Here is a 67,464-nt window from a genome sequence, read left to right as displayed (position 1 = left end):
CAGTTGTTAAGATATACTTAAGAAGTTAGATTTTTGAAAAAGTAAAATTAATTAAGTAAAGTATATAAATGCAAGGGAATATAATATTTGTTAGAATGTGTATATATATGGTAGATTAGGTAGAATTTAGGTGTGTTAACGGTAATGGGCACCCGCTAGAACAGCCCAAAAAAAAAAGAAACGAAGTAAAAGAGAAACAAACAAAGAAAGCAAACAGTCTCCCTTAAGCAGATTGGCTAAAAAATGCATACTAGAAATAGAAACACATTAGATTTGTTCTCTAAATTCCAAATTCTTGTCTGTCATCATTCGTAAAATCTTTCTTTTAGTCAGTGTACAGGCCATTCTCCAAATTAGTAGACAGTGATACGTAAAGGACCAATAATCAGTTTCCCTTCTTTCAAATGTGTTTTGTCAAGTTTATTAGTAGTCACTAGTAAAAACTCACGGGCTTTACATTTGATTATATTGTCTCAAAAATTTTATTTTTTTATACTAAAATATTTTGGCAAATACAAATTGTTAACATCATAAACTTTTTCTTTTTCTTTGAAAGTTATTGTTTTGAAAGTATCATTTACATTGAAATCATGAATCTTATATTTGTCAAAATGGTTTTTGAGCTTTTTAGATAATATTGATACCCATGGTGTCATAGATAAAATCATAATATTATAAGCTATTATAAACAAAACAATATTGTTAAGCAAGGATCATACCTCAAAATATTAAAAGTTGGAGTAGTCAATAGAACTAATAAACATCTATGAAATAAATAACAAAACTTTCAATTTCAAAAAGGGCATTAGAGTAAATAAATAGGCTTCTTTTATTTCTATTGTTCGAGGATATGTTTTATGTTGTGCTTTCATCTCTAGTCTTGATCTCTTGATGAAATTATTTACCAGTCAAAATTTAGATATGTCTCGTCTGAATTAACATCAACGGCGGAAATCCTAATGAAGTCATCTAATTTTAACAATTGAAAAGATGAGATTTGAACAGAAACTCAATATTTTGACATAATTTCAATAAATTTTGATTCCTTCTTGTATATTTATTTTCTTTGTCCGAAAAAATTATATTAGTACAATGTTTTTGAAACTAGTATTAGTACAATTATAATAAGTTGTGTAATTTGAATGTAGGACCAATTTCTTTTTAGTACAAACATAATACGTTGATTAATAGTACAACTATAGTACCTATTAGTACAATTATAACAATTTTAATTGGTTGATTATTTATAACTCGAACGTAGGACCAGTTTCCTTTGTTCAAAAATTTCAGTGACATGAATTTTCATGCAAAGAAAAACTTTAGTCTTTGTATCCATATTGTTTACATGGTCTAGTATGCCTATTTCACATATTATATGAATTGAATTTGTTAGTCAAAATTGTTTAAAACGAAATGAGATACCATATTCTTTAAATAAATATTAATTCTTTGAATATAAACTTTCTGCATTCTTTTAAGTGTTGTGTTTGTTAATTATAAGATGTAAATATTCCACCATAATTATTCCCAGTTTGCTGTTGATTTTTGTAAAGCAAATCAAATTTCATTAGCAAAGACGATGAGTTTACCCTTTTTTTATTCCTTTCTTTTATTCTTGTTTGTAGCATTTTTTTCTTTTTTTAAATTTGATTTGTTGTTTTTATTCTTTTATTTTGATGTGTATTTTCTTGGTACATGTAATTATAATTCTATTTCAATAATATTAATATTTCTCAACAACCATAAGTAGGTGAAGAGTTTTGGTTAGAATGTTTTCATGTTTATTACCATTATAATAGAAATATAATGGAATGTGGTTTTATATTAATAATTACCATAAGTGAAATATAATAAATCATATATATATATAATAAAGTCGTATCCTCATTCTTATCCTTTCATGTTTTCTCTTTCCTACGTGGTTTAACGATACGGCAAGTAGTTTCCTAATAGGATTCTTAATAAATCATATATATATATATATAATAAAGTCGTATTCTCATACTTATCCCTTCATATTTTTTCTTTCCTACGTGGCTTAACGAGATGGCAAGTAGTTTTCTACGTGACTTGCTTCTTTTTTGTTTGGATATATATCAATTCTTATTTCCTATAAAAATTCTTAATATTATATTATTCTTATTTCCTACCCAAAAAAGGAACTGAAAAGTAATGCGATATAAATAAAAGAGATATAAATCTCCTCTATTAGATATATAGGAATAAATGATAATATATTTTTTTATAGTGTCCTATTCTTTTTTTTTTTTAACAGCTTCATCAGAGATCCTTTTTATTTTAAGATAATCTACCCATATATAGAACAACATACAAACAATCTAGACATGGAAATTAAAGAAAGTTAGCTGGAGAAAGTTTTTACAAGACTCACAGTCCCTATGCATAATTGATGTACAAAGAGAAATGGCACTTCATCTGATTGAAAAATTCTAGAAAAGTCCATAAAGAAAATGGAGTGTCATCAACCAAAGAAATAAAATCCCATTATCATAGCTAAAGAAAGATGAGATAAGCATTAGATATTTGTTGAAGTTTTGCACCCCGAAGGCCCCTACCCGACCCTCCGTCCGTAGTGTCCTCCAATCCAAGAGAAAGGCCTCTGTCCGTAGTGTCCTCCGCCCGTCTTTTTTTTTAAAATATATTTCTGCTAATAATTCCTTAATCACAATACATCTCTGCCCAGATGGTGGGTAGTATTTCGTGTGTGGACCCACATCATAGAAGTCCATGCACTTAAAGGATTCGATATAATAGAGGTGGTCTTTTAAGGTCGGTAAAATCTATCTTAATAACGCATTTGTAAATTTATTACGTACAGGTTTATATACGTGCATAGTACGGGCCACTTAAGGTCTTATTTCCTACCCAAAGTTATTTGGATGATTATGGTTTTATTTCCTATAAGAATTCTTAATATTATAGGATTCTTATTTCCTACCCAAAGTTACGTACTTTAAGCAACTTAAATTAAGATAAACATACTTTTAATGTTCTTATCAATATCTCTTTGTATTCTTATCAATTCTTATTTTCTATGTCTACACTACATATAGCCTCTAATATATTGATTTCAAGCATCAAATTCAGGGTTAGGTATTTCCAGTGCAAGCGGTTGGCATATTAAAATATCGATTTTGGGTTTCCACTCCTCTTGATTATCAGGTACATCTTCTTTCAATATATATATATATATATATTTTTTTTAAAAAGGCATGTTGATCTTCAATTGTAAGAGCTTAGTAACATATCTTGAATTTTGTTTTTTTTTGTTTTATTTTCTATTTGTTTTGTATGAAGACATAGGATTTAAACAAGTACTTTCATCGTTATTTTTGTAGGATTTTTTCTAACATGTTTGTTAATTGATTTTTGTGATCATATACTACGATGTTTGTTAATTTGCCTTCAGGAAAAACAACCAAAAACAAAAGGCACCGGAAAGTAATGCGATATAAATACAAGAGACATAAATATCTCTATTAGATATATCTGCAAATTCATTAGTTAATTAAAAGACTCTGGTCGTTTACTTAATTATAATCTTTACGTATTGTTATACACAGACTTGAATGCGATAAATCATTTATTTTTTTTTATACTTAGTTATCCTACTTTGCTATCATGCAATAATAATAGAAAATCAATAAATGCTGATTTACACAGACAAATCGAGGAGAATGTTCAACAGAAAAAAACAAAAACAAGTTTCTGAATAGTAGAATATTATTTGATACTATTTACTGCACTTTTTATTTATTTTCAAGTTTTTGAATGTTATGGTATTGTTGAATGTTATTTTTTCTATTTTTAAATTATTATTCACTGAATTAGATGTTCAAATTTATATTATAAGAATACTTTACATTACAATGCGCACATAGTAATATACTTAAGACAAGTTATAATAGATTATACATTAAATATGTATTTTATATCGACATTTTTATAAATTGACTAAAGTTTATTATTTTTCGACAATTCCCGTTCAACGAACGGGTACAAAACTAGTTACATAATAAAAGAAAGAGGGCATGATGGGAAGTGCAAAAATTAAGACAATATCGTACTTACACTCCAAAGCACCAATAGTCACCATACTTTTATAAAAGTAATGATAATGATAATGTTAATGATAATGATGATTATGATGATATTGTGCAAAAATTACATCTCATTATGGATGTGTTTCTTGGTATCAAGGTACATCAAGAAAAATCTTGAGGCTTGACAGGTACATTAGCATATAGCACCAGAAGGGTACAAGACAAGGCGCACTTTTAATTTGACAGTCTTAATTCACTCCCTAGCATGGAAATGGATATCTTCTTGGTGGGAAGGGATGACGCGTGGTTTTCTTTGGATTTGCAGCTGTATGCAGATCTGAAGCTCCGAGGTGAAATTGCTAGCTGGTGCTGCACTCATGAAGAGATACATACTTATGGATTTTTACTTGGAAATAAATGTATGCTTTAAACATTTTATTTTCTTGTTTTGTCGTGTTAGCCATGCTGATTTAAAAGTTGAAGTCAACCGGCTCAACTCTGCTTGAGCATTTTGACAGGTGTCGAGTCTGTACAATAATAATTACCTACTCAAGAAAAATATAAATTTTGTATATAGCAGTGAGTAGGGTTGAATCCACAGAGACTGGGGATAATTCGTTTCTTCCAAAGTCCGAAGTATGGGGGTTTTCAGGATTAAATGCTAACTAAATAAATTAACTGCAGAAAATAATTAATTAAAAGAAATAATTGGGAGAACTCTAGCCAAGGGTATACTTCAGAAATGGTTCATGCACTGATCATCAATTCACAGATAATTCCAACATTTACTAATAGATAAGTTATAATTGTCATGCACGCGATAAACTAGGGGTGGCAATTCCTGACACGACCGAAAACACGACACGAACCTAACACGAAATTAATGGGTTTGGGTTGAGGTTTCGGGGATTCGGGTCAGAATTGGGTCGAACCCGATGAACCCGAAAAGAAAACAGGTTGATTTCAGGTCAACCCGTGGTGACCTGATATGACCCGATATGACCCGTTTACGAATTAAAAATAATTTAATAAACATAAAAATTATTTTATCTAACTAAACTAAATAGTCTAAATCATTCTTTTTTCAAAGGTATTAATTACTTAATCATACATGAATTTATTTAACTTGTGTAAAGTTGAAATTATTATATTTGGATAAATAATATATTATGTTATTTTTTACTTTTATGCTGTTTTAATTTATTTTATATTTGATTTGGGATAAAACACTTTTACGGTGTTTAATTTATTTTAGATTTAGTTTGAAATTATTTATTTAAATTTTTATTACTTGATGATGTAATTAATTTTGTGAGAAATTGATTTTATTAGAAATTACAGTGATAAATTAATAAATTAAAATTAAGTTTCGGGTCATTTCGGGTCGACCCGCCAACCCGCCAACCCGAAATTTTCGGGTTTGTGTCAGGTATCCTGACCCGTTTCGGGTTGGCGGATCAGGTTCGGGTCAGTGGGTTTTTTATTATACTTGGGCCTCAACCCGACCCGTCAACCCGAACCCGACCCGATTGCCACCCCTACGATAAACAACCAATCTTTCCTTAATTTCTCGATAGTTAAGGTACGACCGTTAACTATTTTTCTAACCCAAAAACAACCCTAGGTACAACCAAAGGATTTAATTTCTAGATTGCATTAATAATTAGAAAGGCCCAATCACAACTAACAAATACGCTACGAGGGTTTGTTTAAACTAGATCGTATGTTCCCCTGACATAAACCCAATTACGCCAGTTGCCACTGAGATAGAGATAACGAACAATTACAGATTCAATTACCCCTACTTAGCAAAATAGCGTATATGAATAATTAATTATTGCGCACTAATCAATCATACACAAGGGCTATAACAATTAAAAACAGGAAACACACAAATACCAATAAATGAGGAAGCGATTAAAATAAATTCGATCTCACAATAATTGCAGAACCAAGTCTTCAGTTGTCCCCTTGACTAGAATTAGGAGATTAGTCCTCCACTAATGGAGAACAACCAAGCGAAAAGGCTATCTGAAGCTTACAAAATTGTTCCCGGCCAAATCGGCCAGCTAGCCAAAAAGAAAATAAAAATCAAAGCAATTGTGCTCTTTTTTTTTTTCTTTGAAAGAAGATCACCCCGAATTTGTTGCTGGCTGAAGTCTTAATCACGCGGGATCCAGCTTCATCTCCCTCAAATCCGTGCAAAGGAAATCAAAAAATAAGAAATTGCTGCTTCCTCCGAGTATTAATCACACGGGCCGGCCATCCTATCATTTCCTAATTTTTAGCTTTTTGAAACCAAATAGACTTCCTCTTAATCTTCCGCCAATAATCCACGTATACTCCATTTTGAATTGGAAAACCATGCTTGAAAAATCGCATCTTTTATCTCTTTTTGCTCCATCTTCCTATAATTAGTACCAAATACCAAATATAAGTAGAATCTATCAATTAATACAATATTTGGCTAAAATCAAGGGGAAAATAATTATAAATTTAGCAACAAATTATGACCTATCACATTTGAAGATTGGGTTAAAGAAGTTTTTTAGCCACCAATATCTGGGAATATAATTCATCTTATTCCCCTGTTCCCCATGCCTTTATTGCCCTCTTCCCTCTATTAAGCATTTGTTCTTTTTATTTAATTGAATAATAAAACGTGTGCATTTAGTAGTGAGACGTCTACATCTAGCCCATCCATCTGTTGAACTAAAATAATGGTAATTATTCAAAATTAAAAAAAGGCATAGATTTATATGCATTTGAGAGGACGATAAGCCATTTTACATCCAAATCATTTGATTTGTAAGCATAAAGGCTCCTACCTTATTACCCAATTTATTTGTTTTCAGGGCTTTAGGGTTTGTTTAGTTCACAGACAGGATGAAATGGAAAGACTCATCCTTGGATTATTAATCCTGGGTTAAGTCATCCTCAAATTAATAATCCAAGTTATTTAGTGTTTGGTTGGTTCTAGGTTGAATATGATATGTTGAAAAATAACTCAATCATGTGTTTGATTGGATATTAGATGAGATAAGATTACTATTTTAATGATCAAAGTACCCCTTAATTTGTAGGATCGTTTTAGTAAAATAATTTATAACATTTATCACATTTATTAAAATAAAATAATTTGAAACCTTAGAATTATAAAATAAATCAAGAGTTTTGATATATAAAAATTTGCATTCACTCAAACTCAACCTATTCGGACCTTTAAAAATAAGTTTTAACCTAGTTTTTGAATATAAATTTGAAATTCAATTAAAAAATTGGCCGAGTTTTCGCTAAACTAGGGTTAAATTGAATAAAACCCAACCCATTTAAGAGTTTTAAATCAAGGGATAATTTCAGAAACCTCCCCAAAGGTATCTGACAATTTCACTGAGCTCCCCTGAGATTTGAAAAATTATACATACCTCCCTTGTCATTTAAAATGACAATTGTACTCTTAAATATTTTAATGAAAATCCCTTATTTTGTAGGCTTATACTTAGAATGAGTTTTAAAATTATTATTTCATTCCTTTTCCTTCTTATTCATTTTTTCTAATTTTTCGCTAATAAAATTGTAAAACTACCACTATTGCCCTAGTTTCTATTATAACCAAATGTCGAACTAGTGATTTTTTGACGAATTAATTTTATATGTAATCCAATGTTTTTGCTGATCTTTGTTTTCTATTTTTGGTATTAAAATTAACAATAAATCAAAAATAAATAGCCCAAAAACACTATTAAATTATGATAATCCCACTACTCCAAAAATTCATAAACTCTAAATTAATTATTTTAACATTTTTTTCTATCTTATAAATCTAAATCCATAATAAAATACCATCAAAAGTATCATATCATAGTAATAAAATTATTATTATAATTGTTTTTCAAATAGTAGATATGGACATGAAAAATTTGGCACATTTTCCTTATAATTATACTATATAATCTTATAATTGTATAGGAAAATAAATTAAAACTCATTACACAAGGATATTTTTGGGTATTCATTTAAAAACTGACCAAGTCAATATTATTTTAAGATTTTGTTACTAAAACTATCAAATCAAGGAAGGTAAGTATAATTTTTCAAATCTTAGAGGAGCTCAGTGAAATTATCAAAATCCTCCCCTGAGGTTTATGAAATTATCCCTTAAATCAACCAAACTCAAGCCAATATAGAAAATTTTTCTTTGGACCGAGGTGGAGCTTATTGAAGCCCTCATTTGCAAAGCCCAATTATAGAATTTGGTTGAGAAAATAAGGTTTGTAAGGGCAATTTAGTCCATTGATAATATAGTCCTTTTATTATGAAGTAGGGGCAAATTAGTCAAAAATTTAGATTAATTAATAAGGGTGAATTTGTCAAAAATTTTAAAAAATGAATGGGGCAAATTAGTAAATCTTTTTAATGTAATTAGTAGGGGCAAATTAATCCATTTATTATCATGTTATTATGTGACAATATGATTATATAATATTCAGTGTGAATTTGTATCATCCACAAGAGCAAATTAGTTCAAACATTGTTATGTTGGTGGTAGAGGCAAATTAGTCAAAAATAATAAATTAATTTGTAGGGGCAAATTAATCTATTCATATTATATTATCGTGTGAGTGTAAGGTTATATAATTATGATAGTATAAATTTATATTATTTGTAAGGATAAGTTAGTCTAATATTTCATCATCCTATCTCTTAGTCATTCCAGGATGACTAATATCACCTCTTTCATGGGATTATTTTATCCCATATATAGGGGATTAATTCGGTTAATTGGGATGTGTTATCTTATATATAAAATATAACCAAACACGGCCCTAGCTTGAAAATCTGTTCACCTAACCCCGAGCGTTAGCGGTCAAATCTAATTAATTATTTAAGATTTTAAGTTCCATCCTAATTAGGACAAAATGAATGTCTCAATTTTAATTTGAACTCTTAAATTCCTATTTATATTCTAGTCTGACATGTCTTAACTTTATGGTGTGGGATTGAGCTATCACTTAGCTCTCCTATGGTTTTAAGAGTTGATTAGAAATATGGTTTCCTCACATTTTTCCTTTGTGGCAAAGTTGATTAAAATATTAGAATTATTCCAATGTCAAGATGGAAATTATTTATTAACCACATGTACATAGATTAGAAAATCGTAAGAGGGTTATCTGAAAAAATGCTAAATTATAGGGGCTAAAGTGTAATGCATACTACATTTGTATATATTTTAGCCATTCCAGTCATTTTAGATTTTAAACGGCGGTAATCTTGACATTTCAGTTAATCCATTATAGGCATTTCCCAATTTTATAGGAACTTTTATACCAAAAACAATGTAGATCCAATTACTTCTTAGGGTCTTTGGTTGAGGTGAGATTCTATAGTTTGAACGTTATCTCCTATCGCTTGACACTTTAGTTTAATCACGAAGGGATTATGTGGAAAGGCTCTGATACACAAGATGATAAAGTATAACTTACCTAAGAATAAATAAGAAAGAAACTTAATCATGCATAAAAGACTGAAGCAAAATAAGAAAGAAACTTAGTCATGCATAAAACTTTGAAGCAAATTTGACCTGTTGGACGATTTTTCCATTCTATTAATTTTCCTCTTTAGCTTTTGGAAATAATGTTTCTCATAGAAAAAGTTTTCTGAGATACGAACATGCTAATGCAAACCTTTATACTGGTCAAAGGGCAGAGCCACAAATAATTTCTAGTGGAAGCAAAATTAATATTAAATTTCTTCTTATTTTTTCTGAAAGCCATAATAATAGCATTTGTATAACAAGTAAATGGACCAATAATCATCTTGCGTGTTTGTTTTATTAGGTTACTAAATTGTAAGTTGGTGGAAGCTCGCTGACCATTTCTGAATGTAAGTTCTCACAACGAAGTTTAGCTCATTTTACTCGAAAATATACCAAGAAATTATTTCGTTTCAGTTGTGTTATTAGGTGTGTTATTGAGTGCCCTAAACATCCGTTAGAAAAACCCTAACAGTGAATATCATATTTTGCCCATGTTATCCAATTTTATCCATTAATCCGATACTTAATACCCATATCTCATCAGTATGCCTCATTTCTAGATCTAAATGGCTAAATGGATGAAGACAATAGAAATTAGATGAATGGGAAAGACGAGGCATCTAAGCTAAGCTAAATGATCAAATGGAATTGGGGAAAAAAAATCAAGTGAACAAAATAAGAAATTTTTCAAAGGGTTCAGCCGGTATTAGTATAGTCTGCCCAATTTAATAAGTCTGCTAACTGGGCCCTTGGCAAAGAGCCCAAGGGGGTTCATAATCACTCGTGTGGAAAATTTTCAGTTGGAACGGCGGTCATTTTATGGGTCTTGAATTATGATTCATTAATCCAGTCACTGAATGGCCCATCAGCTCATTTTCTAATTGGTGTGGTCATTTTCCAAATTGATAGACGGTGATACGTAAAGGACCAATAACCATTTTCCCAGCTGCGGACCATAAATGATAGCCTTCACCCACTATTTTTCCGTTTCATTAAAAATCTTGGGACCACCAAATTATCCCTCATGTTTTGGAAAAAAATAAAAAACTTTTTCTTGTCTATCACACATTCTAAAATGAAGCAAATTAGCTTCAGGATGACAATCTGATATAGATTTTAGGAATAACATTGGAGCATTACTTTAAAATTTTTTTCTTAACCCAGCAGACACCTGATATGTACATATTACATTAAGTCAACATAAAAAAAAAAGAAAAAACTAAAAATTATAACATAAAAAACAAACCCTTCTTTTTGAAAAAAAATTAAAATTTTTTGAGAAAATGGCATTAAAACAACATAAAAAGGGTAAATTTGGGAACAGATTAAACAGAACTCACCTAAGCCAACCGACAGATTCTTGTGATTTGTGTTAACTGGGAAGATCAAGTACTCCACACAAATGAAGGCTTCCCGCTAATCATCATCTATGGTAGATGATCACATTAATCCCAGCTTTGAAAAGTATTGGTCATGGTCGATATGCGTAAATTGCAAGTCGGTGGAAGCTTACTGGCCATTTCTGTATTAAGTTCTGACAACGATAAAATGAGCTTCCACCAAAACGATATACCAAGAAAATTAGTTCCAATTGTGTGGGCTATACACAAGATTCTATAACAGCTCAAAACATTATTGTTCCCATTACGCAGAAACTTTTATCATTCAATCATCAGTTTGTAGCCAATCCCAACAAAGACCATGTGGGGACTTCGCTCATCGACATTAGCAAACATTTTTCTCCTACTTTCAGTAAGCCATGTTTCATCTGCTAAACAATTTCAAAATGAGACCGATCGACTTGCTCTGCTTGAATTCAAGAAGCAGATATATGATGACCCGTTTGGTGTGCTGATTTCCTGGAACCATTCACAGCACCATTGCCAGTGGGCAGGAGTCACCTGTGGTACTCGACATCAGAGGGTCATAGCCTTGACTCTACGGCATAAGCAGTTGTCTGGAACCATATCTCCTCATGTCGGAAATCTAAGCTTCATGAGGTTCATGAAACTTGGGGAGAATCAATTCCATGGTGGGATTCCCCAAGAATTTGGTCGCCTCCTCAGGCTAAGAGTCTTGAACTTGTCAAGTAATGCACTCGGTGGAAAAATCCCAGCAAACCTGAGCTACTGCACAGAGATGATAGATATTAGCCTACATGACAACAAGCTAGAAGGGAAAATTCCGATTGATCAGCTGAGCAATTTGAAGAAGCTTGAAATTTTTTTTCTTTACACAAACAATTTGACAGGAGAGATTCCCTCCTCCATTGGTAACTTATCATCGCTGACTCAACTCGATTTTGGCCCTAACAATCTGGAGGGAAATTTGCCCGTGGAAATGGGGCTCTTAAAAAGGTTATCTTTTTTTGCAGCAGCAGAAAATAAACTCTCTGGTATAATCCCTGCCTCTATCTTTAATAGTTCAGCCATTACTACCATTTCAGTGGCCTACAATTCCTTTCATGGCAATCTCCCAACCAACATAGGTCTCACCCTACCAAATCTGGAAGGATTACTTATTGGGGACAACAAGTTCTATGGAAACTTTCCAACTTCAATCACCAATGCTTCTGAGCTTGAGGTACTTGATCTTTCGCATAATAAGTTTGCCGGCCAAATTCCAACTAATTTAGGAGATCTGACAAATCTTCAAATTTTAAATCTTGAAAGAAACCTCTTCGGCGGTAATTCAACTGGAGACTTAGATTTTATTGCATCATTGACCAACTGCAGTGATCTCAGAATTTTTTCCTTGAGTTACAATAAATTTGGAGGTAATATACCTAGAGTCATGGCCAATCTCTCAAATCATCTCACAAAACTATTCCTTGGGGAAAATCAACTGTCAGGAAACATTCCAGAAGGATTCGGAAAAATTGCCAATCTATATCTCCTTACCCTTGAATCAAACTATCTTTCAGGGGTCATTCCAAGAGATTTTGGCAAATTACAAAATTTGCAACTTCTAAGTCTATACCAAAATGAGTTGTCAGGACAGATAGTCCCCACCCTATGCAATGCCACTGCTCTATACCGTCTAGAGTTATCAACTAACCAGTTTGAAGGGGGTAATATATTTGACAACGTTCTTATGAACTGTCAAAATTTGCAATATCTGGATATATCTCAAAACAAATTTACTGGAATTATATCACCACAGTTTTTGCAGACGCACTCATCACTGATGTACATGAAAATGGGTGAAAATTCGTTTAGTGGTTCTCTGCCATCTGAAATTGGAAAGCTTATACATTTGGTGGATTTCAATGTTTCCCACAACCAACTTGTTGGAGACATACCCATATCACTTGCTGATTGTTCAAATTTGGAGAATCTTTTTATGCAATCCAATTTTTTCCAAGGAACAATTCCACCAAATTTGGCTTCTTGGAAGAGCATCCAGCAATTAGACCTTTCAAGTAATAACTTGACTGGTCCAATACCCAGAGAACTTGAGAAGCTTCAGTTTTTGAACTACTTAAATCTTTCCTACAACGACATTGAGGGCGAGATACCAAAGACAGGAGTTTTCAGGAATGAAAGTCAAATATCATTGACTGGCAACAACAAACTCTGTGGAGGCATTCCAGAATTGGAGTTCCCACCTTGCCCAGTGATTAAGGGGAAAAACAGAGGAAAGCTGAAGGTTATCATATTGCTGTCCATTGTTTTACCAGCAACGCTTCTGGTTCTCGGTGCAATGTTGTTATATTTCTTGGTATATCCTAAAGGAGAAAGAAGAATGGTGGCGGGATTCTCTAGCATGCCCCCAAGAATCGATGAGCTCTTACGGCTTTCTTACCATGAACTTCTTCATGCAACTTCTGGATTTTCTCCAGAAAACTTAATTGGTTCAGGAAATTTTGGATCTGTCTACAAAGGAAGGCTAGAAAAACATGGCAACAAGCTTGTAGCAGTTAAAGTTCTTGATCTTCAAAAGAACGGAGCTTCGAAAAGTTTTAAGGCCGAATGCAAAGCATTGAGAAATATTCGCCATAGAAACCTCGTTTCTATCGTGAGTTATTGCTCCAGTATTGATTCCAAGGGTGATGAATTCAAAGCTCTAATCTATGAATTGATGGAAAATGGAAATCTGGACCTGTGGCTGCATCCTTCAGAGACAACTGATCAGGCAACAAGCTCAAGAAGTCTTAATCTTCTTCAGAAGCTAAATATTGGAATTGATGTGGCTTCAGCATTGCAATATCTTCACGACCACTGCGAAGCTGAGATTGTTCACTGTGATCTAAAACCAAGTAACATTCTTCTTGACAATGATCTTGTTGCTCATGTGGGTGATTTTGGATTGGCAAGGCTTCTCCCGAAACCCGTCAACAGATCTTCCGAGCAAAAAGGCAGCAGTACTATTGCTATAAAAGGAACAATCGGCTACGCAGCCCCAGGTAACACAAATTTTTATGGTCAAGATTTTACTTAATTGTGCGCAGAAATATAGAACTTTTGGGACATTTAATTCTTTTTAATTTTTTATTATAATTACTATGATATCACTAATCACCGATGCATAGTAGCTAATTTTAATTAAGTCATTTTGTTATAAAAGAAGGTCCACTATGCCCCAATCTAACATTTGATTAATTTTAATCACTTAGTTTTTTTTTATAGTTTTTCTTTTACCATCCAATAATAACATGTCTAGAAACAAAATCTCAGAGTATGGAATGGGTCTTGCGGCATCAACTCAAGGGGATGTCTACAGCTACGGCATTCTTTTGCTAGAGATGACTACAGGAAGGAGGCCAACAGATGATATATTCGTGGGTGACCTTGATCTACATAACTATGTTAATGGGGCTTTGCATGAACAAGTTTCTGAGATCGTGGACCCGTTGCTTCTTCTTGAAGGAGATGAAAACAGAAGTATGACTCCTGGAGGGAAAAATAGCAATGGTGGAAAGGAGATGGAGTGCATTATTTTCCTGCTGAAAATTGGACTTAAGTGCTCTGCAAGATTACCAAATGATAGGATGCATATGAATGAAGTTGTCAGAAAATTACATCTCATTAAGGATGTTTTCCTTGGTGTCAGGGTGCATCAAGAAAATTTTGAAGCTTAATATCTACAGGTATACTCAAGAATTTAATACAGCCCACAAGTTGAAGTCCATTTTTTCTATATTAGGTAAAGAATTTTAGTCTTGACCTAGGCTTGCAAGCTAACTCGTTCTATCAGTCAAAATCTATTCCAGTCCAAAAAAAGAGAAAAAAAAATCAAAAGCTATGCGTCGCGCTCACCAGCATGGAAAAAGATGGCTTCTCATACTAATGCATGAATTCTTGATTTGCAGCTGCTTACAAGCTGAAGTTGTTAATGGGGTGAGCTAATGAAGAAGACACCTTTGGCTTTTTATTTGAAAATAAAAATATAAATGGATGATTCAAACATATTCCTATAGTCTTTCTTTATAAGAATTAGATGTTCTGGAAGGCAGTCAATTGGCTCAATTCTGCTTGAACATCTTAATGCTTCCATATTATGCTTGGATCTAGTGCTTGAATAATATGCAATACATTATACTTACAATGCATAGTCTTGCTCCCACTTTCTTTGAATTTTGATTTTGCTGCTATATAAAATTTCAGTTACTATGAGAACAACATAAGGGGATAAAAGGAGAGGATCAATTGTACAAAAAATTCAAATGTTCCCTTATTACCATATCCGTATATTGCTCAATTAAGTCACCTTGCCTCTTAAAGCTATGGATCTAGCCATCGTAGGGCTCATACTTTTATGCCATATCTTGATGATTTTGAATGTAAAATGTTAGTAGGGCCTAGTAAGTAACCTAGGCAATATCGGGTTGAAATAAAAGTTAAAGAAGGAAGTGAAGGTGAAGGAGAAATTTTTAAAAAAAAAGAAAAAATGTAAAATAATTGGAGGAACTGCCAAGAAAAAAAAATCAGAAGGGAAAACGATTTTTGACTGAATAATTTATCTATGTGCAAGTCGCGTCCTCTAGCTCTGGCAGCACAACTTGGGTAAGGTATCAATTGGGAACATTCTACCATCGTAGTAATAACAGACTCTCCATTAGCAGGGAAAAAGGAAAGCAAAAAAGTGTATAGGGGGCAAAGTGTCATATTTTGACAAAACTTAGTTTTTTTGTGAGGGAATGTTTTTACAAAATTAGTTCATGAAGCAAAGTGAAATACCGACTTATATGAAGGTACACTTTGTTGCTTTGATAATATCATTAAGGCTTTTAATCTTTTTTGCACCATTAACGTATAAACGAGTTTAGGTCCATGCCATGCTATTTTGGTTTGAATTTAAATATCAAACTTTGCAAGCGTCTAAAAACCTGCTTGTCTATATACCAATAATGATATGTTCATTAAACAATCTCATTTTCAACTTGTTTAAAATAACACCATTATTATCTGATCAATATCATTTACTTGTGTTAATTGCACTTTGCACTCTTTGCTCCGATGATAGGTTGTAATTTTATCATTTATTTTATAATTAATTTCCTCTATTACCTGACCTGATGTGAATTAATTGTTGGATTTTACTCACTATTAGTATTTTGTATTTATTTCAAGGAGTATAACGAAAATATGATAACAAGTGTCAATTTGACAGGAAAGGAATCCAAGTCACAAAGCTTACCCTAAGGGCATTGTTGGCAACGAAAAAACTTGGGGCCATTTCGGTAATTGCCGAGGAAGAAAGCACGGGCTGGAGTCTTATTCCCTTGGGGAGCCGCAGCACATCAGGATGGCAATTAGATAGAAAATTAGAATGAGGAACAGAGAATGAGCACTATCCTTTGAGCTTTGCTTTTGACCTTTCCACTTTCGTTGTTTTCTTAGTAGTTATTCTCCACGCATGTCAGGAGAAAAATTAGGAGAAGTTTGACTTTCGTTTCTTTTAGCTTTTAGCAGTTTCTTTTTCTTTCTTCGGAAGTCAGACGAATTGAATGATTAACCACTTTCTGTAGCTGGCTTTTCTTCTTGATTGAAACGAAATCGAATTGTCCCAATTCTCGCAGTCAATGGCCGCGACTTTTGCTTCAATTTTGTATGAATTTTTCGCACCAAATATAAACTAATCCTCTCACTCTAGTTAAGGAACAACAGAGGTTTTGGTTCACCTAAAAATTGTGAAATCGATTTAATTTTATCTTTTCTCTTTATTTATTGGTATTCACATATTCCTTAATTGCAGTACTTATGATTATTTAATTAATTGATTGTCTTGGATTCGGATAATTAGTTAATTTGATAATCTATTGTCAATTAGAGCATTAAATCCGTAATTATTTAGTTGCCTTGAATTAGTGACAACTGGCATGATTAAATTTGTGTCAGAGGGATACGTGGACTAATCTGAAATAACCCTGGTAGTGCGTTATTTGATTAGAATAGGGTTCCTCTAATACGTAAGGCAATTGGGGAATTAAATCTTATGGGCGTACCTAAGATTATTTCTCAATTAGAGCAGTGATTAACGGGCGTACCTTAATCACCAACACAGTAAGGAGGGGTTGACTGTCATCGCTTGTTTGGCAGTTATAACCTATTTATTAATAAATAATTGGAATTGCTTGTGCATCGATAATCAGTTAGATGAACCATTGCTGAAATTATTTCTTGGCTAGACTTTTAGTTATTATTACTCTGATTTTAGTGAATTGTCATTTAATTTTTAGTTGATTATTTTATTTTTATTCGAACCATTTACTTATTGCCATTGTTATGAAAAATCCCCTATTGTTTTTTGAACATCAAAAAGAGACAAATATCTCCAATCCTTGAGAATACAACCCTACTTACACTGTTTATAAATTAATAATTATTTGTGAAAAAGTCATCCCACTCGGCCCACTCGGGTATATCGGATCAAGCAAACTCTTCGGAAATAGGGTGAATCAAGTAAAACATTGTACACCTAAAGTCCCTGCTCCAGTACTTGAATTGGGATTTGATTATTTTAATTGGCAACTAGGTTTAATTTTATTATTGCACAGGCATCGACAACCTGTCAATTTTTTGCTCTGTTGTCGGGGACTGGCGCTAGTTATTTGTTCCTTTTTAAGTTCATTTTTGCTCTAATTCTCTGGTACTTTTCGAGTGCATGCCTCGTTCTTCTCGTACAGGTGAATTAATTTTCGACCCCGAGATAGAGAAGACCACGCGTAAGACAAGGAAAGAGACCCGACAACTTAGAGAAGAACACTCCAGTGCTGCATCTCTGAGTTCTGATCCAGAGATTGAACCAACAGATTCGCTTGGTGATTCTTCAAGTGATTCGGATCGAAAAGAAGCCACTATGGCTAATGCCCGAACATTAAGGAGTTGGCTGCTCCTGATTTAAATCAGCAGCCTTTATGCATTACTTTCCCAAGTTTAAATGATAACACTCCATTTGAATTAAAATATTGTCTAATTCATCTTTTACCATCTTTTCATGGTTTACCAGGTGAGGAGCCGTATAAGTACCTGCAAGAGTTTGATGTCGTTTACAACAGCATGAAACCCTCGAGAATTACAGAGGAACAGATAAAAATGAGAGCATTCCCTTTCTCTTTGAAAGACTCTGTAAAAGACTGGTTGTACTACCTATCACCAGGTACTATCACCACATGGGACCAATCGAAGAAATATTTTTTAGATAAATATTTTCCTACGTCCAGAGCTGCAAGTCTAAGGAAAGAAATTTGCGGTATCAAACAGCATCCAGGGAAGTTGCTCTATGATTATTGGGAGCGATTCAAAAAATTGTGCATTAGATGCCCCCAATACCAAATAAGTAAGCAATTGCTCATACAATATTTTTACGAGGGGCTACTTTTCTGAGACAGGGGCATAATTGATGCTGCAAGTGGAGGGGCACTGGTGAACAAGACTCCTCGACAAGCGTGGGAGCTAATTGAAGGAATGACTGAGAATTTGCAGCAGTTTGGTACGAGGGAAGATGTCCTGACACCCAAAGTGAATGAGATAGAGACATCTTCCATCCAGCAGCAATTGACAGAGGTAACCTCCTTTGTTAGGCAATTAGCTGTAGGGAATGCGTCACAAACCAAAGTGCGTGGAATTTGCACTGCTATGGGTCATTCTACAGAGATGTGCCCAATGATCCAAGAAGAAAGTGAGGAGCATGTGAAAATGGCTGGTCACGCGTCCGCGCCAAGGAAGCAGTATGATCCGTATTCAAGTACCTACAATCCTGGTTGGAGGGATCACCCCAACCTTAGCTATGGAGAGAATAGACATTCTAACTTTATGCCAAATAGACAACAAGGGCATCAACAGCAGTACCACCCTCGGCCACCACTACCCCCTTCAAACTCAAGTCCGTCCATGGAAGAGATAATGAAACAATTACTTGCTAACCAATAAAAGACGGATTCAGACCTGCAAAGTATGAGAAATCAAATGAGCCAGATGCAATCTATGCAAAATCAAATGAATCAAATGGCCATCACGATCAACCGCTTGGAGTCCCAAGTTCAATGAAAGTTGCCATCTCTACCTGAGTTGAATTCGAAAAATGTAAGCGCAATGACCTTGAGGAGTGACAAGGAGGTCCAAGGACCCGAACCTGTGATCCCTAAGAACAAAGATGAGGAAAATATCGAAAACGAGCTTGAGAAGGAGGGTAGCAATGACAAAAATTTAGCAGTACTCCCTGACCCGGTTCCCTTTTCTAGCAGACTGGAGAAATCGAGGTAGCAGGACAAGGAAAGGAGATCCTGGAGGTATTTCGCAAGGTAGAGATTAATATTCTCCAGCTAGACGCAATCAAACAAGTGCCGGAGTACGCAAAAGTTTTGAGAGACTTGTGTGTCAATCGAAGAAGGTTGAGGGGAGACGAAAGAATCATCGTGGGGGAGAATGTGTCAGCGGTCTTATAAAGGAAACTCCTACCAAAGTGCAGGGACCCAAGTATGTTTACTATCCCCTGTAGGATAGGTAATACTTTGATTAGGAAGACCATGTTGGACCTAGGAGTATCGATCAATATAATGCCAAAATTTATTTATATTTCTCTGAATCTAGGTCCATTAAAAGAAACTTGGATAATTATTCAATTGGCTGATCGAACTAATGCATATTCTGATGAGTTGGTTGAAGATGTGTTGGTTAAAATTAATGATTTAGTATTTTTAGCTGACTTTTATGTACTTGACATGGATGATGATCTCTCCCCCGATATCTCACCTCTGCTATTAGGTAGACCCTTTTTTAACACAGCACAGACTAAAATTGACGTTAATAAGGGTACCTTATCCATGGAATTTGATTGAGAAATTGTTCATTTTAATATCTTTAATACTATGAAATATCCCTCAAATTCTAACTTTAGTTCTGTTTTTTCTGTAAGTACTATTGACCTTGCGGTGCAGGAAGTGTTTGAAACTGTTGGTAGGGATGAGTTGAAAGTTGCTTTAACCAAGCACTTAGAGTTGGAGACAACTCCTGAGATAAAGTGAAGTGAGGATTTGAAATACACAATAGGGGTATTATACTCGTTGCCAACTACAACGAGAAGGTATGAAGTTTCACCTATTTTTATTCTCGAATCTCACCAAAGGGTACTACCATCTGTGGTGCAGGCACCGGTGTTGGAGTTGAAACCCTTGCCGAAGCACTTGAAATATGCGTATCTGGGCGACAACGAAACACTCCCGGTGATTATCTCAACTGCACTCTCGAAAACCCATGAGGAGAAACTAATCCGGGTCCTTAGAGAGCATAGGGTGGACCATCACCGACATTAAGGGAATCATTTCCTCCGTCTGTATGCATCAAATGAGGTTGGAAGAGGATGCCAAACCTATTCGATAAGCTCAAAGGAGGCACAATCCCCTCATGATAGAAGTGGTGAAGAAAAAAATTTTGAAGTTACTAGATGTGGGGATCATCTTTGCAATATCAGATAGCCCTTGGGTGCGCCCGGTCCAGGTAGTACCAAAGAAGGCAGGAGTGACAGTGAAGGCCAACCAAACGGGTAAGTTCGTGCCAGTACGCAAACTCACGGGATGGCGACAGTGCATTGACTATCGCAGATTAAACGCTGTCATGAAAAATGATCATTTTTCTCTTTCTTTCATTGATCAAATGGTTGAGCGTTTAGCTTGTCGTGCTTACTATTGCTTTTTGGATGAATTTTTAGTGTATTTTCAGATAGTAATTGCACCAGAGAATCAAGAGAAGATGACCTTCACGTACCCGTTCGGGACCTTCGCATATAGACGGATGTCATTCGGGTTGTGCAATGCACCTGCAATATTCCAGAGATGTATGGTAAGTATCTTTTTAAAATATGTAGAGAAAATTATTGAAATTTTTATGGACAATTTCAATGTGTATGGTGATAGGTTTGATACCTGTCTAGATAACCTGAAATTGATCCTAATGAGATGTATCGAGACTAATCTTGTGTTTAACTGGAAAAAATGCCATTTTATGGTTGAAGACGGGATAGTCCTAGGTCATGTGGTGTCTTCTAAAGGTATTGAGGTTGACAAAGCTAAAATAGACATTATATCTGCTTTACCTTACCCCATAAGTATGCGAAAAGTGCGCTCTTTTCTTGGGCATGCAGGTTTTTATCGGAGGTTCATCAAGGATTTTTCGAAAATTGGAGCCCCTTTTTTCCAGATTTTACAAAAAGATGTGACCTTCGAATTCGATGACAAGCGTGAGAGAGCCTTCGACAAGTTGAAGGATCTATTCCAGCCTCATGACTGGAGTTTTCCATTTAAGATCATGTGCAATGTCAGTGATCATGTTGTAGGAGTTGTGTTGGGGCAAAGATTGGGAAAGGCAGCTCATGTCATCTGCTATACATCCCGGGTCTTGAACGGAACTCAATTAAACTACTCCACTACTGAGAAGGAGTTTCTTGCAGTTATTTTTGCCTTAGAGAAGTTTAGGTCATATTTGTTAGGTGCTCAAGTTATTGTATTTTCTGATCATGCAGCGTTAAGGTACCTAATGACCAAGAAAGATGCAAAATCGAGACTCATAAGGTATATATTGCTCTTACAAGAATTTGACCTGGAAATAAGGGATAAAAGAGGTTCAGAGAATCTAGTAGCCGACCATTTGAGTCGCATACCAGTTGAAGGTGAGAATGAGCCATTGAAGGATGCATTCCCTGAAGAACACTTATTTTCTCTCAATTCTCAATTGTCTTGGTATGCTGATCTAGTTAACTACTTGGTAACTGGTAATTTTCCTGCAGGTTAACCAAAATCGAAGAGAGACAAATTGAAGAGCGATACCAAATATTTCATCTGGAATGATCCGTACTTATGGAAGAGATGTGCAGATCAAGTGATGAGACGATGTGTAAGTGAGGTTGAATTTCAATCAATTTTAATTTTTTGTCATACTTTTGCCTGTGGAAGTCATTTTGGACCCAAAAGAACTGCTCATAAGGTATTAGAAAGTGAGTTTTATTGGTCTTCTTTGTTTAAAGTTGCGTATGTGTTTTGTAAGTCTTGTGATCGATGTCAACGGGTAGGTAATATAGCACGTAGAGATCACATGCCCTAAGTCCCGTTGATTTTTGTCGAAATTTTTGATGTATGGAGTATAGATTTTATGGGATTTTTTCCTACCTCATTTGATTTTGTATATATTTAGTAGGCAGTCGATTATGTGTTTAAATGGGTAGAGGTTAAGGCCACCCAAACTAATGATTTGAAAGTGGTTGCAGATTTTATCAGGTCTAATATTTTTGTGTGTTTTAGGATGTCGAAAGCCATTGTTAGTGACAGGGGGATGCATTTCTGCAACAAAATCATAGCCGCGGTGTTTCGCAAGTACGGCGTACTCCATAGGGTCTCTACATCGTACCACCCGCAAACCAATGGTCAAGCGAAAATATCGAATAGAAAAATTAAGTCCATTTTGGAGAAAATGGTGCGACCCAATAAGAAAGACTAAGTCAAAAGTTGGAAGATGGTATTTGGGCCTATCGAACGGCGTACAAGACCCCCAAAGGGATGTCACCCTATAGATTGGTATTTGAAAAGCTGTGTCACCTTCCAGTGGAGTTCGAGCACAAGGCTTTTTTGGGCGATTAAACAGTGTAACATGAATCTAGAAGAGGCCGGTGCCCAACGAAAGTTGGATTTGCAAGAATTGGAGGAGATCTGGAACGAAAAATGCACTAATTTACAAGGAGAGGAGCCGGACATTTCATGACCAACAAATCTCTAAAAAAACCTTTGAAGTTGGTCAGAAGGTTCTCCTATACCAATTCAGGCTTAAACTCTTCCCAGGTAAGCTACGTTCCCGTTGGATTGAACTTTTATTGTCACTCACGTTTTTCCATATGGTGCAGTTGAAATCAAGAGTGCTAAGACAGATAATAAGTTTGTGGTGAATGGACACCGTTTCAAACATTATTACGAAGGTTTTTCAAGTGGAGAAGTAGAGATGATAAGTCTAGATGCACCGCCGTGCCCCACTTAATAAGTAGTCCTCAACTATGTCTAGCCAAAAACATTAAAGAAAGACGCTCAATGGGAGGTAACCCAATTTCTTTTAATTATTTGTTCAGTTCTGTTTGATAGCTTAAATATGTTTACCCTGAGTTTGATTGATTTCTGGTTTCAATTTTCGTTTTTGATGACTCATAGGTATTTCTATGACATGACGCGCCTGCGTCATGTCATATGGAGAGCTCATGGTCAGAAGGGTTTTTACCTTTTTGACGTGGCCACGTCATGTCGTATGGAAAGCTAATGGTCAGAAGGGTTCTTGCCTTTTTGACGTGCCCACGTCATGTCGTATCGAGAGCTCATGGTCAGAAGGGTTCTTGTCTTCTTGACGTGCCCACGTCACGTTTACGAGAAAGGTAAGTATGAAAAACCTCGAGAAAAATTTTCGATTTCCTGTTAATCTCGGATTTTTTTTAATTTCGAAAATAAGCTTTGTTAATAATAATATAAAAAAAACAAAACGAAAAAAATTTATTTTCTTTTTACCGTAGCTAGGTTTTTCAAAAAAAAAAAAAAAAACCTATCTCTTTTTTTTTTCTTCTTTTTCTTTCTTTCCTTTCCTTCTTCATTTTTCTTCCTTTCTTCTTCTTTCTTTCTCTTTTCTTTCTTTCTTCTCCGCTGTTTCTTTCTCTTGTTCGACTGAAACCATTGGCCGCCACCATCTCCTCCCCTTATCAACGTTGCGTGCCGCCGCACCCACCTCGCTCGCCCCTCTCTCTCCTCGATCCACAGCCGCGCGCCTCTCACTCTCTCAACCCACAGTCGACCAACGCTGTGCGCCGCCAATTGCTTTGCAAGCTGCCGCTTGCCGCTGAGTCGCCTTGCTGTTTGTGCGCCGCTTCCTCCCTCAGGCCAACTAGCTCGCCCACCAGCTGGTCCACTGCAGTTCCATCACATGCCTCTCTCTCTCCATTGCATATCCACCTCGTGCCCGAACCTCTCTCCAGCAGTGCGCGTCCACCCCAGCTCGGTCGCCACTAACTCGAGCGCGCCACCATAGCGCACCGCCACTCCACTTCCTCCAGCTCTCTCGCTCTCTGTAGCTAACCACCCATATCCACCAGCCCAGCCACGTGTTTCCCCCTTTGTCCACGTGCCTCACTCCACCTCGCCCGTTGTCCGCGCATAGGCCACTGCTCCTCGTATCGCCGTTGCGCGCTGCGCCCATCTCCGTGGTTGCGACCTTCCCTCGTGCACTGTCGAGCAGCTCCTACCAGCGCCTCCCTCGCGACTCTTTTTCTCTCGCTCGCCGCCAGTGCCAACCGCATGCCGCTACCTCCTATAGCCACCGCCGCAATCGTGCCGTCTGCAAGCAAGCATCTCTCACCAACCGCGGCCTCTGTCCCCCTTTGTTAGCCACCATCAGTTCCACCTTCTTCAACTATTGGACAGTGGAGAATCATGACCTTCATTTGGCATTTGAAATGGAATTTCTGGATGCGGACTGCTTGGAGAGGATGGAAGTTCTCAAGTACGTCGATGGTATCTACCGATTCACTGACCTGGGACCGCCTGACGTTCCCCCGTGATTCTCTTTTGCCCGTTCTTCCACTGCTGGTGCTGATCCTGGCCCATCTACCTCCGCCCCTAGGGGTGTGCATCGAAATCGAAAGTAGTAATTTGAAAGTTTGAAATCTAAAATTTTCAAAATTTTGGCTTCAATTTTTTCGACCGAATTCGATTTCGAAATGGCTAATTCCGATTTCGAATTCGGTATCGAATTGAATTTGGAATTCAGTGAATTCCAAATTCACCGAATTCCTTTTTTTTTATTTTTTAATCTTATGAAGCTTCATCAGATTCATAAGATGAAGCTTGAAGCCTTTCCCAGATAGATAAAGTTCAAGCAAAGGCAAATCACAGTTTATTTAAATAATCCCCTATGAATCTTTCACCAGCAAAAGAAGCTCCAAATTAAAGAAATAGGGAGGACTGAGGAGGAAGGAAATCAATCCCTTCCGAAGGCTCCAACAGCTGCCAGCAGACAGTAGTACCTTTCTATCGCCAGAACCAGCGTCTTCTTGGCGGATAAAATGCCCTTCTGGCTTCTCCAGCCGCGGCTCACCACCAGTCACTCCACAATCCCAACCGAAAAAAAAAGCATTCAAACCCAATAAAGAACATGCTGCTAATGTTCAATTAGACTAGTAACTATAAAATTTATAAAAACAAAAAGGGGAGAGAAGTTCCCTCAGTCACCGCCGGCCTTCTGGTAAACATAGGTGAGGCCACACTTGCCGCATCTTCTTGGTCTTAGTGTAGATCTTCTTCTTGCGCTTCTTGGCGCCACCACGGAGGATGAGGATGAGGTGGAAGATGGACTCCTTCTGGATGTTGTAGTCGGCTAGTGTACGGGCATCCTCAAGCTGCTTGGTTGCGGCGGCGAAGATGAGGCGCTGCTGGTCCTCCGGCTGTGTTTCAAGTATTTCGAAGTTGAGCTCCTTCTCGGCTTCTCGAGTCTCGGAGGCAGTGGAGGCGGAGCTGTGGAGGAAGGGTTTTGGACAGAGACAATTTGAGGAATGAGGAATTGAGGAATGAGGAAGAGGCGGAAGATTAGGTTTTGCAATTTGCAATTTTGCTTTTTTGTCTTTTTGGGAGTTGTTTTGCAATTTAACTGATTATCTTATTATATATATAATATATTGTTAAAATATTATATTATATATATAAATATTATAAATCGAATTCGAAATTATGTTTTCCTATTTCGAATTCCGAATTCGAATTGAGAATCGAAATCGGAATTCGAAATAGGAAAACATATCGATTCTCAATTCGAATTCGGAATCACCGATTTTAAAATTTATGTTTTCGAATTCGACCCGATTTCGACCAATTCGAAATCGAAATTACTGAATTCACTTCCGAATTACCGAAATTCCGAATTCGAAATTTCGAATTCAATTCGAAATCGATTTCGAATTCAATTCGAAATCGATTTCGAAATCGAAATTTTTCGACTTTGCACACCCCTATCCGCCCCGCCGCTTCCGTCCCCAGGGACTGCTGAATGGCAACAACTCCGGACGCAGGTTCAGAATTTGGAGGCTCGGATGCTCAACATCGAAGCCAATGTGGCTGGCATGGCCCAAAATTTGGCGCAATTTATGCATCATGCGGGTCTCGCTCCTTCATGTCCGCCTTGCCCACCACTTTGACCCGACTTCAGGGAAGTTTTGTTGCCTTTTCTCCTACGTTTGATGTTTATTTGCTATATTGAGGGCAATGCATCATTTAGGTACTGGGGGGGATCAGTTGTGGTTCTAGTTGTTAGTAGTTTTTAATTTTTAGGTGTTTTTCTTTTATTTCTAGTGTTATTTGTTTATCGTTCATTTTCTTTCTTTCCTTTTAGTGCTTAGCTCTCATGTGAATACCAAGGTTTGATGTTGGGTTATTGACTCTAATTCTACTATTGCCAAATTTTAATAATAAAAGTGTATCTAGTTAATATGGTTGAATCCAGAACGTCTCTTTGGTGAATGTCGGTGATTGCTTGACTCTTTTGATTTCTTTGTTAATTCTTCTAGGTACAGGGAATGATTGTTCGCATTTTTATGTGAATTGGTCCGGTATTAACTTTAGTTCTCCATATTTGAAGAAATGAGGCTAGCGGCTGCTATTATTGTTTTCTTTTGCTATGTTATTTTGAGTTATTGTGTTATCTAGCTGTAAAATAAAGTTGACTGTACTCCGCTAGTTATTACTACTGAGTAACTGGGAATTTTCACCAAAAGTGTCGATCCTCGCGTCAAAAGATAATAATTTCTATGAGTACGTGGTTGTAGAGCGATAGGAGCTAAGTAACCAGACTCCTTCATCTGAAAAATGTTAGAGTTCGCGTCAAAAGGTTCCAATGACTGGAGACTAAGTCTTTTGTGTTTTTTCTTAAAACAAAAAAAAACAAAAAACAAAAAAAAAAATAATGACAAAAAAAGAAAAAGATTATAGGTTGTGTTAGTATGTGATAGAAGTCAGCTTGCCGACTTATGAATTTAATGTTGAGATTTTGGTTAATATTTGGATCATTTGCTAATAAATGTTGTGCGTCATTTCTTTTTCTTAGATTAGTTAATTTGGAATTGAAGGAGTTTGTGGTTTAGAAACTAATCGGCGTGATGTTTCTCGGATTTTTATCACTGATACTTGATATATGATTTTCTTGGTATCTTGGCAATATGATAGATGGAGCATGACCATTGTCAAATATTGGTGCTTGTTTACTGTTCTCATGCTTGAGAACAAGCATGATTTAGGTGGGAGAAAATTGATAGGTTACAATTTTATCATTTATTTTATAATTAATTTTCCCTATTACCTGACCCGATGTGGATTAATTGTTGAATTTTATTCACTTTTAATATTTTGTATTTATTTCAAAGAGTAGAACGAAAATATAATAACAAATGCTAATTTGACAGGAAAGGAGTCCAAGTCACAGAGCTTACCCCAGGGGCATTGTTGACAACGGAAAAACTTGGGCCCATTTCGGTAATTGCTGAGGAAGAAAGCACGGGCTGGAGTCTTATTCCCTTGGGGAGCCGCCGCACATCGGGATGGCAATTAGATAGAAAATTAGAATGAGGAACAGAAAATGAGCACCATCCTTTGAGCTTTGCTTTTGACTTTTCCACTTTCGTTGTTTTCTTAGTAGTTATTCTCCATGCATGTCAGGAGAAAAATGGAGAGAAGTTTGACTTTCCTTCCTTTTAACTTTTAGCAGTTTCTTTTTCTTTCTTCGGAAGTCAGACGAAGTGAACGATTAACCACTTTCTGTAGCTTGCTTTTCTTCTTGATTGGAACGAAATCGAATTGTCCCAATTCTCACAGTCAATGGCCGCGACTTTTGCTTCAATTTTGTATGGATTTTTCGCACCAAATATAAACTAATTCTCTCACTCTAATCAAGGAATAATAGAGGTTTTAGTTCGCCTAAAAATTGTGAAATCGATTTAATTTTATCTTTTCTCTTTATTTATTGGTATTCACATATTTCTTGATTGCAGTACTTATGATTATTTAATTAATTGATTGTCTTGGATCCGGATAATTAGTTAACTTGATAATCTATTGTCAATTAGAGTATTAAATCCGTAATTATTTAGTTGCCTTGAATTAGTGACAACTAGCATGATTAGATTTGTGTCAGGGGAATACGTGGACTAATCTGAAATAACCCTGATAGTGCGTTATTTGATTAGAATAGAACTCCTCTAATACGTAAGACAATTTAAAAATTAAATCTTATAGGCGTACCTAAAATTATTTCTCAAATATAGCAGTAATTAACGAGCGTACCTTAATCACCGACACAGTAAGGAGGGATTGACTGTCATCGCTTGTTTGGCAGTTATAACCTATTTATTAATAAATAATTGGAATTGCTTGTGCATCGATGATCAGTTAGGTGAACCATTGCTGAAGTTATTTCTTAGCTAGACCTTTAGTTATTATTACTCTGATTTTAGTGAATTGTCGTTTAATTTTAGTTGATTATTTTATTTTTATTCGAACCATTTACTTATTGCCATTGTTATGAAAAATACCCCATTGTTTTTTGAACATAAAAAAGAGACAAATATCCTCAGTCCCTGAGGATACGACCCTACTTACCCTGTTTACAAATTAATAATTATTTGTGAAAAAGCTATCCCACTCGGATATATCGGATCAAGCAAACTCTTCGGAAACAGGGTGAATCAAGTAACCCATTGCATACCTAGAGTCCCTGCTCCAGTACTTGAATTGAGATTTGATTATTTTAACTGGCAACTAGATTTAATTTTATTATTGCACAGGCATCGATAACCTGTCATCCGACTACCATTTTCATCCTTAAACTACACTTCATTCTTTAAACTGTAAATTTCGTCCCGCTTAAATACAATTCTCGACGGAATGCTCAAAATTAATAGAATAATTTCCATATTCCGTTAACTTATCATTTTAATTAAAATTAACCAGATGTATTGGGACATAAATGTCAATTCAAAAACCCTTAAAACCTCTTAAAAATTAAACGTATTTTCTTTTTCTTCCTTTGTTCTTACATTTTTTCATTTCCTTTTCTACTACCACACAGAAGGTACCACCATCGTTGCACCATACAATCAATAGTTTAGGCCAAGTCTAACACCGAAATCAATAATATGCATATCTCTGTATCTCCATCATTGAAGACCAATATCCACATAATCATCCGCTACAAAACGTATCCAAAGGAAATTAAACCCCTATATCCAAAAAAAAGTCCCAACTAAAAGAATTATTCTCAACCAAAACAACAACGATGGTACAACTAATGTTGCAGTCAACGTCAAAATTGATGAAAAATAAGGGTGTGATATGAAAAAAAAATAATTTTTCCTAATTGCATTTGACTTTTTGAATTCATCGATTAATTTTTTTTATTTAACCAATTTCATGAGTAATCTTTTTTTTTTTCAACAACCAAATTTCATGGGTAATCTAGGTTTGAAAATTCCAGCATCGTTAAATTGGTTTCGTGGCTGTCATTTGAAATCCTTAGTACCCTTAAAGCTTAATGATAGCAACTTTTCATCTCTGCAAGTTGGATGTCAAAAAACTGGTCTAAAAAACACTATTCTATAGCAGTACTAAAGTTTAAAATACCATGGTCATTGAGATCTAAGACAACAGGATGACTACCGAGTTTACTTCTTGTACAAGGAGGCCCATAGTCATTAAGATTTAAGACATCAACATTAAAACAGCAACTATCAACTACGGAGTTCACTTCTTGTACAAGCAGGTCTAAACAATGGCCCATAGTCATTAAGATTTAAGACATTGCACAGTACATCTTTTTTGACTTGGTAAGAAGACCTTTAAACCGGCATTTCAGATTAATCCCATTGGAAAGCGCATAATTGGCGAAATACCGTTTTTTTTTTGACAGATGGCAACTATCCTTCTAAATCTCTCATACAAGCATATATATATATATATATATATATATATATATATACATATACTAGAGATTTACTGGCTGTGCAAGGCACAGCCAATGCCCAATATATTGTGTCGAAAATATTGAAAAATTTCCTGGTATTCTCATTTCTCTGAACAATGATATGTAAATTCTTGCCAAGTTGTATGTAGTGTCCACGCAAATGCATAACTCGTAGAACTGAAGCACTGAAGTAATTGTTAACTTAATTGGATTGCTAATTAAGCTGCTTAATGGGCGAGACCACAGTGGTAAAGTTCACTAAAAATTTTATGAGGAAGACATTAATTTTTGCTCTCATATTTTAGACATCAATCAATTACTTCTCATATTGGCTGCCAAGGAAAGACCTTAAGAAGAGAGGTAAATCTCATGTCATTCTGAACCATAATGAAGTGCTTGCATACTTCCACATAAACCACGAAGAGTCTGGACAAAGGAGCACATACGCAATATGAAAAATAAACAGGAATGATCACAAGATGCATGCGTGTGAGGGTATCCTCCAATTGCTCTTTTTTTACAAAACCATGCAGCTAGAAATGCATACCATATATTAGATAATGTGTCAAATTGAATAATTTAGATAATGTGGTGCTCCTGGATGAAAAGCCAATAAGCTCCTGGATGAAAAGCCAATAATACATAATTGATATTAGTAACAAGTAACTTGAGGGTATTTGTTGGGTAACACCAAAATACCAGCACCTTGCACACTGGTTTTACAAAACAGTAATGCTAGCTTTAATATCACTTAATAATACTCTGCTAGTCAAGTGGCACACATGAAATTTTAAGGTATATCTCAGTTAGCTAGGACTATCTACTTGAAATCAAGAAAAGAAATTACGTCAAAGAATCAATTCATTCACTCACCAACTAAAGGCAAATCAAACCATAATAAATAACATTTTAAGAACCACAAACACAAATATTTAAATTGTAAAATATTACCTTCTCTGTGGGGTTTTGGTAGGTCCTTCCTCATTCTCAGAAGTTTCTTCTTCATCTTCGGAAGATGATTCATCTGAGCTGCTTATCTTTGGTTGCACAGGCTGTCAAAGTTAAATTCATGCATTGAACATATAAGTGAAATGTTAAGGTCCCACAAAAGTCAAATGCCATTGATAATGTATCTCGCTACCTTGTTTGCTTTTTGCGGTTCCTCATCAGAATTTTCATCTAAACTTTCCTCTTCACTACTACTTTCTATTTTCCCCGCCTACAGCACTGGATTTCAGAACACCAGTGGGCTAGAGAACCCCACAAATAAATAATTACAAAAGCCAATTGATATGATAAAAGGCAACAAAAATGCATACTTGAAAATTACATACGACAACTTTACTCTTCTTTTTCTGAGGCTCCTCATCTTCACTTTCCTTATCAGAAGTGTCTTCCTCGCTACTGTCTTTATTCAGCTGCACTTGCAAAGCTAAAATAAAAAATGCATCCGATACCAGTCAAAAAAGCATGTCCTCTTTAACTCTTTAAGCATGCAAAGCTATTACCTGCCTGTTTTCAGCTGCAGAGGATGGCCTCTTGGGAGAAACAGCTTTAGGAGGTGGTGACTGCCATTTGATAAAGTAGCAAAACAAGGAAATATCAGGAATTAGAAAACAAAATGTAGAAAGAACCAGAATACCTCTCTAAAGGAATATATGTCGTCCATATTTCGAACAAATACCACGAATTATGAAAAAACTGAATGACAAACTTGTCCGCAGCCATGCGTAAGCTTCACAATAACTTGAAACTTAAGCTCAGCCATGTTCTCACATAGAAGTGTCAATTTCAAGAGAAAATCCTGTACAAGGAGAGACAAAAGCTAAACGTACAGTTATCAAACAAAAACTCATAAAATAATATCTGACAAACAATAGAGAATCTGATCTGCTTAACGGTTAATTACTTTTAACAGCAAGGGGAAGATTTTTGGCAGCGTTGGGCAAATTAGGAGGCAACGTACAAGACCTGTTCTGTAATTTTATACACGCTCCCAAAATTTTTTTTTTGAAGATATGAACTAAAATTATGTTCACATGTTATAAGGTTCATATAAGCAAAAATGTTTGAAGATGCACATTGAGAGTTACTCTTCAGAATCATCATAAAAAAGCTTTTTCAGCCTAAGCTTAAGCAAAAGAACACAGTTTCTAGCTAATGGGGTGGAAAGACAAAATAAATTAGGGGGAAGAAATCCAAACATGCCCTGAATTCTCTGTTCACTCATTTTTCTATAATACCTAGACAGCATTGATGTCTTTGTACCAAATTATGTAAGGATTAAAAGACAACTACACAATTGCTCATAGCCCCAACATTATTGATTTGAAAATCTCACCAACCTGATATCTGAGTCCGAATCTGAATCATTTGTTTCATCATCTGAATCAGGTTCATCAGGAGACTCAACTTTCTTTTTGAAATCACCTGCAGGCTGGGCCTTAATGGCTGCTGCTTTCTTAGTTGCAGGAACATCATCTTCTGAGGAGCTGCTATTCTCCAAAACCTGTTCTATTATTTCCTGTTGTTATTAGTAATGATAGCTGATGGTTTAGTACTCTTAAACTTTTCATTCTGTCGCCCTAGGGTGCATGAAAATATGAATTTTATGCAATCAGCTTGTTGTAACATGTAACAGGAACCCAGCAGACTTTTACTATTAAATGGCAGAACTTACAACCTATGGACTTAATACTCGCAAGAGAACTTACAACTGAGAAGGAAAAAATGCAAGGATAAAAAATTCAGTTGACAAGTGATAGGTGAAACCAAACGAACTTACAACTGAAATCTGTGAACGCTAAATCAGAAGCTCTTCGGCACCAATTCTTTGAAAATGCAATTAAACCCCTAAAGAAATTTGGCAATCAAAATGAAAAGTATACAGATTATCCAATCTCTTGAATACTCGTAGGGGAAAATATTACACGCGGAAAATGAGTAATTACCTTTAGTAGGAAACATTGCAGAGGAAAATGAGGAAGAACCGTGGAGTTTTTTGTGAGTAGTGTTTGTGTTCCTAATGTATATAGAGACACAAACTTTATTAGTTGTTAGGAATTTTTCTTTCACTGTCGATAATTTGCGAACTGGCCAACGAAAAGGAAAACAAAAGGACAAACAATGGTATTAGCCATCATGAACACAATAGATAATGACGCAAAATGGATGAGTTGTTAGAGATTTTTCTTCTCACTCTTGATCATTTCTCAACTGGCAAACGAAAACAAAGGAAAATGACAAACCTATATTCCTAATAATGGGTAGAGATCATACCTCATACTTGACTTTGGTGGAACAATCCCACAGTTGGGATATGGATGGGCAGCCATAATTGACTCTCTATGGAACAATCCCACGGTTGGAATATGGATAAGCAGCCATAATTTGGGGAAAAAGATCGTCAAATTGTTGACCAAGTGCTGGAGGAGTTCAATTGGTACTTTAGCTTGTTGAAACCAGAAAGAAAATGAAAGAGAGAGAAAGGAACGGAAGCAGAGAGAGAGGGACAAAGGAGAAAAAGTATAGTTGAACATGAAAACAAAATGAAATCTGAAAACATGCTTCTTCTGAAGCAAAAAGAAAATGAAGTAGAACCACTGGCAAAGAGAGGAGTAAACAGTTCGCTACTAGTGGAAGAATTGAAGTAGTACTTTTTTTCGTCTGAAGCAAAAAGAAAAGAAAGCCGAAAGGAGAAATAAAGAAACGGGAAACACAGAGAGAAAGGAAGAAGAAAACAAAAGATGACGGGCTAAAATGAAGCAGAAAGGGAGTGTTTTGCCTTGCTGCCACGTTGGTGAACTTCCATCTTTTTGTTTGATTTTTTGACTTCTTGTCTTTTTCAGCAGAGACAAAGGAGAACCACAATGGTATCAGGGAAAAGAGGGCAAGAGACGGGAAAGACTGAGAAATAAAGCAAAAGGTCATTCGCAAAAAGACACAAATAGCCCTCAATACTTTTTTTTCTCTGGGCAAGTTTGTTTTTCTCTGAGCAAGACAGTAATTTCATGTAAAAAGATAAAAATGACCCCAATAGTGGTATATTGTTAGGAGAAATAATCAGCATTCCTAGGGCATAAACGGAAGGAAAAATTTCTCCCTCCCCTAATACCGCCACGTGGCTCAACATGCCGAAGAGAAGCAGTGGAAGAAACGGGAAACAATGAAAAGGAGAGGAGGATAATTTGAGCCAACATGCCAGAAATAACCCTTAACAGTTATATTACTGTTTTGAGGTGATGTTATGTCTAGTAGGATAAAGTTGTAATTAGATGGTAAAAGACGTATGACCCCTTAACAGTAATTGACTATTCAGTCCAGAAGTTAAATTTTAGAGGACATTGTTGGCAAAAGACAGCTGCTACAATAGGCTTCCTCCCCAAAAGCAGCCACGTGGATCAACGTGGGAGAAGAAGGCTTAGGTTTTTATATATATGTAAGATAAGATATATATATATATATATAACGTAATATACATACTCATAAAATCTTTAAAATTATTTATGACACTAATAAGATTTAAAAGAAAATTTTTAATGTGAGTTTGGGACTTACAGGTCTAGGTGCCTAGTTGTCTGTTTGATTGACAGTGACGTCTTTTGCCGGCTCTAGTTCTAAGGAAATGACGATAATGAGAAATAAGAGTATCGTTATTTCTTTAAACCCTTAGACGGATATTTTAGATCCCTAATACTACCCACTACCTGGTGGTTTAGATAAGAGTTTTAATTGATTGTGAACTCTTATCCTATCTTATCTCCTTCCTAACCTCCAATTAACCCTTTAATCTTTTTACATTTTTTTATCCGAAGGAAATTACCACTTAATTTTTAAAAAAATGAATAAAAAACATGTGTTTTACACCAGTGTTGATTTCAAGAGTGATGAATTCAAAGCTCTAGCCTATGAGTTTATGGAAAATGGAAATCTGGACTTGTGGTTGCATCCTGCATAGACAACCAACCTGGCAACAAACTCAAGACGCCTTAATCTTTCTCAGAAGCTGAACATTGGAATTGATGTGGCTTCAGCATTGCAGTATCTTCACAACCACTGTAAAGCAGAGATTATTCATTGTGATCTTAAACCATGTAACTAACTTCTTGACAATGATCTTGTTGCTCGTGTGGGTGATTTTGGATTGGCAATGCTTCTCCCAGAACCCATCAACAGATCTTCCGAGCAAGGAACCAGCAGTAATATTTGCTGTGTATTTTCAAAATTTTATGGTCAAGATGTTATTGGCAGTTGAACTCATTCTGTTTTTCATTGTGAGGCAGAGTACTCAATTCTGTTTTCCATTGTGAAGCAGAATATAGAACTTTTAGGAGGTACAATCACTGTTGTCTTTTTTTTTTTCCCTTCTCAATTTTGTCATGTCACACTTTCTCTCCGCTCATATCGTTTAGCGTATTTGGAATAAATTTTTTAAATCACTTTTAACTCATTTTTCAATTATATATTGCAGAGACCCCATCCTGGGCCTGTACACGTGGCAGCCCAGGGTCGCCCGAGCTGGGCCTGCACCCCGGGCCCACGGGAAGCCAGCTCAGGGTGCGCGGCGGCTAGGGCTCTGGGAGGCTCCCGAGGGCTACCCCGCAGAGAGCGGGAAGAATCCCCCCCCAGTGCGGGGCTGGGAGCTATCCACTGCAGGTTCCGGGACGTACGGAGGTCGGACTGCTCAACAGGTATAAATGGTAACACATACCTCTTGTACAAGGTACGCTGACTCTGGGCAATTCACCCCGACTGCTTGACTGTTAGTCCCTTCCCTGCTCGTCGGAAAACTAACTTGACCGTCGGAGTGCCCACGGGGACCACCTCGGGGCCCCCTTTGAGAGAACACTTCTTTCTGTTTTGCAGGCTTGGGACGAGCTCTTCCATCAGCACTCCGAGCTTATCAGGTCAGCTCGGCTAGGGGGAGTTCCGTGCTTCTTCAGTTGGCGCCGTCTGTGGGAAACGAAGGTACGAGTATTTGTGTTGATGGCGAGAACGCGTTCCAAGCGAACCATGGACAACACCGATCCCGGGGCCGGCGAGGGATCCCGGCGGCCCGGGGCGCCGGGGGCTCGACCCTTTCGGGGGAACGGAAGCAGCAGATATACCAATTTGTAACCGAGAATCTCCCCATGCTGGAAGACATAATCCGGCAGGCGAAGGAGGGGGGTGAGGCTGGCGGTGCGCAGACCTCTAAGACGAAGGGAAAGGAGAAGGAATCGCTCCTCATCCCCTCAGAGGACGAGTCACAGGACCAGCCTCCCAGGAGGAAGCGACCGCGGACTCCTCCCAAGCCGCGAGCCTCGGTGGTCGGGGACAGTGAGAGGTATTCTCGTGACCGGTCCGCCGGGGACCGCTTGAGGAACCCCCCCTCGTGGAAGCTCGCGAGGAACGGACCGGAGCGATCTCCCGTCCGGTCCATCCAGAGCCGGCAGCGGGATCCTCCTCAGCGGCAGCCCGTCCGGGACGAGCTCGAGCAGATCCTGCGGCCACAACAGTATGAGGATAACTACGCAGTCTCGCCCTTTACCCGAGAGGTAGAGGACTACCCGTTACCTCGGAGGTTCAAAATTCCGAACATCGAGCTGTACGATGGTTCGACGGACCCGGAAGACCACCTCTCGGTCTTCATGACGCACATGCGTCTGCAGACCGCCGCGGATACATTCCGTTGCAAGACCTTCCCCATGTTCCTGAAGGGTAAGGCCCGGCTCTGGTTCCAGGGCCTAGCGCCGGGGTCTATCCGGAATTTCACCGAGCTGGCCAGACAGTTCGCTGCTCAGTTCGTCTCCTCGAAAACTTACTCGAAAAATGCGGCTCACTTGATGGCCGTCAAGCAGAAGCCGGACGAGTCCCTAAAGAATTTCATGACGCGCTTCAACACAGAAAGCCTGCAGATCAGGGACAAAGATGAGAAAGTGGTCATGGCTGCCTTCATGAACGGGCTAAGGGTAGAGGAGCTCTACTACAAGCTCGTCGAGCAGCCTCCCAAGAATCTGGGAGAGCTCCTGAATCGGGCTCACGCTGCTGCCAACGCAGAGGAGGCCGGCCGCCTGAAACGAGAATCAGATCGGGAGCTCGGGGACCGGAAAGGACGGGCAAACCACCCTGAAACCAAGGACAGCCAAGCCAGGAAGAACGTCTTCGATCGCCTCTCCAAGGATAGGGCCCCCGCTCCATTGCCGCTCCCTGAAAAAGGGTACACGCCCCTAACCCGGCCAAGGGCGCAAATCCTGGCTGTCATGGAGACAGAGGGCCTGGGAGACCGGCCCCCCAAAATGGGCACGCCTCGGAATAAGAGGAATCAGGACCGGTACTGTGCCTTCCACAGGGACGTCGGGCACGACACTGAGGGGTGTTGGGCCCTAAAGAGGGAGATCGAGGACCTCGTTTAGCGCGGTTTCCTGGGTCGATTTGTGCGGCAAGGTCGTCCCGGCCAGGAGTCCGGACGCGCCTACCGAGGAGAGAGAGGCGAGGGTCAGCACCGTGACCGACCTGATCGGCGGGGCGCGTCCCGGGGTTATTCACCCGACCAGGATACCCAGAACTTGACAGGGGTGATAAACACCATCGCCGGCGGTCCTACAGGGGGGACAGTCATGCAGCTCGGAAAAGCAAGCTATCTCCCCCTGAGGGGGACGACTCCCTAAAACGCCTGCGCATGGACGAGGAGATCATCTTCGGGCCGAGGGACGCGGTTCCCCTAGCATCTGGGAACCATGAGGCCATCATCATCGATGTCGTGACCAACAACTATCGAGTGAAAAAGGTATACGTCGACCAAGGGAGTGCGGTCGACATTATGTTCTATCGGGTGTTCAAAGAGCTCGGCCTGGAGGATGGACAGCTGACTCCTGTGCGGACACCTCTGGTAGGCTTTACCGGACCGCCTGTCCACCCAGAGGGAATGATCAACCTGATGGTCACGGTGGGGCAAGCCCCCAGGTGCCGGACCATCCCCGTCAATTTCGTGGTGGTCAAGCAACCATCCCCGTACAACATATTCCTGGGCCAGCCCGCTTTGAATGCCCTCCGAGCGATCCCCTCAACTCTCCACCTTAGCGTCAAATTCCCCACCCCGGAAGGAATTGCCGAGGTACGGGGAGATCCGGAAGCGGCTCGAACTTGTTACCTCGCCCTGCTCAGAGGGCATGAGAAGGTGGTAGCCCAGACGGTCAGCTTGGAGCCCTATATCCCGGGGGAGGAGGAGCGGCAGCTGGATACTCCGGATGTGATCGAGGAATTCCCGCTGAGGGAGGGGAGGCCTGACCAGACAATCCGTATCGGTGCATCACTGCCGCCCAAAGAGAAGGACGACCTGAAGGCCCTCTTAAGGGAGTACGCCCAAGTTTTCGCTTGGACGGTAGAGGACATGCCGGGGATTCCGACCGACCTGGCGGTCCATCACCTTAACATAGATCCTCGCTTAAAACCGGTGAAGCAGAAGAAGAGAAACTTCGCTCCCGAGAGGAATGAGGTGATTAGGAAGGAGGTCGGAAAGCTGCTGGAATCCAAAATCATCATGGAGGTCTACTACCCGACCTGGTTGGCCAACCCTGTTCTGGTAAGAAAGGAGGACCAATCCTCGAGGATGTGCGTTGACTTCACAGATCTCAATAAAGCATGCCCAAAGGACTGTTTCCCTTTGCCGAGGATCGACAGGTTAGTAGATGCTACTGTTGGTTTTGATGTTTTGTGTTTCCTGGATGCCTTTAAGGGATACCACCAGATAGAGATGGCCGAGGAGGATCGAGAAAACACATCCTTCATCACCGAGGAAGGGACCTACTGCTACCGGACGATGCCATTCGGGCTGAAGAACGCTGGAGCTACCTACCAGCGTTTGGTCAATAAACTGTTCCAGAACCAGATCGGCCGGAACATGGAGGTTTACGTGGACGACATGATCGTCAAGAGTCGGGCTGGACCCCAGCTCGTCCCCGACCTGAGGGAGATCTTGAGCATCCTCCAGGAGAGTCGGATGCGGTTGAACCCGAAGAAGTGCACCTTCGGAGTTAGGTCGGGCCGGTTCCTTCGTTTCTTGGTCTCCCGAGAGGGGATCCGGGCCAACCCCGAAAAACTCCAGGCCATCATGGACATGGCCCCTCCGCGGAATGTGAAGGAGGTCCAGCGACTCACGGGAAGGATGGCCGCCCTGAATAGATTCCTCTCTCGGTCCGCGGTGAGGGGGCTTCCCTTCTTCCGGATCCTTAAGGCACCCAAAGACTTTCAGTGGACCGAGGAGTGCGAGAAGGCCTTCGCCGACCTCAAGGCGTATTTGGCCGAGCTACCCACCCTGACCGCCCCGAAACAGGGGGACACCTTGTTCCTGTACTTGTCCGCCTGCAACGAGGCCGTTAGCGCGGTCCTGGTACGGGAAGACAGGGGGCTCAGAGGCCGATATATTATGTCAGCCGAGCTCTACAGGGGCCGGAGACCCGATACACGCCGGCCGAAAAACTAGTCCTGGCTTTGGTGCACGCCGCCCGGAAGCTTCGGCCTTATTTCCAAGCCCACAGCATCGTTGTCATGACCGACCAGCCTCTTCGGCAGATACTCACAAAACCCGAGGTCTCAGGCAGGATGACTAAGTGGGCCGTTGAGCTAGCCGAGCACGATATTGGCTACCGACCCCGCACGGCCATCAAAGCCCAGGCCCTGGCTGACTTTCTCGCGAAAGGCGCCAGTCTGTCCACGACTGAGCTGAGCACTCTGTCTGAGGAGGTCGGGCCAGTAGAGCCTTGGGTGTTGTTCGTGGACGGAGCCTCGAGCAAGGAGGGGAGCGGAGCAGGCCTGCTGCTCATCTCGCCGACCGGGGAGGAGCTGACATACGCTCTCCGATTCGATTTCCCCGCGTCCAACAATGAGGCCGAGTACGAGACCCTGCTCACAGGATTGCGGATAGCCCACCAGATGGGTGTAACCGCCATCAAAGTCAGGAGCGACTCCCAGCTTGTCGTCCTCCAGGTTTGCGGGGAGTATGAAGCCAAGGAAGACGTCATGAAAAAATATTTGGCTAAAGTGCAGGAGGTGATACAGCTTTTCAGCCACTTCGAGATAGAGCGGGTGCCACGGTCACAGAACAAGCAGGCGGACGCCCTGTCGAAACTGGCGTCTTCCTCGTTTGCCCACCTGAGCAAGGAAGTCCTGGTAGAGGTGGTAAAGCAGAAAAGTATCGACCAGGTCCAGGTCCTGGCCATAGACAGTTCGGCCACCTGGATGACTCCTCTCGTCGACCTCCTCAGCTCGGGCGCCCTCCCAGAGAACAAGACCGAAGCTCGCCGAATACAGCTAAGAGCTGCTAAGTACGCCTACGCTGGGGGAACCCTCTACAGGAGGTCGTACTTATCCCCCTGGCTAAAGTGTGTGACTCCTGAGGAGGGCGATTATGTCCTCCGCGAAATCCACGAAGGGATATGCGCGGCACACGTCGGGTCCCGGGTACTGGCCAAAAAGTGCCTTCTCCTGGGCTACTATTGGCCTACGGTCTTTCGAGATGCCGCAGAACTGGTCCAGAAATGCCGAGCTTGCCAGGTGCATGCCCCACTGCGCCACCAGCCCACTCGGGAGATGGTCCCCATCCACAGTCCTTGGCCCTTTGCCCAATGGGGAGTAGACCTCTTGGGTCCTTTCCCCCGCGCTCCGGGGCAGGTACGAGCACCTAGTGGTGGCTATCGACTACTTCACGAAATGGATGGAAGCCGAACCCCTGGTCACTATCTCAGGTAGAGCGATTCAGAAGTTCTTCTGGAAAAGCGTAATCTGCCGCTTCGAAATCCCGCATGTCTTGATATCCGACAACGGACGACAGTTTGCAGAGAATCCCTTCAAAAGCTGGTGCGCCGAGTTAGGGATTAACCAGCACTTCACCTCGGTCGGACACCCCCAGGCCAATGGGCAGGTGGAAAACGTTAACCGAACAATTCTGCAAGGGTTAAAGACCAGGTTGGAGTTAGCCCAGTCTAATTGGCTGGACGAACTACCTAGTGTCCTCTGGGCTTACCGCACTACGCCCAGGACAGCAACTCAAGAGACCCCTTTTTCTCTGACTTACGGAGTAGAGGCGGTGGTGCCCGCGGAGATTGGTCTCCCCTCACCCCGGACACAAAACTTCGTTGCGACGACCAACGAGGAAGAGCTGAAATATAACTTGGACGCGCTGGAGGCTAAGCGTGAGGAAGCAGCGGTACGAATGGCTAAGTACAAAAGTCAAATCTCCCGCTATCATAACGCCAAGGTTAGGTCCGTACAGTACCAGCCGGGCGACCTGGTCCTGAGGAAGAACTCGGTCAGTCGAGCTCATGGCTCCAACAAGCTTGACCCTAACTGGGAAGGGCCGTACCAGGTCTTAGAGGCCAACCGAGCTGGGTACTGTAAACTCGCGAGGATGGATGGATCTGAGGTACCCCGCACTTGGCACTTCTCCAATCTGCGACTGTTTTTAGCGTAGGTTAGACCAGCATTTTCAAGTTGTCCGATACTTTAGAATTTCGGTTTTATCAATCAATAAAGACTTGACCCCCGAGTTTCAGTTTTATGTGTACTTGTTTGTCTTCTGGGTTTTAATCTTACACTAGCACACTTAGCGTTCCCTCACTAACTGTCCTAGTGGGGGGCTGGGAGCTCTGCGTTCGACCCAGGAGGTCGGCGGGATTATCCTGAAACTCGTTGGAATTCGGGAGTTCTGCGTTCGACCCAGGAGGTCGGCGGGATTATCCTGAAAGTTTGGGGCTCAGTCCCAATAGGCTGGCGCGTCGCTTTGATAGGAATACTCGGTGCTTGACCCGAGAGGTCGGCACATGGTTTTGGTTGCTAGAGCTTGGCGTATGCGAGAATTACGAGAAGGTCTCCTTCGAATTTCGTATATGCACTTAAGGCCTATCTATTACAAAACTTCCAGCCTACCTGTTACAACGTTCACCGAGCTATACAGGGAAAGGGGGACCTAGCTACGTCTTCTTCTTGCTGGCGACCTGCTTGAGGTAGGAGCTGAAGGTACACCTTAAGCATGTTGGAAGTCGGGGGGAGAAGGCTGTCAAAAAGGAAGGTGGACCCTCAAGGGCATTTTCAACTGGAGCATGGTCACATCCTTATAAGGAGGCGGAGAGGGTTTCTGGAGTGGCCGACCTTAGGCCACGGGCTCCTTCCCGGAGGCCCTGCCAGGAGTCTCCTCCTCCTCCAGGGGGAGCTCCGCCAGCTCGGCCCCCACGTCACTCCTTCCCACCAGGTCCTTCAGGGCATGCCCCTTGCGGTACCCATCGAAGAGCCAGTCCAGTTTCTCCTCGGCCGCAGGATTGTAGTCCTTGAAATCCGCCAAGTTGAAGCCGGGTGGGTTGAGGCCCTTCACTTTGTCCAGGGTCCGCGTGGCGCCCATCTGGAAGATGGGCTGGTTGAGGCAGGCCACATCATCGGCGAACTGGTCGGAGCGGAGGAAGTCCCGGACAGCCTTCTTGCGTTCCCGGCTAATGGCGCCAGAGAGCTCAAAGGCGTGCTCCTCCTTCAGCTTCGCCGCACCCCTCTTCTCCTGGTCCAGCTCAGACCGGGTGGATGCGAGCTGGACCTGGGAGTCCTCCAGCCCCTTTTCAGCCTTGCCCAATTTGGCCTTAAGGGATTCTACCTCCTTAAGGGTCTTAGCCAGCTTTTGCTCGGCCTCCTGGTTCTTCTTCCGCATCTTCTCCAGGTCGGGAGACAGCTCGGAGAAGCGGGTTACCAGGGCGGCACCGGCGGCGTTGGCCTGAAGAGATGAAAGTAAAAGTTAGCATGCTGTTACCCCGGTCAGGGAAAAACAGGGACCCCAAAGGGCATGAAAGGGAGAGGGCTTACTTGGGCCTGGGCGGTGTAGTACATGTCCTGGAGTTCGGACGGGCTGGCCAGCTCAATCCATTTCTCGTCACGTGGGAGGACTGAACCCGTGACTAGCTCGCGAGCCACCTCGGGGAATTGGGCTCGGTCATTGATGGAGAGCTCCCAGGACGGGCAGAAGCGCCGAGGATCATGCATTGTGGTGGCTTGCCCCGGCTTCGTAGGAGCCACGTGGCGGAAGCGCCACAAGTTCGGGGGGGCGCTCTCCTGGGCGTGCTCCTCCACGGAGCCTACACCAAGGTGGACAGGGCCCCCGGACGTCAGCAGGAGGGGGCGCTGGGCTGGGCCTTGCGCAGATTTCTTCCCGGGCTGGGGAGGCTCGTCTTCTCGCCCCCTCTTCTGCCCCGTTGCCTTCTTCTTTCCGGGGGCTGGCTTGGAGGGGGACTGAGCCTGGGAGGCCTCCTTCTGGGGGGCCGAGCTGCCCCCAGGAGTCGCCGAGGCCTCAGGGGCTTTCTTCGCCGCCTCAAGCTGTTCAGCGGAGGTGGCCTCCTCGGTTGGCGCACCCAACAGCTTGGAGAGTCTCTTCACTGCAAAAAACAGCACCGGATTAGTGCTACAGGTCAGAAAACGAAGGGGGGAAAGGCAGTAGGTAACAGGGAAACAGGAGCAGTATTACAGGAATCTTGGTCGGCGGGGGAGAACTCCACCCCTCCGGGGGATCCGGACAACTTTCCCAACAGCCCGGCTGCGGAAATCTGCTCGGTGGAAAACTTGGCTGCGTACAGCTTCGTCGCAGAGCCCAGCAGCTGGCCGAAGGCCTCAGGGTCCAGATCCTCCGGATAGGGGTCGTCCCCGACCCCCCCGACCTTGCACGCTTTGCGGGGGAATCGGGTGTTCCTAACGAAAAAGAAGTCCCCCTTCCAGCCGATTGCTGGGAGAGCGGCGGCAGAAGTAGTACCACCCAGGGAGAGAAGCCTTGAGGGCGTAGTGGGAACGGAAGAGAGAGAGAGAATAGGGGATGGAGCAGATCTGGCAAATAGATCAGGAATCCGACGATGATCCTGATCGAGTTGGGGTGGACCTGGGTTATCCTGAGCCCCCAGTAGCTCAGGATCTCGGCCAGGGCCGGAGGAATGGGGAGTCGAAGCCCTGCGACCAATTGCTCTTTATAGATGGCTACATAGCCTGGGGGAGGTCGGCAAGCCCGGTCAGTGGGCCCGGCAGCTCGGGGCTCGAAAGCCGGAGGAATGGAGAATGAGGCGGCTAGCTCGGCCACCGCCTCGGGCGAAAGGATGGCCTCCTCCCGGTCGGGGTGGCCGTAGTTGAACCCAGGGTCATCCCCCTGCTCGGCCTCAGGGGTCCCCTCCGAGGAGTCCCTGTCCTCCCCAACTCCCTCCTGGGCTCCGCCAGGAGAGTTATGCGGGGATTTGGGAGAGGGGACAGAAGTGGCTTGCCGCTCGATGAAGGCATCGAGCTCGGCCGCCTCCAACCGGAGTTGGGCAGAAGGAGAGTGGGCGGATGGTGAGCTCATGATGTCGACAGGCTCAAGCAAGTCGGGAATGGGAAAGTTGGGGTTTGAAGCGGAGGATGAAGAAGGAGAAGGAGAGGGAGATGACGAAGATGAAGATGAAGATGAAGAGGAGATGAAGATTCTGGTGGCTCTACGGCGGACTGGAGTCTGGGAGGCGGAGGAAGTGACGTCGGAGAGGCCCGACATAAAATGCAAAGGATAGCAAAAGGAAGAGAGAAAATGCGAGAAAAGAGGGGGAAAGACTTACTGATGACTGGAGTGAAGAAAGGGATGGAGAAGTCGCCGGAATCTGGGTGCTGTTGGCCGGAAATGCACTACTGGGAGTTGGAAACGCGCGAGAAAAAGGGAAAATGGCAAATGAATTCGGCAGCCACTATTTATAGGGAACCAAAATGGGGGGAAAACGGTTACTTGAATTTGAACCGTCCCATGTGAACGCATTGAATGGGGTACGGAGACCGAAGGGACGCGACAACTGAAAGGACGCGGACGTCCCTTCCCCAATGTCAGCACTGCACCGGGGGTGACCGCGGCAGAGCGGTGTAATGATGGGCTTCCACGTGGCTACGTGGTAGATCAGGTCTGCCCGGGAGCCTGACCTAATCTAGGGGGCTAGTGCAGAGGCCCCATCCTGGGCCTGTACACGTGGCAGCCCAGGGTCGCCCGAGCTGGGCCTGCACCCCGGGCCCACGGGGAGCCAGCCCAGGGTGCGCGGCGGCTAGGGCTCTGGGAGGCTCCCGAGGGCTACCCCGCAGAGAGCGGGAAGAATCCCCCCCCAGTGCGGGGCTGGGAGCTATCCACGGCAGGTTCCGGGACGTACGGAGGTCGGACTCCTCAACAGGTATAAATGGTAACACATACATATTGTACAAGGTACGCTGACTCTGGGCAATTCACCCCGACTGCTTGACTGTTAGTCCCTTCCCTGCTCGCCGGAAAACTAACTTGACCGTCGGAGTGTTCTCGGGGACCACCTCGGGGCCCCCTTTGAGAGAACACTTCTTTCTGTTTTGCAGGCTTGGGACGAGCTCTTCCATCAGCACTCCGAGCTTATCAGGTCAGCTCGGCTAGGGGGAGTTCCGTGCTTCTTCATATATATATATGCATATATGTATATGTGTGTGTGTATATAGATGTATATATATGTGTATATATGTATGTATAAGTTGGAAGTTCATTGCTTCTATATTTTAGAAAAGCAATTTCATTCTTGATATAGTCTTATAAGCTAACTCATTCTATTATTCAGAATCTATTTTAGCCAAAAGAAAAGAGAAAACAAAACAAAAGTTATGTGTTGTGCTCAGTAGCATGGAAAAGGACGTTTTCTTGCAGGTACTAACGCATGGAAAAGAATGTCAATATTCCTTAATCCTTTTTCCTTAAACGGATGTCTCCTTTCTTCTTGCAGGTGCTACGCTTTATTGTTCTGACCGGTTTGTCATATTAGTATATGTTGTAGACAAACAAATTTTGTCTTATGGTAAAAGATATTTATCCTTTGTAATAAATATTAATAGTGAACAAATATAGCTTAAAGAAAAGTGGTTACTGTAATTTATGATTTGAGACCTTTTCTATCTTTGTCCATCTCCCTAGTATTTATACCAAGACACTAAAGTCTTCTAGTCTAGTCCTTGCAGACTAGAAGACTAAAAGAAATTGTGAGAGCATTCAGATTGGTTAATATTGACGACCTAAATGAGGGGTTAGAAAAACTTTGAGAAAAGTCTAAGAGGGTCATTCTAATTGAATAATTTCTGTATGCTAAAAAATTGTCGATAGAGAAATTTCTTTTGTCACTTCTTCCATACACATTGAGATTCTTAACTGAAGTAGAAAGAAAGGCGAAAGACCAAAACAAAGCAAAACGGACAATGCTCAGGGCACGCAAGGAACAACAAAATGAAATAATAAAAATACCAACTCTCTCTAAATAGAGTCCACCTACAAAAAAAAAAGGCACTCCAAATCACGACGTTTCTAAACAATAAATAAAATAAGGGAATTCTTAAAATCCAGAAGATAAGTGGATTATTCATTAGTTTGTTTATATTCCGGAACTTTTCTTTCTTTGTTCAACTTCGTGGTATTTACGCCAACAGACTCAAGTCTTCTAATCCTTGCAGAAAAGACATGCAATGTACTAAAATACAAGCTTAAAATTATAGACTTAAAAAGTAAGTCAACAGCAACTATTTGATCCTTTCTAACAAGTTTTCGAGTGAAATGGAGACTACTTTTTGAGTAACTATTTTTTTAGACATTATTTGTTTTGAGTGGTACAAAATATTAGAATTGACTAATGATTTTAGGGACAAGTAGACAAATTAAGAAAAAGATGATATTAGAGGGTCAAGTGCAAAATAACTATACCTCAAGGGGATTTACTGCAATTAACTCTTAAGGGTATCAATGTCTTTTTGACATTTTCATTACGTAATGCTAGAGTTGACTAACAATTTAAGGGTAAAATGAGGAAAAAATAATGTTAGAGCGTAAAGTGCAAAACTAATTAAACCTTAAGAGAAGTTTTTGTGATTAACCCTTTATTATATGGTCAACAATTTCAGACGTTAGTCAAGAATAATTATTCAAAAAAAAAAAAAGGAACAATATTTCTCTCGTTTCCCCAACAGACCATATTGCTTGAAAACCATGGTCCTCAATCAAATGATGAACGTTAACCAGAAATCAAGTTGCACGCCAAGTGCAAGTCCAAAGTGTGGTCTCCAAAGTTGCACGCCAAGGAATTCTCAAGTTTTTCTATGATTCATGCACGAAAGTAGTCAGTCAGTCAGCGGATTCTGGAAATTATATGGACGCAACATGGTAAACCACAAAAATATCGATCTGAGTGCATGAAATACGATGAATTTATCGACTTTGAACAGCTGAGTAGCTGAAAATGATTCATCAACAGTACACAATGAATATTTACACTAATCACGATCATGATGAATGTTCAATGAATTTCAAATTTTTATTGAGAAAGAATTTGTGCATGAGGAAGAAAGATGATCGAGCACATTGGAACATTATTTTAATTTTTTTCTTAACCCAGCAGACACCTGATATGCACATATTACATTAAGTCAACATAAAAAAAAAGAAAAAACTAAAAATTATAACATCAAAAACAAACCCTTCTTTTTTAAAAAAATTAAATTTTTTTTTGAGAAAATGGCATTAAAACAACATAAAAAGGGGAAAATTGGGAACATCACCTAAGAATATCAAGATTCTTGTGATTTGTGTTAATTGGGAAGATCAAGTACTCCACACAAATGAAGGCTTCCTGTTAATTATCATCTCTGGTAGATGATCACATTAATCCTAGCTTTCACGGTTTGAAAAGTATTAGTCATGGTCGATATGCGTAAATTGCAAGTTGGTGGAAGCTTATTGACCATTTCTGTATTAAGTTCTGACAACGAGGTTTAGCTCATTTTTCCGCAAAAATATACCAAGAAAATTGAGTCCCATTAGTCCGGCCAAATGATGCCTCAACTTTAGACAATATGTTTCTGATCACTTGTGCTTCTTATGTAAATATCTATTCACATGAAACAAAACTTTGAAAATTTTTTTTATCATTGACTATAAGATACAATTCTTGAATCATAACAATTCTAGATATGCAAGATCATGTAAAGGATTGATTTATTGTAGAAAATCATTCTTCACATTTTAGAATATTTTAAAACTATGCTCTGTTGTTCTAATCGGTCTGTTATATTAGTGTCTATTATAGACAAACAAATTTTATCTTATCCTGAAAGATATTTATCCTTTGTAATAGATATTAATAGTGAACAAGTATAGCCTAAACCTAAAGAAAAGTGGTTGCTGTAATTTATGATTTTTTTTTTTTGAGAACTGTAATTTATGATTTGAAACCTTTTCTATCTTTGTCCACCTCCCTAGTGTTTATACCAAGAGACTAAAGTCTTCCGGTCCTTGCGTAGTAGACATACAGTGTACTAAAATGCAAGCTCAAAATTATAGACTTAAAAAGTAAGTCAACAGCAATTGTTTGGTCCGTCCTAACAAGTAGTTGACTGAACTGGACAAGTCATTTAGCAGACTCACTGTCATAGACTGAAGGAATAATTGCCTCGTTTGATAAGTGAGTTTTTTGGATGTTTGTCTAAAATTTTTACTATAACTTACTATAGAAATTGTGAAAAAAAATTTTAAAGTGTGTAAATTTTTGGATATTTTGAAGTATATAGTTAAAAATTTTTGAAAAGTTTTTTGAGATTACAGTAACTAAAGTTGTTAAAAAACTTGTAACAGACAAATTTAGCAAAAAATTTGTCTGCCAAACAAGGCCTAATTGTGGGCCACGAATATAGAAATTGTGAGAGCATTCAGATTGGTTAATATTGACGAAGTAAATGAGGGGTTAGAAAAAGTTTGAGATAAGTCTAAGAGGGTCACTCTAATTGAATATTTTCTGTATGTTCAAAAATTTCTTTGTTAGTTCTCCCATACATACACATTGAGATTCCTACCTGAAGTAGAAAGAAAGGCGAAAGACAAAAACAAAGCAAAACGGACAATAATGTCATCCCAAAGTATTTGTTAGAGTGTAATTTATTTCAACAAAATCCAGCACCTTGGGTATGGAAGAAACAAAATAATAAAATAGAATAAATGAAAAAATTTATACTCCTCCTCGTTATATCATGAGTCTCGGATAATTTAAAGTGTTAACTCAATCCATTTTATTGCATTTCAAATAATAAGCTACATAAGTTAATTTCAATAATTGTAAAGGCTACAAAAATAAAACATCGTTTGAGTTACGATGACAGATAAACCAAGATAACAATCTCCGGTAAAAGAATAACAACTCACACAAGGCGTGATGCTGCCCAGGCTGTTTAACTCGTGAAATGTACAACGATTGGTGGAAAGTTGGTTAATGATACGGTTAAACGCATTAGCCACTGATGCAAGGGGAGAGTCTGTAAAGGAATTGATGTGCAGTTGTAGAATTTCTGCAAATTATTGAAAATCATGCATGAAAACAATCCAAGAAAACTAACTAGAAGAATCAAAATCTCACCACTCATGCTACGAACAAAATTGGAATGATAGATTAATATGAAAGTTCTGGCAAAGTTTTATCCCAAAAGCTTTATAAACATCCACTGATAACTATTACATATTAAATAATACAAGACACAAAGTGCCCAGAAAATATTCAATATCTCAGGAACTTGAATGAATATCCTAGGATCATACTAGCGAGGATTATCAGTATGATGGGTACTTCTAGAAAACATTTATTATAGGGTTAATCACAAAAGGGGTGTCGTCATTTTTGCGGGAAATAACATTATTTTTTTTTACTTTATCTCTTAAACTGTTGGTCAATTCTAATATTGCATGGTGATGGTATCAAAACGACACTTATACTTCAGAGAGTTAACTATGGTAAATTCGCTCAAAGTATAGTTTGTTTTACACTTTATTTTCTAACATCATTTTTTTTTACCGATTTGTTTGTTTATTACTAAAATCATTAGCGAACTCTAATATTTGATAACACTTAGGACAATTAATATCTAAAAAATCAATATTCCGAATATAATAATTAAAAAAATATTTTATAGATATGGTCCTAGTTAAATTTTATTCTACAATTGCACTTTTTTTAAGACTAAGGAAAATTTCTCGCTAATATGACTTAATAATGGGAAAAAATTGTTATTAAAAATTAAAATATGAAAATATTTTTAAAAATCTAAAAATGACTGGAATATTGTCAATTTCTCTTTGAAAATATGCATGCGGCTAAGCTTTACATTTTTTTTAGTAAAACTAAGAAAAGTGAGCAAAATTTTTAGAGTTGTTCTTTTAATAAGATGCAATTAAAATTTAGGATAAATTATATATAACCGCCATGTGATTTCATCTATTGCCACATGACTCTCTAATATTTTAAAATGTCCATTTCACCCCTATAATTTTATGTAAAGTGGAAATTTGACCTAAACTAGCCTATGTAATGTCGTTAATTGAAATACCAATAGTGCTCTAATTAAATACCAAATTAATCGACGGCTTAACTACCTTGTATAAAAGCATATGGGAACCATGTGGATAAATACAAAAATCATAAGGGATAAAGAATATCTATACAAAATATATGGGGGTTACATGGAGCGCATTTAGTATAAATGCCGTAACTGATTGATAGAGTGTTAATTGTTAGTAATTTTATTGTTAATTTTCCCCTTTGTCCTTACCAAATATTGGTTTAAATTGTTAATATATACTTATATTTGGTATTTGGACCTATCTACAGGAAATGGAACTAAAAAGGGCTAAAAAGGGGGACCTGTTGGAGAAAATTGCTCCACACATGGGAGACTCCAAAAAGCTTCACAAACCCTGGCCCACAAGGAGTTGCAGACGGATTGCATTCCCTTTTGCTGATTAGGAGTGTTTTGAGCATTGAAGTCTTTGACTAGCAGTAGGAAACTAGAAAAGTGGAATTCGGCAGAGCTTTCTTTTGGGTACTTTGGCTCTCAATTTCGGCGAGGACCACGGAGAAAAGCATTAGTCATTGTTTAGAAGAAATGTACAGAGGCTTGTGAAATGGCTTTTTTGGAGCAATAGTTTAGTTTTCCTTTCTTCTTCCTTGTTCATGCGTGCCGACTGTTCGGCTTTAATCCCCACCGGAAAACATCTTTTACTTCTTGCTTTTTAGTGAAAGACGGGATGCCTTGTGAATCAATTACTTTGCGTGAAGATTTATTTATGCGGCATGGTTAAACTTCATCTAGTCAAGGATCAACGTAACGACGCAGTCCCGAATATCTGTGAGATCGAATTAATTTTCATGCGTTCCTTAATTTGTTAATATTTGCACGTTGTCTATTTGAATTTCTACGGGATTATTTTGTTAATTGAATGTCAAGGGACCGATGTTCAATGCGACTTATTAATTTCCTGCCAAATTAGTCAATTAAATCTGTAATTATTTAAATTGATTAATATTAGTGGCAACTAGCATTTTTATACCTTAGGGAAACGTGCAATCTGATTTAAATAACCCTCGTAGCGTGTTATTGATCGGGGTTAGGTTTTTCTAGTTCTTAATACAATTAGAAAATTAATTCCTACGGTCGTACCTAGAAGTATTTTCTGATTAGGGGTAATCAATGGTCGTACCTTGATTACTAATAAATTAAGGAAAAATTGGTCGTCAGAGTTCGTCGGCGACTATAACTAACCTATTAATAAATTAAGTGAACCTCCCTTGCATCAATGATTGAATGAATGGACTATGTCTGAATAGTTGTATTCTTGGTTAGAATTTATTTATTCTTGATTTAATTCCTGTCTACATTCGTGCTAGTTAATTATTCGTTTTAGTGAATTACTTAATTATTTTTAGCTTTATTCCGATACAATCCCCCTTTTTACCAATTGAAACTTCAAAAAGACAAATATCCTCAGTCCCTGAGGAGACGACCCTACTTGCCACTGTCTACTAGTTAATAAATTTTGTCAATTAATTAATTCTGGTATATCGAATTAAGCAACTTCTTCGGGAACAGGGTGAATCAAGTAACCCATTGCACACCTAGAGTTTCTGCTCTAGTATCTAGAATTGATTATTGACTGCTTTTATTGGCAATTAGGTTTATTTTTATTATTATACAGGTTCGGCACCTGTCAATTTTTAGCGCCGTTGTCGGGGACAGGCGTTAATTATTTGTTTCTTTTTAAGTTCATTTTTTTATTTTTATTTTCTTAATATTTTTTCTAATTTATGTCTCGTTCTTCTCGTACAGGCAAATTGATTTTTGACCCTGAAGTAAAGAAGATTGCACGCCGAACTAGGAAAGAAACTAGACAGCTCAGAGAGGAGCAATCCAGTGTTACACCTCAAGGATTGGATCCAGAGGTGGAGTCGATAAATTTGCGGGGTGACCACTCAGGTGATTCGGACCACGAAAAAGCCACCATGGCAAATGCACGAACATTAAGGGAATTGACTGCTCCTGATTTAACTCAGCAGCTTTTGTGCATTACTTTCCCAAGTTTAAATGATAACACATCTTTTGAATTAAAATCTGGCCTAATTCATCTTTTACCATCTTTTCATGCCTTACCAGGTGAGGAGCCTCACAAACACTTGCAAGAGTTCGATGTCGTTTGCAACAGTATGAAACCCCCGGGAATTACAGAGGAACAAATAAAAATGAGGGCATTCCCCTTCTCTTTGAAGGACTCCGCAAAAGACTGGCTATACTATCTACCACCAGGTAGCATCACTACGTGGGACCAGCTGAAGAAAAAATTTCTGAAAAAATATTTTCCGGCATCTCGAGCGGCCAGTTTAAGGAAAGAGATATGCGGCATCAAGTAACACCCAGGCGAGTCCCTCTATGAGTATTGGAAAAGATTCAAAAAGCTATGCATAAAATGCTCTCAGCATCAAATAAGTGAGCAGCTGCTCATCCAATATTTCTATGAAGGATTACTCTTTAGGGACAGAAGTATAATCGATGCTGCAAGTAGAGGAGCGTTGGTGAACAAGACTCCTCGAGAAACTTGGGAGTTGATTGAAGGGATGGTTGAGAATTCACAGCAGTTCAATTCAAGAGAGGACATCCCGACGCGTAGGCTGAATGAGGTAGAAACATCCTTCATCCAACAATAAATCTCTGAATTGACGTCCTTCGTGCGACAACTAGTTGTGGGAAGTGCCTCACAAGCTAAAGTATGTGGGGTATGCACTGCCTTGGGTCATTCTACGGAGATGTGTCCTCTAGTTCAAGAAGAAAATGCAGAACAAGTGAACAGGTCACGCGCTTGCGCCAAAAAAGCAGTACGACCCATATTCAAGTACCTACAATCCTGATTGGAGAGATCACCCTAACTTCAGTTATGGAGGAAATAGGTAGCCCAATTTTGCACCAAACAGACAGCAAGGGCATTAACAGCAGTACCAGCCTTACCCACCACCACCCCCTTCGAACTCAAGTCCGTCCTTGGAAGAGATGATGAAACAATTAATTGCTAATCAACAAAAATGGATTCTGACCTACAAAGTATGAGTAATCAACTGGGACAGGTGCAAGCAATGCAGAGTCAGATGACAATAGCAATCAACCGCCTGGAATTCCAAGTTTATGAAAAATTGCCGTCTCAACCCGAACTGAACCTGAAAAATATGAGCGCAATGACCTTGAGGAGTGATAAGGAAGTCCAAGCACCCGAACCAGTGATTCCTAAGAACAAGGACGAGAAACGAATTGAGAAAGAGTTGGAAGAGGAGGGCAGAGACACCAAAGCTCCAAAGGTAACCCTGGACCCAATCACTACAGTTAGAACTAATGCACATCTCTTTCCTAGCGGGCTAGAGAAACCAAAGAAGCAAGATAAAGAAAAGAAGATTCTTGACAGGTGCCGAACCTGTGCAATAATAATAAATAAAACCTAACTACCACCTAAAACAGTCAATAATCAATCCTAGTACTGGAGCAGGGACTCTAGGTGTGCAATGGGTTACTTGATTCACCCTGTTCCCGAAGAGTTTGCTTAATCCGATATACCTGAATTAATTATTTAACTGAACTCACTAACTAGTAGTCAGTGGCAAGTAGGGTCGTCTCCTCAGGGACTGGAGAAAAATTTATTTCTTTTCGAATCAAGACAAATGGGGAAATTTTCACGATTAAATGCTAAAAATAAATTAACTGCAGAGAATAATTAATTTAAAGAAATAATTGGAGAAACTCTAGCCAAGGGTACACTTCAGAAATGGTTTATGCAACTGATCATCGATTCAAAGATAATTCCAACATATATTTAATAGATTGGTTATAGTTGTCAAGCACGCGATGAACAACCAACCCTTCCTTAATTTATCGATAGTCAAGGTACGACCGTTAACTATTTCCCTAACCCAAAAACAACCCTAGGTACGACCGTAGGATTTAATTTCTGGTTTGCATTAATAATTAGAAAGGCCCAATCCTAACTAACAAACACGCTACGAGGGTTTGTTTAAGTTAGATCGTATGTTCCCCTGACATAAACCCAATTACGTCAGTTGCTACTGAAATAGGGATAACGAACAATTACGGATTCAATCACCCCTAACTAGCAAAATAGCCTATATGAAGAATTAATTATTGCGCACTAATCAATCATTCACACGAGCTATAGCAATTAAAAGTAGGGAACATATAAATATCTATAAATGAGGAAGCGATTAAAGTAAATTCGATCTCACAGTAATTGCATAACCAAATCTTCAGTTGTCCCTTGACTAGAATTAGGAGGTTAGTCCTCCATTAATGGAGAACAACCATGCGAAAAAGCCATCTGAATCTTACCAAATTGTTCCTGGCCAAATCGGCCAAGGAAGAAAAGTAAAAGACGAAAATCAAAATCCCCCCAATTGTTCTTCCCAAGGTCGGCTAAAAAGGAAAAGTACAAATACCTTAGTCCTAGCCGAATTGTTCCTCCCGAATTTGTTGCTGCCTTCAACTCTTAATCACGCGGGATCCGGCCTTCTCCTTTTCCCAAAGAGTCACGGCTCTTTTTCTTGTTTTTTTGGCTAAAGTCCTAATCAAACGGGAATCTGGCTTCCCTTATTATTTTTTTGTTTCCTAATTGAAGTCTACTAGCAAATAAAACTAATCTCCTAAATAGGAGAAGAAACCATAAAAGAAAATATTCCAAGTTTTCTAATCCAATATTAAAACTAATAATGAAGATTAAAATCTTCAAAATCTTCCTTCAAAAATTGCCTTGAATTCGACTCGGACTTGAAAACCAACCCCAAACGTGCCACCATCCAATGAATTGGAAAATTGCCACTTTTAATCACGTTTTGCTTTTTTTCCTACAATTGGCACAATTAATCAAATATAAGTAGAATCCGATAATTAAAACAATATTTGGCTAAAATCAAGGGAAAAAAAAATTATAAATGTAGTAACAAATTACAACCTATCAATTTCCCCCACACATGAGTTATGCTTGCCCTCAAGCATACTTTAACTCAGAAGTGCGATCGAGATACCAAGTATTTTACAGCAGTTCATACCAAAAATGGCATTTCAAATTCCCCAATAACCTCATCGAAATCAGAATATACCAAATCGATAATTCTCGCAGTTAAAATAAACTCATTCACTCCAAGTGTATAGGATATGTATATAGGATGGCTCTCAAATCAACACAATAGAATGACACTACCATAAGCTTGTTCATATATCATATCGCCACCACTTACTTATGGATTTAAATGCAACAATCAAGGGACTTTGCAAGGTTGTAATGGGGTTAGGGTGAGAAGGTAGGATAGAAAGGAATCAAAAGGGGTGTAAAAGTATAAAGAAAGTCTAAAAAGAGGTTTTACGGTTAAAAACTAGGGTCTCAAGCGAAGAATAAGAGTTAAGGCTCAACTTGGCTCCCTAATGGTTGTAAATAATCCAAGGGTTAGTTTTAAGAAAGTCCAAAAATGGCTCATTCCTAGGTGCCCTATCATTTCAATGCATTAAACTCATTTAAATGTGGTCTTGACACGCATAACTGAGCAAGTTCTAGAATGACAAATCATATGCACTAATCACTCAACAAACGGAAAATTAGGCTCAAAAATTGCACAAGTGATCAAATTGATGTCAAGTCCAGCATATTCATCAATTAATTTAATATCAAGGAAAATAGAACACCCCATGGCATGAACTTACTGCTTATACTCACATCTCAATTGCATTCATCACAGTTTAAAGAAGAGAGCTACTAAGGCAAGGAAAATGCACATAAAACAGCTCAAAGCACAACTAATGCATAATTAACCCTCCCCCACACCTAAACCTTTCATTGTCCTCAATGGAAGCGGATAAAGATGAAAATAAAGCGATAAAGGCAACAACACTTCCCTTAATACGGCGGAGGACAGAGGTGAACTAAGGTTGTGGAGGGCACGGTGGGCGGAAACCCACGTGGTGGAGGTATTGTGCTAAATTCTGGGCCATGCCGGCCATTTGACGCTCCATCCGCTCCATGCGAGTGTCCATGTGCTGCATCTGGAATCGAAGGGCAGTTAACTGGCTATCGGTGGAGGAAGACGGTGGAGATGCCGAAGAAGATGGCCCGGGGGCATCCGTGGAAGGACCACCGGCCTCCGGGCCGGTGGATTTGGAAGCTCTGCGCTTCGGAGGAACAGAAATCGGCCTCGGGGGGGGGGGCAAACTGGAAAGCGCCATTCTCCTTATTTGCACAAGACCCATTTTCTCCAAACACACCAAATCGAGGGGTTCCATAGTACAAGCACGATGCAAATTATGATTATTTAAGTCCAAAACCCCAAGATTTACAGCCAATTGAGTGATAAATGAGCCTAAGATTAATGGCTTATTTTTCTTACTTAGCACAGTGCGGAGGTGGAGGGCAAACTAGCTACCCAAATTGACCTTAGTCCGAGTAACCATGCACCAAATGAAAAAGAACTCGGGTTTGGTCAAAGTACCCGAACTATCTTTCCTACCGGAAAAACTGTAGGCCATGAATCTATGTAAATAACGGTAGGCGGCGCTCTTAAGATAAGATGCCTTAGACTGACTGGGGTCATAGTTGTGCCGGTCAACCGACAATTCTCTCTAATAACCAATGTTATGAGAGAAAAATGGCTCCGTGTACTCGCACGCACTGTGCATATATTCCTCACTCTGGGAGTAGGGAATATCAATGAACCCAAGGGCCAAATTAAATTCAGTGATAGATTGGTTGAACTCTCTACCCATTAACCTAAACGTCACTACCCTAGGAGTTGTAACGGAGAATTCATCAAGGATATTGAACTCAAAAGTAGCATAAAATTCCCACGTCAATTCAGTAAAAGCAGGTAGAATGATAGAAGTATAGCGGGTCCAACCTATGTCAGTCAAATGCTGCGTGACCTTATCCCTAAGGTTCAACATATCAAGTGTAGGGCCATGGATGTATTTACAAGGAATTATCTTCCTTGTGCAAGCCGAGGCGTACCGCTCCTTGTTGGCAGCCCGGGTGAAGGTCAATTGACCGCCAAAATGGGCCGGAGAGGAGATATAAACCTCCCTATTCCGCCCAAGGCGAGTCCGGGGTCCTCCCGGCCCAGTCGAGGGGGCAGGTCCACTCAAGGGGACCGTAGGCTGTGGGTGGAGGTGGAGGGCTTGCTTTTGCCTTTGCTTTTGGGTTTAGTCATTGGATAGCTGGTAACCGGGTAGAGGCAAAGGAATGGTGTTCACAAAAGGTCAACAACTAGCCAACAAAGTAAAGGATTCCAGTCACAGCTCCCAATCACAGATAAGTGCAGAAACGGATAATATAATCACCCCAAAAACTAAGTACCTGTGAACAACAAAAGTCTCCAAATATTACCAATTCAACCCCAGAAAGTAATTAAGTAAATAAACAGAGCAGAAACCCCCTCAAAAACTAAATAAACAGGCAACTAGAGTAAAGATTTTCCCCCAAATACTACCGATTGAGCACAAAATTTACCAAATAATCAACAATCAACCACAGACATATCGCAGCACCCAAACAAACACAAAATATCTGTCCTCGGCTAGCAAATAAAGAATCCGGCCTCAGCTACAAAAATAAAATTCTGTCCTCAGCTAATTAGCAACAGAAAAATAAAGAAAAAAATCACCGGAGGTATGGAGTAGGCAGTGGATGAAGCGGGGAGCAGAGGCGCTGCTGCTGCTGCGAGTTACGTTAAGGGGATGCGCACTGGCTTTCTTGCGCGCCGCTGGCGCACGCCGTGGAGGAGAGGGCGTCTCGCACTGGTCGCGCGCTGGCAGCGGATGGCCGATGAAGATGATGGCGTCGCGCGAGTGCGGCTGGTGGATGACTGCACGCCGTGTGCAGCTACTGCTGCGCCTAAAGCTGGGTTCGCGTGAACTGGAGTCGTGCGTTGCTTGCGCGAGATGGGCAAGTGACAGGCGCGCTGAGGCGGCGCAGGGGCGATTCGCGCTCGGCTGGTGGCTCGCACGGGGCTGGTGCATCGACTGAGCGCGGTGCTGCGCGCGCTACGTGGGTTGTGCCTGGAGAGTAGCTGGAGTTACGCGCGGCAGGCTGCTGATGGCTGTTGCGGCTGGTGGTCCCTGCTCTGATCGCGCGCGCGCGGAGAAGCGTGTTGGGGCTGGGCGCGAGCTGCTGGGCTCGCGCTGTCTCGGAGCTGGGATGGCAGGTGCACAGGTCGTGGCTGTGGCGTGGGGCGGCAGCGTGCGGCGAGCAGTGGCGGTGAGCAGTGGCGGCGGCTCGTGCGGCGTGCGGGGAAGAAGAAAAAGAAAGAAAAGAAGGAAGAAGAAGAAAAAAAAAAGAAAATAAAGAAGAAGAAAAAGAGTAGGGCTTCGGGTCCTTTGAAAATTTTTTTTTTTTTTAACAAGGACAATTTCGTCTTTTGACCCCCTTCTTTTTTTTTTTTTTTTTGATCCTTTAGCGTGACCACCTAGCGTGGGCACGCCTAACTGCTACAGAGTCTTCTGTCCGAGGACGATAATTTTCTTCACTTAAACGTGACCACCTGGCGTGGGCACGCTTAACTGCTATAGAGTCTTCTGGTCGTCGCCTTCCAACTCCATTCCTTAGACGTGACCACCTAGCGTCTAACTGCATTCCTTCCAACTCCATTCCTTAGACGTCTAACTGCCAACTCCCTGCCACCAAACATCAAACGATTAAATGACACTAACACTCAACTAAAACTTCAAAAATGTACGAAAACTGAAACAAATAGTCTTGGGTTGCCTCCCAAATAGCGCCTTTCTTTAATGTCTTTGGCTAGACATGGCCGAAACCCTCAAGCAAGATAAAGTGGATCTTGGAGGTGTATAACTTCTACTTCTTCAATAGAGAACCCCTCATAATAAGGCTTGAGACTATGGCCGTTCACCACGAACTTTTTCTCCTTTTTTAAACTTTGGATCTCCACTGCACCATAATGAAATACATTAGAAACGACAAATGGACCAATCCAACGAGAACATAACTTACCAGGAAAGAGTTTAAGCCTCGAGTGATACAAGAGGACTTTTTGCCCCATTACAAAAGACTTCCTTGCAACTTGCTGATCATGGAAGATTTTACTCTTTTCCTTATAGATCGTGGCATTCTCATACGTTTCATTTCTTATCTCCTCCAACTCTTGTAGCTGCAATTTCCTTTGGACCCCTGCTTCGTCTAATCCCATGTTATACTGCTTCATTGCCCAAAACACCTTGTGTTCGAACTCCACGGGGAGATGGCAAGCCTTACCGAAGACAAGTCTATACGGGGACATCCCAATCGGCGTCTTATACGTGGTGCGGTACGCCCATAGTGCATCTTCTAACTTTAAATTCCAATCCTTCCTATCTGGGTGCACCATCTTCTCCAAGATTGATTTGATTTCCCTATTTGACACTTCGGCTTGACCGTTTGCCTGCGGGTGATACGGTGTGGATACCTTATGGAGCACGCCGTATTTTCGGAACAAGGCAGTGATGGTCTTGTTACAGAAATGTGTCCCTCTATCACTTACCACAGCTCTTGGCATTCCAAAGTGGACAAAGATATTAGATTTTAAGAACTCTGCAACCACCCTGGAATCGTTAGTACGGGTGGTTTTGGCTTCCACCCACTTAAAAACATAATCAACCGCGAGCAAGATATATAAGAAACCAAAAGATGGTAGAAAAGGACCCATAAAATCTATTTCCCAAACATCAAAAATTTCAACAAACAACATGGGGGTTTGAAGCATTTGATCCTTACGAAAAATATTTTCCACCCTTTGCCACCTATCACAAGATTTGCAAAATAAGTAAGCATCTTTAAAAAGGGTGGGCCAGTAAAAATCACTCACCAACACTTTGCGAGCTGTCCGCTTGGGTCCGAAATGCCCTCCACATGCAAACGAATGACAGAAATTCAAAATGGAGTGGAATTCACCTGCACTTACACATCTTCTTAGTATTTGGTCCGAGCATTGTCTCCACAAGTAGGGGTCGTCCCAAATGTAGTACTTGGCATCACTTCTCAACTTGTCCCTGTTAGCCTTTGGCCACCCTGCAGGTAATTGATTAGTCACTAGAAAATTCACTATATCAGCATACCAGGGTGTAGACGAGTTAAGGGCAAGTAGTTGCTCCTTTGGAAATGCCTCCCTCAATGGTTGCTCCTCCTTATGAGCAAGCAAACGGCTCAAGTGATCAGCAACTAAATTTTCTGCCCCACTTTTATCTTTAATCTCCAAGTCGAACTCCTGAAGGAGCAGGATCCATCTGATGAGTCTTGGTTTAGCATCTTTCTTCGTCATCAAGTACCTTAAAGCTGCATGATCAGAGAAAACTGTTATTTTTGCACCTAATAAATAAGGTCTAAATTTTTCTAGTGCAAAAACCACAGCTAGCAATTCTTTCTCTGTTGTAGAGTAGTTGAGCTGAGCTCCATTCAACACTTTTGATGCATAATAGATTGCATGTGCAGCGCTGCCAATCCGTTGCCCCAACACCGCTCCCACTGCATAGTCACTCGCGTCACACATTATCTCAAATGGGAGGCTCCAGTCTGGAGGTTGGATAACAGGTGGTGATGTCAATGACTCCCTCAACCTGTCAAATGCCACCTTGCACTCCTCGGTGAAGTCATATGCTACATCCTTCTGCAATAGTTTGAACAGGGGCGCTCCAATTTTGAAGAAATCTTTGATGAATCTCCTGTAGAATCCTGCGTGACCCAAAAAGGAACGCACCTCCCGTACACTTACGGGGTAATGCAAAACAGAAATAATATCGATCTTTGCTTTATCCACTTCTATACCCCTGACCGAAATTACATGCCCTAAAACAATGCCATGATCTACCATAAAATGACATTTTTTTCAATTTAGAACTAAATTTGTCTCAATGCATCTCTTCAAAATTAAAGCTAAATTATCCAGGCATTCATCAAAACTATCTCCATATACACTAAAATCATCCATAAACATCTCAATAATCTTTTCTACATACTCAGAAAATATACTTACCATACACCTCTGAAAAGTTGCCGGAGCATTGCAGAGGCCGAACGGCATCTTCCGGTAGGCAAATGTACCAAAGGGGCAGGTGAATGTAGTTTTCTCCTGGTCCTTCGGTGCTATTGCGATCTGGAAGTAACCTGAGAAACCGTCAAGAAAGCAGTAATAAACACGACCAGCTAACCTCTCTATCATCTGATCAATAAAAGGCAGAGGGAAGTGGTCCTTCTTCGTCACAGTATTCAGACGCCGGTAGTCAATGCACTGGCGCCATCCTGTGGGTTTCCTCACTGGGACCATCTCACCCTCTTGGTTCTCTTCAACGGTTACTCCCGCCTTTTTCGGGACTACTTGCACTGGGCTTACCCAATGACTATCTGAGATGGCGAAGATGATCCCCACTTCTAGGAGTTTAAGTATCTCCTTTTTCACCACTTCCATCATTAGTGGGTTCAGTCTCCGTTGCGCTTGCCGAACTGGCTTGGCGTCATCCTCAAGCCGGATCCGATGCATGCATAAAGAGGGGCTAATTCCTTTGATATCTGCTATACTCCACCCAATCGCCTCCTTATGATCTCGAAGAAGACGAATCAGGTTGTCTTCTTGCCTTGGTGACAAGTGTGCAGATATGATGACTGGCAGTGTCTCCTTGTCCCCAAGAAAAGCATATTTCAAATGTTTTGGGAGAGGTTTGAGCTCCAACTCCGGTGCCTGCACAATAGAAGGCAACAATTTCGCCTGAGTTTTTGGCACAAAGAGAGAAGTAAGTTCATATCTTGATGAAACTGGTGGGAGTGAATGCAGTGCTTCCACTGCACGGTATAGATCATCACTTATTTCTATATCAAGAGTTGCCCCTAACTCCAGATGTTTGGCCAATGCCACTTCCAGTGCATCGCCCCTATTCAATTCGAATGTTTCCTACATAAGGAGCTCAATAACACTTAAAGCAAAAACAGAATTAGCCTCATCCGGGTACCTCATCGCATCAAAAATATTGAAATTTACAATTTTTCCATCAAATTTCATCGACAAAGTACCCTCATTTACATCTATTTTCGTCCTAACTGTGCTTAAAAATGGCCTACCTAGCAAAATAGGTGACGGGTTTAATGCTCTTTCATCTCCCATATTTAAGACATAGAAATCTGCAGGAAAGACTAACTCATTGACCTGTACCAAAACATCTTCAACTAACCCTTCTGGATAAGCATTGGTACGGTCTGCAAGTTGGATTATAATGCCTGTGCCTTTCAATGGGCCAAGATTAAGGGAAGCATAGATTGTCTTAGGCATAACATTAATTGACGCCCCCAAATCCAACATTGCTTTCCTAATTGGGGTACCTCCTATCTTGCAGGGAATGGTGAACATACCTGGGTCTCCACATTTTGGTGGGAGTTTCCTTTGAAGTATAGCTGACACGTTTTCTCCCACCGCCACTCGTTCATCTCCCCTTAGCTTCCTCTTGTGGGTGCACAAGTCCTTCAAGAATTTAGCATACTTAGGTATCTGCTTGATTGCATCCAGTAAGGGGATGTTAATCTCCACTTTCGAAACACATCAAAAAGCTCTTTTTTCTTCTCTACCTTCTTTGTCTTTTCCAACCTGCAAGGGAAAGGAGGTAAGTTAGAGTTAGTAGTGAGTGGAGAGGTGGGGGTTACCTTAGGATCCTCACGAATACGTCCTTCCTCTTCAATTTCCTTTTCTATCTCCTCCTCACTTCTGCTTTTTGACTTTCCCACTTTAGACCCTTCCAGTTTCTTGCCATTTCTCAGTGTCATAGCACTTACATTCTTGGGATTTATCTCGGGCTGAGATGGCAATTTTTCCTGAGCTTGGGACTCCAGGCGGTTGATGGAAGTTGCCAATTGGCTTATTCGAGCATCCATATCTTTCATGCCTGCTCTGGTGTCCTGCTGGAACTGAGTGGTGCTCATGGTTAAGGCTCTAGTTTCTTGCTGGAGTTGAGCCATATTCGTAGTCAATGACCTAGTCTCCTGCTGGAGCTGTCTAGTCTCTTGTTGGATTTGGGCGATAGTCGTAGCCAGACTCTTGACAATATCCTCCAGAGAGCTACTTGAATTGGCGGACGGAGGTTGAGGCTTTTGCTGCCATGGTTGCGGAAACCCTGGTGGACGATTTGAGAGTGAATTTTGCGGTCGGTTCCCATAATTGAAGTTGGGATGGTCTCTCCAACCGGGGTTGTATGTGTTGGAGTACGGGTCATACTGCCTGCGGGGCGCGGGCACGCCTCCGGCCATGTTTACCTGTTCCGCCCCGTCCTCTTGCAAAATGGGGCACGTGTCCGTGCAATGGTCCATGCTAGTGCAGATTCCACACACCTTCGCTCGCGGCGTGTCTCTCATGGCTAATTGCCTGACAGCAGACGTCAACTCTGACAGTTGCTGCTTTATGGATGAAGTCTCTACCTCGCTGACTCTACGGGTAGGGTTGCTCTCACGGAAGCCAAATTATTGGGAGTTCTCTGCCATGGCTTCGATCAGGTCCCATGCTTCCTTCGGTGTCTTATTCGCCAGGGCTCCTCCACTCGTAGCGTCAATAATACTCCTGTCAGTTGACTGGAGCCCTTCATAGAAGTACTGGATCAACAATTGTTCACTAATTTGATGCTGTGGGCATCTAGTGTACAACTTGTTGAACCTTTCCCAATAGTCGTACAAGGACTCCCCGGAGTACTGCTTGATACTGCATATCTCCTTCCTCAAACTCGCAGCCTGGGATGCGGGGAAAAATTTTTCTAGGAATTTCTTTTTCAATTGTGCCCACGTGGTGATACTACCTGCAGGTAGGTAGTATAGCCAATCCTTCGCTGCATCCTTGAGAGAGAAGGGGAAAGCTCTAAGTCTTATTTACTCCTCAGTGACCCCAGGAGGTTTCATGCTAAAGCAAACCACTTCGAACTCCTTGATGTGTTTGTGAGATTCTTCACCAGAAAGATCATGGAACGAAGGTAGGAGCTGAATCAACCCCGATTTCAGCTCGAATGAGGTATTCTCAGACAGAGTTGGGAAAGTGATGCACAAGGGCTGGTGAGTCAACTCCGGGGTAGCCAACTCCCTTAATGTCTGGGTGTTGGCCATGCTAAATTCGTCTTCTATTGACTGGTTTGCAGAAGATAAGTGCCATTCTTTTCGTCTCTTGGTCTCTTGCCTTTGCCTACGTGCTGCCTTCTCAACCTCAGGATCGTATATCAATTCACCTGTGCGAGAAGAACTGGGCATAAACTAGCAAAAATATCAAGAAAAATAAAATAAAATATAACAAAATAAAAAAAACTGAATTAAAAAAGAAACAAATAATTCAGACTCCAGTCCCCGGCAACGGCGCCAAAAATTGACAGGTGCCGAATCTGTGCAATAATAATAAATAAAACCTAACTACCACCTAAAACAGTCAATAATCAATCCTAGTACTGGAGCAGGGACTCTAGGTGTGCAATGAGTTACTTGATTCACCATGTTCCCGAAGAGTTTGCTTAATCCGATATACCTGAATTAATTATTTAACTGAACTCACTAACTAGTAGTCAGTGGCAAGTAGGGTCATCTCCTCAGGAACTGGAGAAAAATTTATTTCTTTTCGAATCAAGACAAATTGGGGAATTTTCACGATTAAATGCTAAAAATAAATTAACTGCAGAGAATAATTAATTTAAAGAAATAATTGGAGAAACTCTAGCCAAGGGTACACTTCAGAAATAGTTCATGCAACTGATCATCGATTCAAAGACAAATTCCAACATATATTTAATAGATTGGTTATAGTTGTCAAGCACGCGATGAACAACCAACCCTTCCTTAATTTATCGATAGTTAAGGTACGACCGTTAACTATTTCCCTAACCCAAAAACAACCCTAGGTACGACCGTAGGATTTAATTTTTGGTTTGCATTAATAATTAGAAAGGCCCAATCCTAACTAACAAACACGCTACGAGGGTTTGTTTAAGCTAGATCGTATGTTCCCCTGACATAAACCCAATTACGCCAGTTGCTACTAAAATAGGGATAACGAACAATTACGGATTCAATCACCCCTAACTAGCAAAATAGCCTATATGAAGAATTAATTATTGCGCACTAATCAATCATTCACACGAGCTATAGCAATTAAAAGTAGGGAACATATAAATATCAATAAATGAGGAAGCGATTAAAGTAAATTCGATCTCACACTAATTGCATAACCAAATCTTCAGTTGTCCCTTGACTAGAATTAAGAGGTTAGTCCTCCATTAATGGAGAACAACCATGCGAAAAAGCCATCTGAATCTTACCAAATTGTTCCTGGCCAAATCAGCCAAGGAAGAAAAGTAAAAGACGAAAATCAAAATCCCCCCAATTGTCCTTCCCAAGGTCGGCTAAAAAGGAAAAGTGCAAAGACCTTAGTCCTAGCCGAATTGTTTCTCCCGAATTTGTTGCTGCCTTCAACTCTTAATCACGCGGGATCCGGCCTTCTCCTTTTCCCAAAGAGTCACGGCTCTTTTTCTTGTTTTTTTGGCTGAATTCCTAATCAAACGGGAATCTGGCTTCCCTTATTTTTTTTTGTTTCCTAATTGAAGTCTACTAGCAAATAAAACTAATCTCCTAAATAGAAGAAGAAACCATAAAAGAAAATATTCCAAGTTTTCTAATCCAATATTAAAACTAATAATGAAGATTAAAATCTTCAAAATCTTCCTTCAAAAATTACCTTGAATTCGACTCGGACTTGGAAACCAACCCCAAACGTGCCACCATCCAATGAATTGGAAAATTGTCACTTTTAATCACGTTTTGCTTCTTTTCCTACAATTGGCACCATTAATCAAATATAAGTAGAATCCGATAATTAAAACAATATTTGGCTAAAATCAAGGGGAAAATAATTATAAATGTAATAACAAATTACAACCTATCAATTCTAGAGGTTTTTCGCAAGGTGACAATCAATATCCCTTTGTGGATGCGATCAAGCAAGTGCCAAAATACGCTAAATGCTTGAAAAACCTGTGCGTCAACAAGAAGAAGTTGAGGGAGGATGAGCATATTGTGGTAGGTGAGAACGTTTCAGCGATTCTACAAAGGAAACTACCACCTAAATGTGGGGATCCAGGTATATTTACTATCCCCTGTAAGATTGGACGTTCTAAAATCAAATATGCCATGCTAGATTTAGAGGTTTCTATTAATGTGATGCCTAAATTAGTCTATGATTCCCTAAATTTAGGACATTTAAAAGAAACAGTGATAATAATGCAATTGGCTGATCGTATATTTGCTTATCCAGATGAAGTAGTTGAGAATGTTTTAGTGCAAGTAGATGGATTAATTTTTCCTGCTAATTTTTATGTGCTTTACATGGATGATGAAAGTGCCCCAAATTTATCACCCATTATATTAGAAAGGTCATTCTTGAGTACTGTCCAAACTAAAATTGATGTTAGTAAGGGTACTCTCACAATGAAATTCGATGGAGAAATATTCCACTTCAATATTTTTAATACAATAAAACATCCTGTTAACTCTCATTCTGTATTTGCTATTCATGCTACTAATCCCTCTGTGCAAGAATTTTCTGAGTTTGGTTCTAGAGGTAAATTCAAAATTCCTGCGAACAAGCATCAGGGGATGAAAGCAATTTATGAGGTGAAAATGAATAGACAATTTAGAAAGAAGGCTGCACTCAATGGCTATTTGGATCTTGGAGGAGGGCCACCGATTACAAGGAAAATTGAATTACATCCAGATTAAAGAGTGGTGTTCAACGTCTAACCAAAAATGTTAAAGAAAGGCATTTTTTGGGAGGCAACCCAATTATTGATTTTATTATTTTTTGTTGTTCAATTCTTTCATTTTGTCGTTTCTCATTTGGGTGGTAGTCGGTTTTAATATTTTCCTTCACTGTAGTCAGGACAGGAATCTTGGCGTGCCCACGCGGTGTCAGTGACTCCAAAGGTCAGTGGAAGTTTACCAATCTTGGCGTGCCCACAGCATGTTGGTAAAACCTCGACATCTCGCGACGTTGGCAAGAAG

At 40.2% G+C, this 67,464-nt stretch overlaps 2 protein-coding genes and 1 long non-coding RNA gene across 5 annotated transcripts; 2 read left to right on the top strand and 1 right to left on the bottom strand.

The window, feature by feature from the left end:
- The first annotated feature begins 11,301 nt into the window (after window positions 1-11,301).
- On the top strand, window positions 11,302-14,954 carry LOC113703547 (LRR receptor-like serine/threonine-protein kinase EFR). The gene is made up of 2 exons (XM_027224942.2): window positions 11,302-14,005; window positions 14,277-14,954. Exons 1-2 carry the CDS (start codon window positions 11,302-11,304, stop codon window positions 14,678-14,680), a joined length of 3,108 nt encoding a protein of 1,035 aa, XP_027080743.2. The 3' UTR covers window positions 14,681-14,954.
- A 4,182-nt stretch (window positions 14,955-19,136) lies between these two features.
- Window positions 19,137-21,830, top strand: LOC113704851 (uncharacterized). The gene is made up of 6 exons (XM_027226722.1): window positions 19,137-19,233; window positions 19,635-19,846; window positions 19,982-20,064; window positions 20,170-20,317; window positions 20,763-20,882; window positions 21,240-21,830. The coding sequence occupies exons 1-6, from the start codon at window positions 19,137-19,139 to the stop codon at window positions 21,828-21,830; spliced, it is 1,251 nt and encodes a 416-aa protein (XP_027082523.1).
- An 8,604-nt stretch (window positions 21,831-30,434) lies between these two features.
- LOC140013057 (uncharacterized) lies at window positions 30,435-33,291 on the bottom strand. Of its 3 annotated transcripts, none has more exons than XR_011820132.1 (7): window positions 33,014-33,291; window positions 32,408-32,915; window positions 31,747-31,866; window positions 31,571-31,630; window positions 31,397-31,480; window positions 31,204-31,312; window positions 30,435-31,114 (listed from the first exon to the last, which is right to left on the bottom strand). It is a non-coding gene; the product is annotated as an uncharacterized lncRNA (long non-coding RNA). The 3 variants fall into 3 exon arrangements; XR_011820131.1 differs by having other exon boundaries at window positions 31,204-31,480; window positions 32,408-32,571; window positions 32,848-32,915; XR_011820130.1 differs by having other exon boundaries at window positions 31,204-31,480.
- Between the last annotated feature and the right edge of the window lie 34,173 nt (window positions 33,292-67,464).

Source organism: Coffea arabica, chromosome 8e, assembly GCF_036785885.1.
Source record: "Coffea arabica cultivar ET-39 chromosome 8e, Coffea Arabica ET-39 HiFi, whole genome shotgun sequence".
NCBI lineage: Eukaryota > Viridiplantae > Streptophyta > Magnoliopsida > Gentianales > Rubiaceae > Coffea > Coffea arabica.
This window is presented reverse-complemented; position numbering and strand designations above follow the sequence as displayed.

Excerpts from the sequence above, each read along its gene's own strand:
- LOC113703547 (XM_027224942.2), top strand. The coding sequence starts at position 11,302 with ATGTGGGGACTTCGCTCATCGACATTAGCAAACATTTTTCTCCTACTT. Across the intron at positions 14,006-14,276 it reads AATCGGCTACGCAGCCCCAG|AGTATGGAATGGGTCTTGCG; the intron begins GTAACACAAATT and ends ACAAAATCTCAG.
- LOC113704851 (XM_027226722.1), top strand. The coding sequence starts at position 19,137 with ATGACCTTGAGGAGTGACAAGGAGGTCCAAGGACCCGAACCTGTGATC. Across the intron at positions 19,234-19,634 it reads AAACGAGCTTGAGAAGGAGG|GTCCATTAAAAGAAACTTGG; the intron begins GTAGCAATGACA and ends CTCTGAATCTAG. Across the intron at positions 20,065-20,169 it reads GAGACAACTCCTGAGATAAA|GGTACTACCATCTGTGGTGC; the intron begins GTGAAGTGAGGA and ends ATCTCACCAAAG.